This window comes from Dendropsophus ebraccatus, chromosome 8 (genome assembly GCF_027789765.1).
Source record: "Dendropsophus ebraccatus isolate aDenEbr1 chromosome 8, aDenEbr1.pat, whole genome shotgun sequence".
NCBI lineage: Eukaryota > Metazoa > Chordata > Amphibia > Anura > Hylidae > Dendropsophus > Dendropsophus ebraccatus.
In genome coordinates this window covers 20,182,347-20,239,452 of record NC_091461.1, presented here as the reverse complement: position 1 = coordinate 20,239,452, position 57,106 = coordinate 20,182,347, and the positions used below count along the sequence as shown (strand labels likewise).

General features: G+C 45.3%; 3 protein-coding genes and 3 non-coding genes across 8 annotated transcripts in view; 5 read left to right on the top strand and 1 right to left on the bottom strand.

Moving 5' to 3' along the window:
• Window positions 1–7,425, top strand: part of AVPI1 (arginine vasopressin induced 1) — a 7,662-nt gene extending 237 nt beyond the window's left edge. Inside the window, exons 2-3 of the mRNA XM_069978905.1 lie at window positions 4,593–4,934; window positions 6,614–7,425. Of these exons, the coding sequence (XP_069835006.1) occupies window positions 4,612–4,934; window positions 6,614–6,791 (501 nt within the window). The 5' untranslated portion in view covers window positions 4,593–4,611 and the 3' untranslated portion in view covers window positions 6,792–7,425. The remainder of the gene's footprint in view (window positions 1–4,592; window positions 4,935–6,613) is intronic.
• A 4,502-nt stretch (window positions 7,426–11,927) lies between these two features.
• Window positions 11,928–34,374, bottom strand: PI4K2A (phosphatidylinositol 4-kinase type 2 alpha). Its single transcript, XM_069978903.1, has 9 exons — window positions 33,905–34,374; window positions 24,560–24,760; window positions 23,649–23,780; window positions 23,144–23,297; window positions 22,181–22,242; window positions 21,995–22,094; window positions 20,360–20,493; window positions 14,968–15,027; window positions 11,928–12,986 (listed from the first exon to the last, which is right to left on the bottom strand). Exons 1-9 carry the CDS (start codon window positions 34,244–34,246, stop codon window positions 12,825–12,827), a joined length of 1,347 nt encoding a protein of 448 aa, XP_069835004.1. The 5' UTR covers window positions 34,247–34,374; the 3' UTR covers window positions 11,928–12,824.
• Window positions 34,375–35,173: 799 nt separating this feature from the next.
• Window positions 35,174–48,634, top strand: MORN4 (MORN repeat containing 4). Of its 3 annotated transcripts, none has more exons than XM_069978900.1 (5): window positions 35,174–35,264; window positions 41,061–41,158; window positions 43,226–43,340; window positions 45,226–45,335; window positions 46,774–48,634. In XM_069978900.1, the coding sequence occupies exons 2-5, from the start codon at window positions 41,092–41,094 to the stop codon at window positions 46,929–46,931; spliced, it is 450 nt and encodes a 149-aa protein (XP_069835001.1). In that variant the 5' UTR covers window positions 35,174–35,264; window positions 41,061–41,091; the 3' UTR covers window positions 46,932–48,634. The 3 variants fall into 3 exon arrangements, with proteins under 3 accessions (XP_069835001.1, XP_069835002.1, XP_069835003.1); XM_069978901.1 differs by lacking the exon at window positions 35,174–35,264 and adding an exon at window positions 39,400–39,467; XM_069978902.1 differs by lacking the exon at window positions 35,174–35,264 and adding an exon at window positions 40,846–40,860.
• TRNAA-AGC (transfer RNA alanine (anticodon AGC)) lies at window positions 39,484–39,556 on the top strand. The gene has a single exon. It is a non-coding gene; the product is annotated as a tRNA-Ala (tRNA).
• On the top strand, window positions 39,793–39,864 carry TRNAG-UCC (transfer RNA glycine (anticodon UCC)). Its single transcript has one exon. It is a non-coding gene; the product is annotated as a tRNA-Gly (tRNA).
• Window positions 40,297–40,387, top strand: TRNAY-GUA (transfer RNA tyrosine (anticodon GUA)). Its single transcript is given in 2 exon segments — window positions 40,297–40,333; window positions 40,352–40,387. It is a non-coding gene; the product is annotated as a tRNA-Tyr (tRNA).
• Window positions 48,635–57,106: the final 8,472 nt, after the last annotated feature.

Below are 57,106 nucleotides of genomic sequence, written 5' to 3'. Positions count from 1 at the left end.
TCATGCCCTAACAGCCTTTAAACTCACCCAATTGATCTAGACCAGTGTCTTCACTCTGTGTCTCTTCAGCCCTGAAAAAACTACAACTCCCATCATACTTTTCAGGCTTCAAAGCCAACTCTTGTAGTGTAACAACCTATAGCTGTCCAACTATTGCAGAACTACAACTCCCAGCATGTCCTGATCAACGTCATAGCCACACAGTTGGGCTAGGGCAGTGTACCCCCACCCAGTAGTTCTCAATTGTTGCAGAACTACATCTCCCATCATACCCCGGGGCTGTCAGCACATGGTGGCAGCTGTAAATCTGCAACAACTGATGGTCGTCAGACTAAAATACCCATCATGCTCTGGTAGTCTTTGTCGCCACACTTCTGGACGTTGTTCCAAAACCTGCAGCTGTTGAAAAAAAAAAACTACGACTGCCATCATGCCCATGTGTCCAGAAGAACCATGAAAAGTAATTCTCCATAGAAGACCTTCTAGTATGTGTACGAGTTCATTGCTTTACTGCACTGCCGCTTTATCCATAGTGACGTTATGTTACCACTACAACGGCCATCGTCACAATGGTCTTTAGTTTGTTTGAGATACAACTCCCAGCATGCCTTGCTTAAAGGGATATTCCAGGAAAAATTAACAGGATAGGGGGAAAAGTAGGAGATGGCAGCCATATTGGGCCCCGACTTCTGTATTATGAATACCGTTGTGGGTACGGCACGTGACCCCCCCCCCCCCCCCCCCCCGCTCTATTCATTCCTATGGAGCGACAGAGCGTACTCTGATCTTTCCATCACTCCATAGGAATGAATAGAACGGGGGGGTCACATGCCGTACCCACAACTGTATTCATAATACAGAAGCCGGGGCCCAATATGGCTGCCATCTCCTACTTTTCCCCTATGATTTGGATAAGGTAAAAGTTCATTTTTCTTGGAATACCCCTTTAAGGATGTTAGTGTCACAACAACTGGAGACCACCTCACAGAAGCTATACTAGGGATGGGGAACCTTTGGCCCTCCAGCTGTTGCAAAACTACAATTCCCATCATGCCTGGACAGCAAAAGCTTCGCTTTTGCTGTCCAGGCATGATGGGAATTGTAATTTTGCAACAGCTGGAGGGCCAAAGGTTCCCCATCCCTGAGCTAAACACTCAGCCCTTTTAGCTGTTGCAGAACTACAATTCCCATCATCCCTGGAGCCATAATGAAATAAAACAGAACTCTCCGCTATTCCATAGAGATCATTTAAAAAAAAAAAAAAAAATCTATGGTGGACTTCCCCTTTAAGACACTTGCAGTTATTAAGAACATGACAGCAGGAGCAGAACTGGGTGCAGCCTGTTATCTCCGGGGCTGACGTCATGGGTCACAGGAGGATACGCTGGGTATATGACAGCTGCCACCGTCACCGTATACTACACTAATGTTATCACCAACAGTAGACAGGTTTTATGTTGTTGTGTATACACCTGGATGTGTTTTTATGTTTAGTATAAAGATACAGACTTGTTACAGCATTAGTGTCCCCCCCCCTGCATCTGATATACAGTGATGCCATAGCAGGTTCCCTACATGCAGCTAATACTAGTGGCAGCTGAGGATTTGCTACAGTTGCATCTCATCTAGGTAATCCTCTGTCTGTCTGATGCAGGGAGACTGGTTGTGACATGTACTGAATCAATGGACTGTGCATGCCCATACTTCTCCTTGTTACAATTCCCGAATTATCAGCTAATAAAAAGGAAAGGGGTCATGCTGCGACCTGCCGAAAAATCTGTGGAGGCAACGGGGTCAGTTCTCACTTGATAGCAGCGTGACCCGCACTGGTACATTGTAGCAAATACTCCGCTTAGAACTGACATACCTCTGATGTATATGGGTCATCACTGCTCTGCCTTAGGGTCCATTTACACAGAAAGATTATCTGACAGATTAAGATTTGAAGCCAAAGCCAGTGATGGATTTAAAAAGAGGAGAAATCTCAGTCTTTCCTTTATGACATTATCTCTGTTTATAGTCTGTTTTTGGCTTTGGCTTCAAATCTTTGGCAGATAATCTGTCAGATAATCTTTTTGTGTAAATGGACCCTTAGGGTGGGTTCACACTACGGAATTCTCGCAGATAAACTCTGTCGGCTGTCCGCACACACGGCCCTGCGCCTTTCCGCCGGCTCCATAGACACCATTCTATGGGCCGGCTGTTTTCGCCGAAAGAAGTGACATGTCACTACTTTCGGCGGAATCAGCCGACCCATAGAAAGGTGTTTATGGAGCCGGCGGAAAGGCGCGGGGCCATGTGTGCGGACAGCCGACAGAGTTTATCCGCGAGAATTCCGTAGTGTGAACCCACCCTTACCGTGCATTTACACAGACAGATTTATCTGACAGATTTTTGAAGCCAAAGCCAGGAATGGATTTGGAAAGAGGAGAAATCTGTCTTTCCTTTGTGACCTGTTCCCTGTTTAGTCTGTTCCTGGCTTTGGCTTCAAAGATCTGTCAGATAAATCTCTGTGTAAACGCACTATTAGGGCCCTATTACACTGGACGATTATTATTCAGATAATCGTTGATGACCTGAAATCGTTCACCCAATTACACGGAACGATGATCGTTACTTATGATCGTTCTTGTGGTCGTCTTGTCGTCTCTATTGCGAACAACCTCTTATTCCATGTGAACGAGCAACAATATAAATTGGTCCAGGTCTCATTAAGCGATCAAGGATTTCTCCTTCGTCGTTAAATCGTTCACTGCTATTCAACCGAACGATTACCTTTTTGTTCTGAACGATAATTGTCCCGTGGAATAGGGCCCTTATACTTGTTGCAGCTGAGGGTTTGTTACAATTGTATCCAGTCTAGACAATCCTGTGGACTCCAGACTGATACACTGTAGCAAGTAGAGGTGAGCGAACTGGGACGAGATTCGGGCTTGTACAAATCTGGACCATCCGCATTTGACTCCCCGTTCTGTGGGGGAGGGTGGAGACAGCCAAAGTCCCACCTAGTCATAGGCTGAATCCCTGTTTTCCAGACGGGACCTTCCCTACGGAACAGGAAGACAGCGGAAGTCAAATGCTGATGGTATGGTTCGCCCATCTCTAGTAGCAAGCTATGAGATGTGGTGGTGATAGAATTGTGTTAGAAGTGTCCCCAGCTGTTGCGAAATTACAACTCCTATCATGCTTGTCCATGCATGATGGGAGTTGTAGTGTTGCAACAGCTGAAGCGCCAAGATTCCCTACCCATGCCATAAAGCATCTTTTACCCTTCCTACAGGGTGTAGAATACTATAGTAATATATGTATATAGGATTATTGGGGCCAGCCTATATAAAATATATAATGTTCTTGTGTACTGTGTTGTTACGATGTGAGTCACCCGGATCACAAGGCTGGCACCTCTCCAGGGCAGGATGTGCGCTGCTGGCTAATCTCAGCTAAAAGCAGGAAGTGTTAGCCGGGATTTACGCAGCTTGGCATGTGCTGGTGATGCAGCAGGAAGGCTCCTATCTCTCGGTGCGGTTGCGTTACTGTGTATCGTGTACCCTAGCGTTTGTTTATCATCATGTGGGCCGGGTAACATCCTGCCAACAAACCAAACCATGTGAACGCGGCCTCAATCCCAGCAGAAGTACAGTGTGTCTTGTGGCTTGTGTTCATTGCTAGTGGTTTCCTCCAGCGTTCTATTAGCTGTTAATGCAGCATATTGTGCTTGCATCGTCATCTCGCTTATCAGTCTCAATGCTGGGGCTCACACGTGTGTGTGTGTGTGTGTATATGTATGTATATGTATATATATATAATGTATGTATATATGTGTATATGTATATATATATATAATATATATATATATATATATATATATATATATATTATAATGTATGTGTATATTATAATGTATGTGTATATATATGTAATACCGATACAAATAAATTAATCCTTACCCTCCTTTTGGTTGGGTTTTCTAGACTTGCAGTCTGGACTTGCATCTGTAACTGATGCAAAAAAAATGTTTGGTGTCAGTATGTGCCAGAGATTTGTAATTTACTTCCTTTAAAAAAAAAATCTCAAGTCTTCCGGTACTTATCAGCTGCTGAATGTCCTGCAGGAAGTAGTGTATTCTTTCCAGTATGACACACTGCACTTTGCTGCCACCTCTGTCCTTGTCAGAAAGTGTCCAGAGCAGTAGCAAATCCCCATAGAAGACCTGTCCTGCTCTCCGGACTAGAAAGAATACCACTTTCTGCAGGACATACAGCAGCTGATAAGTACCGGAAGACTTGAGATTTTTTAATAGAAGTAAATTACAAATCTCTGAATCTTTGTAACACCAGTTGACCGTACCACCCCAGTACCCCTTTAATTAGCCTTAGGCCACAGTAAGTGTGGCAGAAAACCTTGGGCGTAACAGAAAGCAGAACTAGTGAGAATTAAGAACTGAAACTTCACTGCTTGCATAGATCTGTGGGCGGTGGAGATATAAGATGTAGCACCCTCAATGTATTTTTTGTGGCTCTACATAGAACCCAAAGCCGCATCTGGATGCAAATCTTGTTCTCTTATCTCATGTATTATTTCTTCCCCCGCAGTGTTCACCAGCGTTATACCATGGGGACGCCAGCATCTGTGATCAGCTCCCCTGCGGCAGCGGGATGGCAGGCTCCAGAACCCCGCACCCGGAAGAAGGCCTCTGCCAACATCTTCAAAGACATTGACCTTCTGCAGATACAGACGCTCTTCCGCACCAGCGGAGACGAGTGTGCGGATGAGCGAGCGCAGATCATCTACAACTATGCCGGAGACAGGCGCATCGCAGAAGCCCTGATCAACCTCCGCAGGAAGAAGAGGAACAAGGGGTTTCATACATCGCATCCCAAACTAAGCGGGGATGGAATGGGAGGGCTGTCTGTGCAGAACTTCAGTAAACTCTGGTAAGGGTCTATTGTTGCCAAAACTATTCTCTGTGACAATAGGTGGTCACTCTCCATAGTGTCTGATGTCATTTAACCTCTTAAATCACAGGTGTCACAGAATATACTGCACATATACTGCTATTTCCCTTAATTTAGCAGATCATGGAGTGTTAGAATTCTCTCAGATACAGTGACGTCACGACCCAGGGTGTAATTCCTATGGGGTGTCCAGCAGGGGGCGCTCCATATGTAGAAGTCTATGGGACTTTGTTGTTTCTATTGATGTCTATGTAAACTAATGGAATGGAATGTACAGTGTGCTTTATTGAATGAATACATCTATGGAATACTTTGGGGAGCAAGTGTCCGTACTCCCCAAAGTATTCCATAAATGTATTCAATCAGTACATTTGGAGGGCACCGAGCAGGGAGGGAGAGAGGTGCCAGTGCATCTACCTCCCCCCTCCCTCCCTGCTCGGTGCTGCTGCCACATATACATAGTACTACTCCTCCCATCATCTGCTCATAGTATGAGCAGATGATGGGGGAGTAGTACCAGCGCCGATCTCAATCACCCGCCGAACTGGACTATATACACTGAACTACTACTCCCAATTCCTGCTCAAAGCATGAGCAGGTGATGGGAGTAGTAGCTGGGTTACCCCTATGACATGCTTGCCGCCGGGCACAGGGGGGAGCCGCTCATCACAGTGCAGCAATCATGCCCCCTCTGCTCCCCCCTCCTCCTTCTTCCGGGATCCAGGCAAACTTCCCCCTATCCCGTGGCTGACTCCCCGCCCAGCCGCCGCTCTCCCCTCACACATACCGGCTCCCGGTGTCCCGGAGAGCCAGCCATGGGATAGGAGAAAGTTTGCCCGTATCCCGGAAGTCCCATAGACTTCTACATATAGAGCGCCCCCTGCTGGACACTCCATAGGAATTACACTCCATGATCTGCTAAATTAAGGGAAATAGCAGTATATGTGCATTTCCTATAATTAATGTACATTAGAAATTTGGGTAACTTTCCACAAGTAATAACATATCAAAAATTCATTTTGGCCGGACTTCTCCTTTAATTGCAAACTGCACCTGACCTGGAGACAAGAGTCATGTTGTCTCTGAAGGAAAGTGGCCATGTTTTTGTAGCACTGGATAACTTCTTTAGGGTGCCTTTACACCTACCGAATCCGCAGCGGATTTTCATGCTGCGAGTTTGCAGCGAAATCAGCTGCGGATCCTGTACTGTGAAGCTCAATGGGTATCATACACTCAGCGGATCTGCTGCCTGCATGGGACCCGGCTCCTTCAACCCCTGCGCCCCCGGCTCCCTTAAACCCCCGCCCCACCCCACACTCGCAGCATGAAAATCCGCTGCGGCTCCTGTAGGTGTGAACGTACCCTTAAAGGGATTGTCCAGAATTAGAAAACACACAGCTGCTTTCTTGCAAAACAGTGCCACTTAGTTTGTGTGTGTGGTGTTGTAATTTATCTCCATTCACCTCAATGTAACTGAGCTGCAAAATCCACACCAAACTGGGGACAAGGGTGCTGCTGTCTAAAGGAAAGTGGCCATATTTTTCTAAACTTGGAGAACCCCATAGACATGTCTGACAGAATGACTTCACCATCTACATGTGATATGTCTGTCTCCTGGATGAATGCTCTATCTGACACTCACTTTCCTTCCCTTACAGCATCAATGAAGATGAGGCTTCTGGAGAGGAGGATCCCGCCCAGTCTGTCAGCGATCCCCAGGACAGGCCGCCACTGTGCACGGCCAAGAAAGCAACCGGAGTCCAGAGAACCAAGAATAAACTAAAGCGGCACCAGAAGAGACAGATCTCCGGCTACCTGCACCAGATAAAGCGATGAGCTGAGCACAGTCTCCGGCCATTGTTACCGCTGCTCATACTACAAGACTGCTATGCAAGAAGAAGCAGCAGCCGGCTTACCGGGGAGCGGCTGCTTCTTGTGAAACGTTGCACTACCGATATGTAACACTCCAAAACAATTGCGTATAGGGACTTTATGTTCTGGAGACCTAAATGGATGATATGTAACCATCCTGGCGGGTATTTATTACATGCAGCTATAGGAAATAGTGAGGAGAGCTGCAGGAGGAAACACTATTCACCCATTGATCATAGATAATCTTTCAGTCATAGTCTATTGATCTCTGGGGATGTTCTCATGGCTGAGTCTTTATAGTCACATTGGTTCCTGGAGGGACGTAATTGGCTTCTAAAGTCTACCGTACGCCACCCACCCCCTGGTGTAAGGAGGTCACTATCAGGGCAGGATCGGCCTTTCTACTGACTATTAGAGGATGTTCGATGATCTTTCAGTCATCGCCCCAGGAAAAGAGCTACTTCCAAGAGACAATGGGGGAGGGGAGGAGAAGTATAGAGTGAGAACAAGTAGTAATGTCTCTTGTAAATAACATCCATGTTTTCTTGTGTTGGGGAAAGTTGCAATTGCTCGATCAATAAAAAAAAAATTAAAGCATTGTCACGTGTTTTACATCTGACAACAGTCTTGTATGGAAATGTGAGATTGCATTTACCCAGAGGAAATATCCTTTTTATGAACCCTCAGTCACCCAGCTGATAAAGAACGTCACCAGACTGGACACAGCTGTATTTTCCACTCACTCTGTACCAGGGATGGGGGAACGTTCGGCCCTCTAGCTCTTGCAAAACTACAATTCCCATCATGCCTGGACAGCCGAAGCTTTAGCTTCGGCTGTCCAGGCATGATGGGAATTGTAGTTTTGCAAGAGCTAGAGGGCCGAACGTTCCCCGTCCCTGCTCTATACGTGGCTCCAGTCCTTTCATATGAATTGCAATAAGTTTCAGTATCAGTCTTGGAAACTTCTAAGAACAAATGCTTATGCCCATACAGCAGCTGTATGTATCTGGTAGGAATCTAGTACAGTTTAAGGGCTTCTCTGCATTAGACAATCTGGTATTTCTAGGGGGTGATCCAGGCTTAGAAAAACACGGACACTTTCTTCCAGAAACAGCACCTCTCGTGTTCGGAGAAGGTTTTTGCAGATCAGTTCAATTAAAGTGAATTGTAATACCACACACAACCTGAGGGCAGTGGTGGAGCTGTTTTTGCAGTAAAGTAGCTGTGCTCATTTAAAAGTATCTTATGAGAAAAAGTTGGTCACAAAGAGGGAGATTTATCAAACATGGTGTAAAGTGAAACTGGCTCAGTTGTCCCTTGCAACCAATCAGATTTCTCCACACCAATGGCCACTGAGGGGCGGGGCCTATGTGGTGATGCTGCCACAGAGGGGGTGGAGCTTTGGTTATGAAGCCCCGCCCAGGAATCCCAATCCGCAAATGATAAAAGATCACTATTTACTTGAACAAGCACCTTGACGTATGATATAAAATAAGGTATGTAAACTGCAAAATTGCCCCTTTTACACCTGTGTAGAGAAGTCAGAATGCAAAAAGGGGGGGGACAGTGTCACTGTAAGTCCCGATGTAACCGTTTGTCCAATGACCTTGAAGGGCAAACATTTTTTTTCTTTCAAATCAGCTGGTGCCAGAGATTTGTCATTTACTTCTATTTTAAAAAATCTCCAGTCTTCCAGTACTTATCAGCTGCTGTATGTCAAAGACATAGTTTTGCAGGACATGTAGCAGCTAATAAGTACTGGAACACTTGAAATTTAATAGAAGTAAATTACAAATCTCTGGCACAAGCTGATTTAAAAGAATTTTTTTTCCACTGGAGTTGCCATTTAAAGTGACTCTGTACCCACAATCTGACACCCCAAACCGCTTGTACCGCCAGATAGCTGCTTTTAATCCAAGATCTGTCCTGCGGTCCGTTCGGCAGGTGATACAGGTGTTGTCCTAAAGAACAACTTTTAAACTTGCAGCCCTGTGTCCAACGGCCGGGGCTTAGATTGTGTATGCATTAGGCTGGCACCACTGCTCTGTTCCTCCTCATCATTAGGAATGCTCCAGGCAGATTGTCTCCTATTCCCCACCTGTGTCAGCACTGCACACGGGCTGGATCGTTAAGGCACCTGTGCAGTGTTCAGTATGGAGAAAATGTTCCAGTGGCATTCCTAATGATGAAGAGGGTGGGGAGGAGGGACTGAGGGGTGGTGCAAAGTTAGGGCACAGATATTCTAATCCCCGCCTGTTGGGCACAGGGTGGCAAGTTTGAAAGTTGTTTTTTAGGACAATAACTGCATCACCTGCCGAGCAGACCCCAGGACAGATCTTGGATGAAAAGCAGCTATCCGAAGGTACAAGTGGTTGGGGGGGGGGGGGTCAGATTGTGGGTACAGAGTCACTTTAAGTGTGAGCTATGAGTTGGGGGACACATGCACAGTATAGTTGCTCTTGTGCTGTGATATAAAATACTTCCCTGTACTGTCTACAATATAAATAGGTTTGTTAATAGAGCTGCTTGCAGGGCAGGTATTGTGGAGAGCCAAGAAGCACGTATTATAGATCAGTGGGGACTTCACCTATATTCAGTGTTTGAATCTCTGTGCTATGACAAGTATGATCAGTATACTGATGAACTACTATAATATACTAGCATGATAATCCATGGAGTGACTTGGCTCCAAAGTCAGATCAACAGGTACAAGTCTGATTAGCTCCATGTGCAATGTACTTTAACAAGATGTATATGAGCTCATTAGAGATGAGCGAACCTGGAGCATGCTCGAGTCGATCCGAACCCGATCGTTCGGCATTTGATTAGCGGTGGCTGCTGAAGTTGGATAAAGCCCTAAGGCTATGTGGAAATCATGGATATAGTCATTGGCTGTATCCATGTTTTCCAGACAACCTTAGAGCTTTATCCAAGTTCAGCAGCCCCAGCTAATCAAATGGCGAACGCTCGGATCGACTCGAACCCGATTCGCTCATCTTTAGAGCTCATGTAATATATACAGCAGTACCTGTCACCCCTATATAGTGGTTGGTACCCCTCTCTGCTTCTCTATAATGCCATAGAGTATAATGGTTCTGCCTCTCTCAGTGGCTGTGTGCAGAACACAACACTCTCCCTCCAATGATGGCCGTACAGTACCAGAACCTTATTATGTACTTCTACAGATGTGCGGCATGTGACTACAGATGGCTGAAGAAGTTGGATGGAGCCCTAAAGCTGCCTGGAAAACATGGATAAGACCATAGAGCCCATTATGGAGCGCAGTGTATATAACACAAAGCCATATTCATTATGGAATTATACATTTAGAAGTTTGGCAGAACATTGCATCTATCGGGTTATACTATATGACTATTGGATCTGGTTAGATGTAAAAAGGGGCATAAACACATTAAGGGTGCGGTCACACGTACAGGATCCGCAGTAGATTTGAAGTTAGAGATTCAAAGCAGATCAAATCTGGGCCATCAAATCTGCTGTGGATCCTGTATGTGTGAACGCACCCTAAGTAGGTATAAATTTCCAGTTAAAAAAAAAAAAGTGCCTTGTCACTGATAAGTAGAGGAAAGTAAAAACGAATCGAAACCAAGTTGCAGAACCTTTCATTACATAATGTACATAAAATATCATCCAAATTAAAGGGGTTAACCAGTGAAAATCAACTGATATCAGAAAGGTATATAGATTTGTAATTTACTTCTAATTAAAAATCTTAAGTCTTCCAGTATTTATTAGCTGCTGTATGTCCCGCTGGAAGTGTTGTATTCTTTCCAGTCTGACACAGTGCTCTCTGCTGCCACCTCTGTCCAGGTCAGGAACGGTCCAGACCTGCAACAAATCCCCATAGAAAACCTCTCCTGTTCTGGACAGTTCCTGACTTGGACAGAGGTGGCAGCAGAGAGCACTGTGTTGGACTGGAAAGAATACAACACTTCCAGCGGGACATACAGCAGCTGATAAGTATGGGAAGATTAGAAATTTTTAAATTACAAACAGTTCATTTGAAAGAAAAAGATTTTCACTGGTTAACCCCTTTAATTAAGAGGATATCTTATATACATTATGTAATGAAAGGTACTGCAACTTTGTTTCGATTCCTGTTTGTACATTCCTCTACTTCCTGTCAGTGACAAGGCACTTTTTTTTTTTTTTAACTGGAACTGACTATACTGACCTACTGTGTTTATGCCTCTTTTTACGTCTAACCAGAAAACGTTAAAGTGTCACTGTCGTATATATAATTTTTTTTTTGCACAAATCAATATTACAGGTGATTTTAAGAAACTTTGTAATTGGGTTTATTAGGTAAATATGCCATTATCTGTATTCAAAAAGACTTTCCCCAGGTCCCCCCTCCCCTCCTCTCTCTCTCATTCACTGCTCATTATCAGAAAATCTCAACTAGTTTACATAAATCGAGCCCTGTCTAATCTATGGAGAGGGGAGGAGGGAGATTAGTCACCCGCAGAGAACAAAGGATTACACAGTGGGAGCTGTGTGAAAGCCAGTATTCAGAGGTCAGTGCTGACTTCATTGGAGATAGCCTGGTGATGTAGCTGTAAATTAACTCTTTGTTGTCCTGTTTTGGTACCTCATCTCCTTCCACCCCTCCCCTCTCCATAGACAACCATGAAGACAGGGGGGAGAGCTTCAAACTGCTTATTTATGATAAAAATTCATTTTTCGGCTAATAAACCCAATTAAAAAGTTTCTTAAAATCGCCTGTTCTATTAATTTCTTTAAAAAAAAAAAAAAAATTATACGACAGGTAAACTTTAAGAATTTGTTTTCATTGCTTTTAGAAATCACACTCACAGCCCAATAGTACAATCCAATAGATGCAATATTCTGCCAAACTTCAAAATCATTCTGAAACCAGTTGATTTGAAAGAAAAAGATTTTCGCTGGAGAGCCCCTTTAAGACTGCATAATTTGAGCCATCCAAGTGGCCACCTGGAAAAAGAAGAGCTTAGACAATGGGTGGATGCCACATCAAGCACAATTGTCTATGACGAGACGACCCCTTTAAAAACAAAACAAAACTACGGATGTTGCTTGATCAATAACCGCAGACACCTGCACCTTTTACCGGTTAACATTTACTTAATCTGCCATAGGGTCCGTGTTAATATTTTAACAGCCACCTATTTCCTTAACAAATCCATAAAGATTTGCCGAAATAATAAATAGCAGATTTTTTTTTTTAACGGCGAACGCTAAAACACAACCAGTCCTATCGGTAGCATAAAAAATATAATACATCCCTCATTGAGGGTTCTTTTTGTAGATTAAACTTTGGAACAAGTGCAGGGATCATGAGCGTGTCATTGTGTGTACCTCCCGAATACACACAGAGCAAGATGCTGGGAAAGCAGGGTCCCTGGGTGCCGCCATAGACTGCACCACTACCAGTGCATGCAGTACCCATGGCATCCAGCAGGTGGCAGTCCGGACAAGACGCTGTTTAATAATCTAGAACATGCACACGTTACATTAATACCTAAGCGGTATCTCTAGTTCTAGCTACTTCGTTGCAAGGCTTAGCGTGCATGCCTAGGTTATTGGAAGAGGCGTGTGACCTGTGGACTTTCAAATCCTGGGGAACTACAAGTTCCAGCAATCTTATGAAAGAAAGGCCACAGGTGCTTGGTAGTGTAGACGTTTTACATTTCTTGGATGGATTAGGTAACGGTAAAGTTAAGGGAGATGCTTGGCCATTGGCTTCTTTAGTGATTGCACGCAGTGTTGTATAGTGTCCCTATTGCCACATGCATGCACCTGGAATGTATATGGGTCGGGCATACATTCCGTGGCAGTGAATTAGTCTTGTATAACAGTGCTCCCATCATCCAGGCATTCTCGGCTCTTGTCAGTTTCCCATAAAGTTTGCTTGTCTAGTCTGATGTCGGAGGAGCGGCTTTACAGCTGCACACTGACACCTTTTCTGGCCTTCCCCTAGTGAGAACTAGTCAGTGACTACCACCAGGAAAAGAATGGCTTGCGGCTCTGGAAGCTCTGTGTATAGGACTCGCTACTGCTCTTCTGATGGGACCGCGCCGTTTCCACTATGACAGGAGGGGTCTGCACCAGCTGCAGGGGACTTTTCTCATCCTTAAGAGCCTGAGTCAGGTTGAGAATCTATAAGAGGGGGATAGAGAAGAAATTATTAACAAGGGAGGACAACCAGTTTTTCCTGCTATAAATAATGAATGCCCTCACCACTTTATATATGTTCAGCAGTGAAAAGCATTATCTTCTGTGCTCTCTGCTGCCCCCTGCAGAGTAAAGACACCATTGCACTGGCAGACACTGATCATCAGGCAGATATCATCCTGCGTAATAGGGCCGGCGACATATCAAAACATAGTCCGCCATCGGCATATAGGCCCGATTCGGATATTCCGTAGGCTGTCCGTAACCGTGGGGACCTGTAGCTATGGACAAGCTGTACTCCTTGTCGATCTCCGTAACAGACCCCGGCTTCTGTATTATGAAGAGCCATGGGTATGGCATGTGACCTGCAGCTCTATTCATTCCAGTGGAGCCACAGAAACAGCTGGGTACGCTGAAAGAGAGCTGTACTTGCCTCTCTCCAGCACCTCCATAGAAATGAATAGAGCCTCGGGTGCCTATGTGCCATAGCTGCAGCTTCATTCGTTATACAGAAGCCGGAGGCCGTTACAGAGATCGCCGGGAGGTACAGAATTTGGCTTTCCCCGTGATTTTCTACTTTTCCACTATCCTTTGGATGGTGGAAAAGTAGATTTTTCTTGGAATACCCTATTCCCACTGAAAATACATGGACACTTACCCAGGCTGAGCGTTCATGCATATGGGTAGAAGAAGTACTATTAGTACTTCTCTAGGCACTTTAATTTACAAAACTAATGACACCACTAAGGCAGCTAGGACAGTAAACTGCATGGATCAAGGTCATGTGACCCTTTTATGCTGGATAGTTGTCACACATCATTATATGGAGCAGTATTATGAATGTGCACAGTAAGGGCCCTATTCCACGGGACAATTATCGTTCAGATTATCGTTAAATCGTTCAAAACTAAACAATAATCGTTCGTTTGAATAGCAGTTAACGATTAATGACCGAATGAGAAATCGTTGATCGTTTAATAAGACTTGGACCTATTTTTATCGTTGCTCATTCGCATTGAATAAGACGTCGTACAACAAGACGACCGCAAGAACAATGATAAGTAACGATTATCGTTCCATGTAAATGGGTGAACGATTTCAGGTCTTTCGCAATATCGGTCGCTTGGATTGTTTATCGTTAACGATTATGCGAACGATAATCGTCCCGTGGAATAGGGCTCTTAGTGTCTGCGATAGACCCCACACAATTACGGTACATTACACATCTATAGATATAGATGTAGTGACTATGTAGCATGTCAGCCGAGGGCACAGGATAAATCTTAATGGTGGATGAAACCGATCACTAGATAACACTGTGCGTGTAGCTGTCCAGAAGAAAGCTGCTAAAGCCTAATGATGATAACTTTGCTCAAAAGGAGCTGAAGACCATTAAACAGGGATGGGGAACCTTCGGTCCTTCAGCTGTTGCAAAACTACAATTCTTATCATGCCTGGACAGCCAAAGCTAAAAGCTTTGGCAGTCCAGGCATGATGGGAATTGTAGTTCCCCACTAATCTGACAAGACTTTATTACAAAGTTGTAGGTACGCTGTGGTGGACCATCCTGGTGACCCAGAGGATGACCTCATTGGCCACTTGGTGGTGGGCTTCCTAGCAGCACTAAATCAGCACCAGCCCCAACATATAGTGGTAGGGATTATAGTTACTACCTGAACACCCTAACCCTCGGGGTATAAGCAGGTGCTAATTTGGGTTTTGCTGGGACATAACTTTAATACTAACACTAAGCATTGGGGTTTGGGCTGGCTGGGACGCCCATACTGCAACCAGCCAAAGATGTCATCCTGCGTCATGTGACATCAGCGTGTGCCTCCGGGCAGCCCAGGTGTTCTAGGCTCAACTATAATAAAGCGCGTCACCATCAAGAGCGTTATAATATCCTATGAAGACTGCAGGTGGTAATATCATTTGTACAAAGAAGTAAGGAGGGTAAATGTCTCACCTGCCCCCTCATAACTGCGATCTGCTTGTGGAACTGCCCCCGGTCAAACCCTGGATCCTTCTACGGCAAAAGAAAGACAGTGATGTGATGACAGGTAACCAGCAAGTGGTTAACGTTACAGACATGTAAAGGATCAGCGATAAAACAATAAAACATATAATAGTGACATTGGAAATAGGCACAAAACATTAGACCATACATGTGTTAACTATACAGTCAAGCAGGAAAATAGAAGAATGATCAGAAAGGGATTAAGTCACAGAGATCAGACAGTGACCCCAACTAAATGATACTGGGGGCATCATATGCCATAAACAAATAACATTGAAGTCAATAGAAAGGATGTCAGGGACCAGAATCCGGTAGCTGTTGGTAGTGTTCCACACTATGAGATATGAGAGGAGTGAATTTACAGTAGGACTCGCTGTCCAGACATCATTGTTCTACTTTCCAAACGATTAGATTCCCTGGAGAAGTCTGATATGACGCACAGTCCTAGGGGCCTCTGAGTCTTCAACTAGACTTCTCTAGGGAAAAGGAACACTCAGAAAGTAGAATGACAGAGTGAGAGGAATAGACAGCAGATTCAGCTGAGTTGGCGATTCTGTAATCAGACATTCAAAAGGAATGAGCTAAGGTATATACTGTGCTCTAATCATGCTGGGAAGATCTGCGCTCAATATCGGCCTCAGCTAAACACAGATTGGAGACAGTGGGTTAACAGAAGAGGGAGATTTAAGTAAAAGGTGTCAGAAGACCAGACCCTGGTATAAGGTCTAAGGGACAATAGAGAACCAGAACTGTAAGAACAGGAGAGGATGTAATGCTATTATATCCAATGCAATTCTGGATCTATGGGAAGCTGGGTGATAACACCTATGGGCACTGTAATGGAGACCACTGTGGATGTCCCAATATATACAAGGACACAATAACTCAGCAGCAGTCGGGTCGGCTCAGAGAGTTCACAGCTTCTGAGGATAGGTTTTCCCCCTATATTTACTGCCAGACCGTGAAATCATGGGAAGAACAATATATCCCCCCAATCTTATACATGGTCGGGCTCCCTCTGTGACTATCATAGATTTGCCCCCTGTATTCACTGCCAGACCATGACATCATAGATAGAATCATTTATCCTCCTGCCTCTATCTTATACATGGTCGGGCTCCCCTGTAACTCCTGTAGATTTGTTGCACTGCCGATTCTTGTCTACAAAGTCTTCTTTCTTTGTAAAGACCCACAATGTCCCAATGATATGAATGTTGGCTGTATACCATAGCAAAATGTACAAGTGTAGGCAGGAATAGGATCGACCCGGTAAACAGAGGCTCCTATTGTCGCCTGACAAACAAACACTGTGTTCTGAGATGGCAGATTCCACACTGGGAATGTTCAATGGGATCCGCAAAACACGACCGCTCTACATGTCCCCATTCCTAGTCATTTACTTTTGTAAAAAAAATAAATAAATAACTTCAAGCGGTTAATGGCATAGTTTACAAAAAAAAAAAAAAAATTCCTTCAAATCATTTGGTGCCAGAAAGAGACTTGTAATTAACTTCTATTAAAAATCTCAAGTCTTCCAGTACTTAGCTGCTGTATGTCCTGCAGGAAGTGGTGTATTCTTTCCAGTTTGGAAAGCAGGAAAGGTTTTTCTATGGGGATTTGCTACTGCTCTGGACAGTAATTTTCCCTATGATTGTCCCAGACTCAGGTACTATATCATGGATGTGATTGATCTATTCTTTTGCTTGGTTAGACATATTTGTAGATATAATTGGTCCATCTTACTGTTGTATTATACATATTTGCTCGTCTAGTAACATGAAGCCATGGGTCTGTGAATCTTTATTATTTTGTGTATTACCTCGTCACGATTAGGATGAATTTATGACATAGATATGTCTCTGCTTACATACTTTCAGATAAGATAGTCACGCCCATACATGAATTTCCATCTCTCATCTTTATAATCATCTGTCTGTCCATTGATGTGTACTGGGGTTGAACATAACCACTTATGTTATAGCCATGTCTATATGGATTCATTTAAGTGTAGTGACACTAACATACATTTATCTATATATTGTCTTCATTGAGTGTTTCAACACCCCTTTTTCTCATGACATGTGCCTTTTTTGCAACACTTACTTGTACTTTTCCGCAACATATATACATGTTTTTACCTTGTGTTTGTATTGTATACTAATACCCAGTCTGTTTCTATGTATATATTGTATAGATGCAAGGATTAAGGGCCAGATTGGCTGGAACGCGTTGGTAACTTCTTTTAAAGGGACTCTGTACCCACAATCTGACCCCCCAAACCACTTGTACCTTCGGATAGCTGCTTTTAATCCAAGATCTGTCCTGGGGTCCGTTCGGCAGGTGATGCAGTTACTCTCCTAAAAACAACTTTTAATCCTGCAGCACTGTGTCTAACGGCCAGGGCTTACATTTGTATATGCATTAGGCTGGCCGTATAATGTATATACAAATACTAATATATATATATATATATATATATATATATATATATATATATATATATAAAACTAATATATATTATATATAAAACTAACATATTGTATACTAACATATACTAATGTATATGCATTAGTTCCTGGATCATTAGGAATGATCCAGGAACATTTACTGCTGTTTGAGCTTTGCACAGGTGTATTAACGATCCAGCCCATGTTCATTATACACACAGGTGGGGAATAGGGAGCAATCTGCCTGGAGCATTCCTAATGATGAGGGTGAGGAGGAGGGACAGAGAGGTGGTGCCAGCCTAATGCATATGCAAATGTAAGCCCCGGACGTTAGACACAGTCGCTTTAAGAGTTTCTACAATAAATTTAGAAAATTTTATATGAGCTCATACCTCCCAACTTTAGGCGAGAGGAAAGAGGGACATGGACACGCCCCTAACCCACCCAAAGACACGCCCCCTAAACCACAAGACACACCCCTAAATCAGTCATAAACGCGACGTTTCGGTGAGTCGATCGCCATTTTCACACTTCAAAATGGTGATTGACTCGCCGAAACGTAGCGTTTGTGTCTTTGCTGTGCTGCACTATTTGTTAATGCTTTGCATGTTGATGGAATAAACACTTCTTTCTCTATCTCTCTCCTATCTATCTCCTATCTATATCTATCTATCTATCTATCTATCTCCTATCTATCTATCTATCTATCTATCTATCTCCAACTATAGAGATAGTAGATAGATAGATAATAGATAGATAGATAGATATAGATAGGAGATAGATAGATAGGAGATAGATAGATAGATAGACAGACAGGTAGGAGATAGGTAGGTAGATAGATAGACAGACAGGTAGGAGATAGGTAGGTAGATAGATAGTCTATCTATCTACCTATCTAAGTAAAGCCCCCCTGTGTACCAGAAAAATAGAAAAGCATACTGACATGGCAGCACAGCAGTGGCTTTCTCCCCAGTAGTGGCTATATGTACACCTCACACACAGCTCCCAGCCCCCGCAGCTCCTATCTCCAGCTCCGCGGCCCCTGCACTCTCTTCTCTCCTGCTTGTCCCGGACAGGTGACCTCATCAGCAGCGACGAGAGGATAAGCAGGGGAGAAGATAAGCAGGGAAGATGAATGCCAGTGCCGCGGGGCTGGAGATAAGAGCTTCGGGGGCTGTGCGGTATGTGAGCTGCCTGCTCAGGGCTTTGAAAGGGACAGAGAATGTGACCTGTCAGTGGCCACTGACTGATACTGAAGGCCGCAGCTGCTGAGTGTCAGATGGTCTTCAGTGTCAGTCAGTGGTCAGTGTGTGGCAGCAGCGGCACCCCCTCCCACATGTAACTGCGGCACCCCCCAGGGACCCCTCACTATGTCCAACACCCTCCCTGTCAGCTAGCCTCCCCCCACCATCCCTCCTTAAGCACATACTTACCAAAGTTCTGTGCTTCAGCCCTCCAGCGTCTCCTTCCATCTCGGCTCTGTGCAGACATCACTCCTCAGCTCCGCGCGGGAACGCAGGGGATGAGAGAGGCCTCTAGTGACCGGAGGCAGAATGCAGCTTCCGGCCACTAGAGGAAGCTGTGCACAGCCCGTATCTGCGAGCGCTCCATCAGGAGCGCTCGCAGTTAAAGGGACAGGTACGTTTTGGGAAGCGGGACACAAGGGGGCCGTTCCGGGACAGCGGGACAGGACCCCGAAATCGGGACTGTCGCGCTGAATCCGGGACGGTTGGGAGGTATGCGAGCTGAAGAATTCCAGTCTTTTCTTTGGTATGAACACCCCGGAATCCAGGTGGTATATCTTTGTGCTCAAAATGTGCAAAGACATGTAAGAAAACACAAACTTATAATACTGGGCGCTAACCAAACTTGTTTGTCTTGCACTTTCCGGAACCAGTTGATCTGAAAGATTTTTTTTTTTTGTAAACTGCCCCCTTAACTCTTTCTTTAGGGCCTATTAGATAGAGTATATGGGCACCATGGGTGTGTGTATATATATATATATATATATACCACAAGAAGGATATGACTGCAGCACTCTCAAGTCGTGTAACAAAACAGTGATTTATTAGCTCATGGATACACTCAGTAGCAAAGTTTCAGATCCATCCATAGGATCCTTTTTCAAGCAAGTTATCTAGTATCTAGTCTCACATGTTATCTAGTATCTAGTTATCTAGTATCAAGTTATCTAGTATCTAGTATCACACCATGTATTCTACACACTAAGGCTGGGATGGGGAACCTTTGGCCCTCCACCTGTTTCAAAATTACAATTCCCATCATGCCTGGACAGTCAAAGCTAAAGCTGTACAGGCATGATGAGAATTGTAGTTTTGCAATAACTGGAGGGCGGCAAGTTCCCCATCCCTGCTCTAATGGATAAGCACTAGAGATGAGCGAACCGGGTTCAGGTTCGAGTTGATCCGAACCCCAACGTTCGGCATTTGATTAGCGGGGGCTGCTGAAGTTGGATAAAGCTCTAAGTTTGTCTGGAAAACATGGATTCAGCCAATGACTATATTCATGATTTCCACATAGCCTTAGGGTGTTATCCAACTTCAGCAGCCACCGCTAATCAAATGCCGAAAGTTCGGGTTCGGATCGACTCGAGCATGCTCCAGGTTCGCTCATCTCTAATAAGCACAAACCGGACTCCTCAGAGATCCTGAGGACTTCTTTTATCGAGGAGTTGCCAGGTAAAACACTTTGCTGATCATGACTAGGAAAACTGGACTGGTCAGCATCAGTGTACACATGGAAAACCAATATGTGCACCAGATTTTTGCTGCATTTGCCCCAATACAGCCATCCTGTTAGCAGCCTGAAATAGAAGAGACCCGGAAACAACATATAAACGGAGACGTAGGCAGATATAATGCTGGTTATCTCACCTTAAAAAGCTCATAGAGATCTTCCTCCAGATCTTTGACAAAATTGGGGTCTGAGATTTTCGGGAGGATGAGGTCTTTGATCTCCTGGGAAAATGGAACTTTGGCTTGTGGTAACCAGGCCCAGTAGAAAGGATCTGAGGAAGAGGTGGAAAAAACACACAATAAAACGTAGAATCCAGTATAGAGGGATAATATAACATAATATACTTTTAGATTTTTGTAGACTATATCTTGTGTCTGCATTTTGGCATCCACAATCTGCTAAAAAAAAAAAAAACATCCATAGAGCACATGCGTAGCGTCCCGGTTTATGGCGGATACCCATAAATTGTACAGAGTAGTCAGAGCTTAGTTAATAAAATTGAACTAGTGTTTTGATCCGCAATTTTTGCGGATTGTGTAGGCTCTAATAGATTTCTACGGCGGAAACGTGCTGCATCCTGTCCTTTTTTCTTTTTGCAGCAAACAAATAAGGGTCAAGTCTACACCATCAAATCTGCTGCAGATACTGTACGTGTGAACAGACCTGAATAGGTTTTATTAAAAAAATCTACTTTCTGTACTCAAAAAGCTGTTTCCCAGCCTCCCTCACCCCCACTTCCTACCTGTTCACTATTAAGCAAAGCCGTCTTCATTACAGAGGAGCAAAGTGAAGACGGGTTTTCTGAGTCCATTGTAACCTATAGAGGGGGGATGAGTGAGCAGGAAGAGGAGACAACAGCTGTGCAATTTGGAGACTGTCTGGGCACATAAAATGCTGGATTCAGAGGTCAGTGCTGGTCTGGAAACTTAATAAGAGAAGAAGATTGCAGGATGTAGTGTTTTGCAGGGCTGCCTTTTCTCCTCTCCGTGCTCACTCACCCCCTCATCCCCTACCGTCTCTATAGAACATAATGGGCATAGAAATCCTGCTTCTTCTGAAGTGAGGGGGGAGGTTGGAAAACAGCCTATTCACTACAGAAGAATACGCTTTTTCTTAATAAAACCTATTACAGAGTTTCTTATAATCACTTGTACTCTTGAAATTCATTGATTTCTTAAAAGTGACATTTAAATCACAGTTACACTTTAATTTCCCCTGCAGCGCCTCCAAGCATTGTGTATCCACATAACACACCAACATGCTGGATCCTCCATAGACACTCAATATAGCTGAGCTCTATTCCAGCTTTTTGAGGGAGATCTTGTACAAGGGTGTCACCTAATTCAGAATTTCATATACAGAAGTGGGTTTTCAAATCCTGACAAGAACAGGTGAGCCGGGATTAGGGCTTGAGCGGCCCTGCAGTTCCAACACCATAGCTGGTGGCAGCAGAGAGCCCTTCGTAACTCACACAACATATAAAGTAAAGAATACAGAAATTATATATTTGTTTTATGAAGTTATATTACAAGGTAGTATAGCTTTATTTAACTGTAAAGAATCCCCCTTTAAATGTCTGCAATGGCAGCTGACAAAATCCAGTTTCCAGCAGGAGACCTTGATCTCTCCTGCCAGCACACAAAAACTAGACAGGAGATGTGTGGCAGCCACTGCCCTATACAAGTAGCATACTAGAGATGAATAGATGTGTCAGTAAGTTATAGTAGACCACTGTGACAGCTATGTAATGTCTATTACAGGTAGAGACTTACAGGCTCTCCAGGAGTCGGGATGCTTGAGGGGGAAGGCTAACCCGTTGTCTATGGCAGCTATCTTGATGATGGGTTCTCTCACCAAGACCCAATCTGAATCCTAAGGAGAAAAAAAATGCATCAAAAACATGATCACAGCTCCAATAAATGCTAAGAGGATCCATGCAAAGCCCAAACCATACTGACCCTGGATGCTGCGTTCTCCATGGGATAGTCATACTTTATCAGCCAGTTGTCATTACCTCGATCTAAGGAAACAATAGAATGCAAACAATCACTATCAGCCAAAGGCTACATACATTTTCTTTTAGGCTATGTTCACACTACGTATATTTCAGTCAGTGGCTGGGTTCACACTACGTATATTTCAGTCAGTATTGTGGTCCTCATATTGCAACCAAAACCAGGAGTGGATTAAAAACACAGAAAGGCTCTGTTCACACAATGTTGAAATTGAGTGGATGGCCACCATTTAATGGCAAATATTTGCTGTTATTTTAAAACAACGGCTGTTATATTGAAATAATGGAAGTTATTTACTGTTATATGGCGGCCATCCACTCAATTTCAACAGTGTGTGAACAGATCCTTTCTGTGTTTTTAATCCACTCCTGGTTTTGGTTGCAATTTGAGGACCACAATACTGCCTGAAATATATGTAGTGTGAACCCAGCCTAACAGTGTAAAACATTACTTACCAAAGGCCCCATCTGACCTTCCTTATAGACCCCTTTACACCTCCCTCCCAACCTCCAAACCCTATCCAAATCCTGTTCTTCCCATCATTCCTCCCACGTCACACCTTTCCTACATGGCAGGTTCCCTTTAAAGCATACTTGTAATTTAGAAAAACTTTTGACATACGTAAGTTTTGATAGATCAAGGTTTTGTTGTCTGGACCCCCACAATAATTCGAGTTGTATTGATCAGGAAAAAGAGCAGGGAGAAGCATGCGGTAGCACACTTCACTTCCCCACCATCTTGTGGCCCCATAGACTTATAAGGGAGCTGTCCATGTCCATGAAACAGGACAGAGAACGCTGCGAGAGGGCGAGGGTAATGTGCTATTGTTCGTATCTGGGTACTGTTATTTACAATCATTTTTAAGGATATAGGGGTGTAATATGAGCACACCTTGGTGTAACCTACCTGTATTCCGGATTATGTAATCTAAGACCACCAGCCTCTCGAACTGTAACTGGAGCTGCCGATTGGTATTCTCCGGGAGTGGTTCCGCCTCAAACCTCCGCAGCCAATAATCTGCATCCTTATAACCTTTCACAAACAGCTGGAAGGAGCCAACCTATAAAACAATGCATAGAATTAATATTGTGCATTAGATATAACCTATAAACATGAGGTCATTATTTCTGCTCTGTCTCTATTCCAATGATGCATCACACTAAGTCAGTTTCTCTCATAGACGGATATGGAGGCCAGCAACAGGCCCTGAAGGGAAGTGACACTTAGGATCTTAGGCCCAATTGCTACTAGGTCTAGAATACGTCATACTTCCCCGTATGGATGTTTAAAAGAAGAACTCCATTTTTTTTCTCCAGGTAATTAAAACACATTACAAAGTTATATAAGTTTATATTCCTGACCCCATTGGGCAGCACAGAACCGGCTCAGCTTATGGCTTCTCCCCCCTTACCTTAGGAGGCAATCCAATCCGATTAAACCGCTGACCGACTTTTGGCACTTTTTCCAACGCCAGCCGCTTCCCCCTGGACTTCACTCGGTCTATGGCGCTGTAATTAAATGTTTCACTGGCTAAATATACAACCTGTAAAAAAAAGAAAAGAAGAGTGAAATACCTGGAAGGATCCCATGTATAGAGCTATACATGGCTGTATAATGTTCCTACAAGGAATATGAAGATACAATGTAATGGTGATGGTCTCAGGCTCCTTACCAACCAGTGGGGTTACGTTTGGATTATTTGTAAAACACTAAAAACAATTGCACACTCCACTGAGACAAGCATGCATGTGTGTGGACCAATAAGGGTTTATTCACATGTACTTAACCCACATTGCAGGCATTTACTTATGTTAAGGGGAATCTGTCACTAGGTTTATTCCGCCTTAAATGAGGGCAGCATAAAATAGTGATATAAATGCTGAACAGATCGGTGTATTACCGATACCACCTGGTTCAGCCGTTCTCCTAATATGCAGGAGAATAGGATTCCTGCCACACCCCTTCCCGCCCTCCAGCTGCTGATTGACAGTTGACTGCCTATACACAAAATGGATAGATAACTGCCAATCAGCAGCTGGTGGGTGGAGTTTTCTGCTTCTCATGAATATCCAGGACTACTGAGCTCATGCCCATAATGGAGAGGACTACTTATTGTCCATGTTATTCAGGAGGATATCTCAGAATCAGCTGCACAGATCAATGTTAGTGATACATCATTCTGTTCAGCTTCTCTGTCACTAGTTTATGCTACCCTAATATAGGACACCATAATCCTACTGACAGAGACTCTTTAATAAAATCTGCAGCATGTGTGAATGTACCCCAAGTCTAGCTGCATGCATAATGGATAAGTGACATTACCCTTGTCCGAGGAACAATATTTAGCTCCAGTTTTTGGTCGACTAAACTGGCCCCAGCCTCTGACAGATAGCCCTGATTCAGAACAAGGCAATCCCTCCCGAAGCAGCAGGGGCAGCACAGCTTCTGCAACCACTTTGTCCACTTGGGGTTCAGCTGACCGTACGGCTCCTCTGTTTTCGGCTTGAAGACTGCAATGATTTCCTGGAAGATAACGGAGAAGGTCATGTAGACAGGATGAACAGATTCTGACTGGATCCAATACACCAGGCACGCATAGTGGTGTCAGATACAGGTCTGCTCAAAAGAGCTTACAATCTAAAAGTATCGGGGAAGTTTCAGGGTTCTACAGGTTTTCAACAGGTCCCGCGCGCAGCAGCAGCTTTGGTGCAACCTGTCTTAGCTGACAGACCACTCAGCCAATCACTGGCCGGGACCGTCGTGGCCAGAGATTGGCTGAGCCGTCTGTCAGCTCAGACAGGTCACACTGAAGCTGCTGCTGCACACGGGACCGGGAGAAGAAGCGCAGGAGGAGCCCTGCAACATGTGTAGGTAAAGTATGCTGTTTAAACAAGGGCTGCAAGTACATCGGTAATGATGTCCCTGCAGCCCTCGCTAAACGATTATCGGGCTGTGGAATAGGCTTAGTAAAAGAGCGTCGATCTAGCAGATCGGCCCTCGTTTACATTATTGATCGGGCCCCCATCGGCCCGTGGAATAGGACCCCAACAGTGTGAGAACTAGAAGCAGACAGCGCCATACCCTGTGTAGTGGCCGTGCTAGGTTACTGCAATGACGTACAGCAGCTGATAAGTGTGGGAAGACTTGAGATTTTTAAATAGAAGTAAATTACAAACCTATATAACTTTCTGAAACCAGTTTATTTGAAAGAAAAAGATTTTTCGCTGGACTACCCCTTTAAAGCCACTAGTGAATGATCAGTCTTTATCAGATGGTCGTTTCCCTTAGGATCAATGTTAACCACATCAGGTAGTGCAGCTCCGTGGGCCCAGGATGGCGGCACGATCAATGAAAATCAATGATAAACGCGTCTGGTCGGTGAGGCTGAATGGTGCCAGACAATACAGGCAGGGTCACTCAGGATGACTTATAATGAAGTTTTCCACAGTTTGATGGTAAGAGTGTGTTACTGCCATCTAATATACAGAGCAAGTAACCTTACTGTGACCGTGTCCAAGCATATACATCTCACCTACTCGCTAAATGCAATGAACATATCCATGTGAATTCCAACAACCCATAAGGGCCACATGTCAGGAATTTCCCACTTACCCTCTAAGTATTTGCTGAAAGTCTCCAGTATAATGGGATTATGCAATATCCCCATAGCATTGGACAAATATCCTATATACCAAGGCCCTCCAGCTGTTTCAAAACTACATTTCCCATCATGCCTGGACAGCCTTTGGCTGTCCAGGCATGATGGGAAATGTAGTTTTGCAACAGCTGGAGGGCAGAGAGTTTGACGCCCCGGCTGAGTAATAGGGATCAGCAGAGATGGATGGAGTCACAAGGGATATGATTTTCCTTATTTCTGGGGTATGGCACTACTAATATGTGTTAGGGACGGATGAAACACTGGAACCACAAACAAACGTCATGAGAACTGGCGAAAGAGGAACCATGGCAGTCATCATCAACAATGGAGCTATAATATATCTTACTAGAATAAGAAGCAATTCATTACATAAACCTCCATCATATTTCCAGGTTGTGTAGATATAGATACATTACAGGAATCTGGATACAGATACATATTCTCCACCCTGCTATGCTGTCCCATGCGAAGTATTCAGATTATGCACATTTCGGGCAAAACTTAATAGAAAGGGAAAAAAACTAAAGCGTGACGAATGCTATTAACCAGAAAAACAGGCCTCCTATTGTGCAAGAAAACACAGAGTCAGCGTGAGAGTCATAGACTTATGAGGAGCCAGCCTCGTGATGGATAAGTCAGGGGGGTTATTGGTCGCCCCCTATATTAGTGGCATGGGGCACATAATGCTGTTTGCCTCTACAGGATAAGGAGGCCATTGACCATTGTGTATTACACTTTAAAGGGGTTATCAAGGCTTAGAAAAACGTGGCTACTTTCTACCAGCAAAAGCGCCTCTCTTGTCCTCAGTTTTGGTGTGGGTTTTGCAGCCCAGTTCCACTCAAGTGAATGGAGGTGAATTGTAATACCGCACACAACCTGGGGTGCCGCTGTTTTTACAAGAAGCTGCGTTTTGTTTTTTTATATCCCAGATAACCCCTTTAAAAGGGGTATTCCACTAAAACATAACTTTCGATATGTTGCTGCCCATAGTGAGACCAACAATTCCTTCCATACCTGGCTGTCTTTATCTGCAACTTTGTAATGCCAGGAGGGATAATCACAGTGAGTTCATCAGCAACTTGACCTCAGAATAACCCTTCCAGCATTACAAAGAATTCTACAAAGTTGCAGATAAAGCCAGCCAGCGACTTTTCTACATCAGCAGTCTCAGAAGGGAGGGGGGGGGGGGAGGGAAAGACAGAGAGAAAAGCTCACACACAGATTTTTGTCTTTAGCAGAAAGCAGCAGCTGAGAACTGAGGGAAGCAACATACAAAAGTTATTTTTTAGTGGAATACCCGCTTGAAACGGTCCAACACATTCATAAGTTGGTCACGGAGAGAGGTGGCAGCAGAGAGCACTGTGTAAGACTGGAAACCATCCACGACTTCTTGGAGGACATACAGCAGCTGATAAGTAGTGGTAGACTTGAGATTTTTTTTTCATAGAAGACATTTACTAATCCGTATAACTTTCTGGCCCCAGCTGATTTGAAAACAATTTTTTTTCCGGAGTGCCCCTTTAATGTTTTGGTGGTGTTCACCATATAGAAACAAGTCTGTGTAGTAGAATAAGAGCGGCGCTCACCATATAGAAACAAGTCTGTGTAGTAGAATAAGAGCGGCGCTCATCATATAGAAACAAGTCTGTGTAGAAGAATAAGAGGGGGGCTCACCATATAGAAACAAGCCTGTGTAGTAGAATAAGAGGGCGCTCACCATATAGAAACAAGTCTGTGTAGTAGAATAAGAGCGCACTCACCATATAGAAACAAGCCTGTGTAGTAGAATAAGAGGGCGCTCACCATATAGAAACAAGCCTGTGTAGTAGAATAATAGAGGCACTCACCATATAGAAACAAGTCTGTGTAGTAGAATAAGAGCGCACTCACCATATAGAAACAAGTCTGTGTAGTAGAATAATAGTGGCGCTCACCATACAGAAACAAGCCTGTGTAGTAGAATAAGAGCGGCGCTCACCATATAGAAACAAGCCTGTGTAGTAGAATAATAGTGGCGCTCACCATACAGAAACAAGCCTGTGTAGTAGAATAATAGTGGCGCTCACCATATAGAAACAAGCCTGTGTAGTAGAATAAGAGCGGCGCTCACCATATAGAAACAAGCCTGTGTAGTAGAATAAGAGCGGCGCTCACCATACAGAAACAAGTCTGTGTAGTAGAATAAGAGCGGCGCTCACCATATAGAAACAAGCCTGTGTAGTAGAATAAGAGCGGCGCTCACCATATAGAAATAAGTGTAGTAAAATAAGAGTGGCGCTCACCATATAGAAACAAGCCTGTGTAGTACAATAAGAGCGGCGCTCACGGGATCTACAAAACAGAATAACTTCATTCTGTATCAGTGCAGTTCACCCAGCGGGCAGGATGAGAGCGCACACACACGCGGAAGGCCCCGAGCTGTTTCACACATAGTTACTCTTCTTGTGAACTAGTGAGACTATAAGTAAAAGAGTGTGCACTTTCCTGCTAATCTTCTGCACCGATCTGGTTGGTGCCGCTCTTACTCTTCTATTGCAGGGGTAGGGAACCTTGGCTCTCCAGCTGTTGCAAAACTACAATTCCCATCATGCTTTAGCTTTGGCTGTCCAGGCATGATGGGAGTTGTAGTTTTGCAACAGCTGGAGGGCCACAGGTTCCCTACCCCTGTTCTATTGTCTCCCTATTTATCTGGTTCTCCTGTTCTGGTTTAATGTCTTCCAATGATCAGAGCATGGACTGGTGAAGGATTCTTATGGGACAGCCCATTACCGAAGACTTCAGGGTCATTCCAGGTCGCCCAGACTGACAGGTGTAATAAGGATGACCCCCACGCCCACTTACACAGAATTAAAGATTGAGTGACTGGAAAGAACGCGGAATGAAACCTAACCCCCTCCGGCCCCCAGTATATAGAACAGAACACAACCTTCTCCGCTTCCTTTACTTAAACATGAACGGCTGTTTTGTTATTCTAAATAAGAGCGGCAGATAGTGGAGGATGGATACAGATAGGCGCCGGCCCAAAATCAATAACAACTCACCGGCGGCTCCGATAGAAGAAACCGAAATAGAAACTCGGCCCGATCCAGGACAGGATAAAGCGAGGACGCTAAAGAGCAACAACAATAGACGGGAAGATAACTGCGTAAGAAGGTGAAACGCGAGGACGGGTAAGGTGAGAAAGAAAGGCGATAGAAATCGGAGACGCCGGGAACTTTCACTCCTGAACCCTGAGGAAGACGAAAGTGAGATAGGAAGGGAAGGTCGCCGGGACGCTCTGGTTTCAGGGCATGAAACCCGGCTCCGCAGACACAGAGAAAAGGAAGATCTAAGGAGAAACTGTCAGATCTACTAGTATGAAGGCAGAGGGGGAACCTGCGGCCCCCCAGCTGTGGCAAAACTAAATTCCCATCATGCTTTGGCTGTCCAAGCATGATGGGAATTGTAGTTTTGCACCAGCTGGAGGGCCGTAAGCTTGACACAGGTGTGTGTGTCTGTATGTAGCAGAGCTGTGTGTGTGTGTGTCTGTACGTATGTAGCAGAGCTGTGTGTGTATGGAGATGTAGCAGAAATTTGTGTATATGTATAGTGATACAGCACTGTGTGTCTGTGGGTATGTTTTTGTGGTAGAGCTGTGTGTTTTATAATGTAGCAGCGCTATGTGTGTCTGTATGTATGTAGCAGAGCTGTTTGTGTATGATGATGTAGCAGAGGTTTGTGTATATATGTATAGTGATACAGCCCTGTGTGTTTGTAGGCATGTTTTTGTGCCAGAGCTGTGTGTGTTATGATGTAGGAGAGCTCGGTGTGTATGGTGATATAGCAGTGGTGTGTATGGTGATATAGCAGTGGTGTGTATGTGTGTATGTATGTGATACAGCACTGTGTGTCTGTGGCTATGTTTTTGTAGCAGAGCTGTAAGTGTATGATGATGTAGCAGAAATTTGTGTATATGTATAGTGATACAGCACTGTGTGTCTGTGGGTATGTTTTTGTAGCAGAGCTGTGTGTGTTTTATAAAGAAGCAGTCCTGGGTGTCTATTGTGCATGCTGCAGAGCTGTGTATGAGTATAATGGAAAGTGTTAAAGTGACCTTGACATTTCAATAAACCTTGTCTGCCCAGGCTTAATGGAAATTGCAGTTTTGCACCATCCATAGGGCGGCGGCTTTGACAACCCTGATCTAGAGGGATAGTTATAAACAGTCAAGTCTTTTCCACAGCTTTTCCTCCTTCCATCCACATTATGTTGTGCACAGACATGGCGTCCACCTCTCAGCTGATATCTCCGCTCTGTTAGGGAAGTCCCTGCAGTTTTTATTCCTATTAATAAGCACAAAAAAGGAACTAAAAGTTACAAGTACAGACAGAGAATCCCTGGAAAGTACAAAGTTCTTACGAGTTCACACGTCCAGTGATGCCGGACACTGCCCCTATATAGGATCTCTGTCACCTCAAAATCTCCAGACCTACTGTATGTAGGTGAATGTACAGTCCACATACTATAGCTAGGGCAATTTGTGTGTCTGTACGTATGTAGCAGAGCCATTTCTGTATGGTGATGTAGGAGAGGTGTGAGTGTGTACTGATAGTGATACAGCACTCTGTGTATTAGGTATGTATGTATATATGTAGCAGAGCTGTGTGTGTGTTTCTGTATGTATGTAGCAGAGCTGTAAGTGTATGATGATGTAGAAGAAATTTGTGTATAGTGATACAGCACTGTGTGTCTGTGGGTATGTTTTTGTAGTAGAGCTGTGTGTGTTTTATAATGTAGCAGTGCTGGGTATGTGTGTCTGTATGTATGTATGTATGTATGTATGTAGCAGAGCTGTTTGTGTATGTGATGTAGCAGAGGTTTGTGTACATGTATAGTGATACAGCACAGTGTGTCTGTAGGTATGTTTTTGTGGCAGAGCTGTGTGTGTTATGATGTAGGAGAGCTGGGTGTGTATGGTGATATAGCAGAGGTGTGTATGTGTGTGTATGTGATACAGCTCTGTCTCTGGGTATGTTTTTGTTGCAGAGCTGTGAGTGTATGATGTAGCAGAGCTGTTTGTGTATGGTGATATAGCAGAGGTGTGTGTATGTGATACAGCACTGTCTCTGGATGTTTTTGTTGCAGAGCTGTGAGTGTCATCACGGTCATCACTGGGGAAGTTTGATTAGCATAAAATATATATTTTTTCTTCAGTTGTCTAATAGTCAGGTGTGTTTCTTATATAGCGAAAAATACGGTAATGGTAGGATTCTAAAAATCTAATTCCAGAGACCACCAGAGCTGGGAGTTCAGCGTCATACATGACCGTGATAGGGGATCTCAGGGACTCTTCTAGTCTGTGGAAAGTATCAATCCTTCCTTTGCCCTATGTCCTAGTTCACCGTGAACTTACAGCAATAAATAATTCAGAATGAGACATCTAAGTGACTGATCCTTAATAGATGAGTCAGGCGGGAAACATGACGGGAATCCTAGGAATGTCAGACACCTATAGGTGAGGGCGGCCTCACTCCGTCCTACTTACACACACAGGTATAGAGAGAAGCTGCAGCCCTCCACAACTACAACTCCCATCATGCATGGACAGTCTACTGAGACCCCACTGATCAGGACTTCACTCTCCAACTCCATTATAAGTCTATGGGGCCGCTGGATGGAGCTTATGGAGACCAGATTGATGGGGGTCTCAGTTGTGACACCCCGACTGGGCAAATCCAACTCCAAGGGCGGCAGAAGATGTTGGTTGTTCCTAGTCAGCTGGGGGTAAAATGTGACAGAAGTATAAACAGGATGGGAAGGTTATAAAAAGGAAAATATATGGATAAACCAAGGAAGAAGAAAAACACGGTGGGTGGTATTGCAGCTCGGCTCTATTGAAATTAATGGAATGGAGGTGTAGTACCACACACAACCTTGAGGACAGGGGTGGCGCTGTTTTTGTAAGAAAGAAGCCATGTTTTCCTAATCCTGGGCAGCTACTTTAAGGAGTTGCCAGTCCCCAAGTATGATGTGTTGTATGACCTACATAGCTGGCTCCTCAGTATAACACACAGTCATGCAGCAGGTATGAGCCGGAACTATAGAACCTGCACATTTCCATTTCCAGGACATTCTCTACCTGTGTAGTATTCTGGGCTGGTGGTTATGGTTCAGTGTCGCCCCCTCCAGGATGATAGGAGTATATCAGTTATCAGAGTCATGGGCACTGCCAACCTCTAGCATCTCCCTGCCAGAGCCTGCCACATGCCCAGCCCAGACACACAGCGGCCATTACAATGTGAGGTTACATTACATCCTCTATAGGAGAACACCGGGCGAGGAGAGACCGGACACAGGAGGCGGCATCACCGGCGTGTCCAGGAATCACCGCAGCAGCCGCTACTCCCGGGATCTGCCTGGTTATGAGAGTAAGATCCATAGTAAGATGTTACACAGGGAAGAAGAAGAAGCCAACAAGCTGCCAGATAAAGGGGGGACCCGGGACTGTGTGCAGTCAGATAAAGGGGGGACCCGGGACTGTGTGCAGCCAGATAAAGGGGGGACCCGGGACTGTGTGCAGCCAGATAAAGGGGGGACCCGGGACTGTGTGCAGCCAGATAAAGGGGGGACCCGGGACTGTGTGCAGCCAGATAAAGGGGGGACCCGGGACTGTGTGCAGCCAGATAAAGGGGGGACCCAATACACTAAGCAGCCAGATAAAGGGGGGCCCAGTACTGTGTACAGCCTGATAAAGGGTAACTCTGTACTCTAAGCAGCAAGATAAAGGGGGGACCCGGGACTGCGTGCAGCCAGATATAGGGGGGACCCGGGACTGTGTGCAGCCAGATAAAGGGGGGACCCGGGACTGTGTGCAGCCAGATAAAGGGGGGACCCAATACTCTAAGCAGCCAGATAAAGGGGGGCCCAGTACTGTGTACAGCCTGATAAAGGGTAACTCTGTACTCTAAGCAGCCAGATAAAGGGGGGACCCGGGACTGTGTGCAGCCAGATAAAGGGGGGACCCGGGACTGTGTGCAGCCAGATAAAGGGGGGACCCGGGACTGTGTGCAGCCAGATAAAGGGGGGACCCGGGACTGTGTGCAGCCAGATAAAGGGGGGACCCGGGACTGTGTGCAGCCAGATAAAGGGGGGACCCGGGACTGTGTGCAGCCAGATAAAGGGGGGACCCGGGACTGCGTGCAGCCAGATAAAGGGGGGAACCCGGGACTGCGTGCAGCCAAATAAAGGGGGACCCGGGACTGCGTGCAGCCAGATAAAGGGGGGACCCAATACTCTAAGCAGCCAGATAAAGGGGGGCCCAGTACTGTGTACAGCCCGATAAAGGGTAACTCTGCACTCTAAGCAGCCAGATAAAGGGGGGACCCGGGACTGCGTGCAGCCAGATAAAGGGGGGACCCGGGACTGTGTGCAGACAGATAAGGCGGGATTCATTATGACACGATCTCCCTGCCAATATGACAGAACCCATGGGGTGACACTTGTATCCGTCTCACTGCAGCGCCCTCATTACAGTGAGAAGTTAGCTACGCCGCTACAATGTATGAGCACGGCCTAAAGACGGCCACTGGGCCCATAGCTGCTTCCAGCTACAGGGGAACCCAGTCCCCTTGTGCCGTCCACTAAAGGGAAACCAAATGCAGCAGTACAACCCCAAGTAACCCTTCCACTGCCAAGGAGTCCGCGGCTGGAGCTTGCTGGGAATGTGAGCAACATAGTCCTGATCATGGGGCGGCCGTGTGACTGTGGTCATGTGACAACTTCAGCCTCACCCCCCCCACTTGTTGCAGAGGAGCCGGGTCAGACACTTGCTGTCAGCAGGGCATGCTGGGAGTTGTAGTTATACCTAGTTGGGCAGGGATGGGGAATCTTTGTCCCTACAGATGTTGCAGAACTACAACTCCCATCATGCCTGGACAGCCTTCGGCTGTCCGGGCATGATGGGAACTGTAGTTCTGCAACAATATAGTGACCACGTGATCACTGCCATAGATGGGGCCCCTCTATCTCACCTCCTGATCGTCTTTGACGAAGTAGCTGCCGCTGGATCCCTGGTAGATCCTCTCCGGGAAGATGCACCGGCCGATCGCCCGCTCCGCCCTCCTCACCACCTCGGCGAACTCCGGGTCGTCCGGGAAGCTGTTCTTGTCCCGGTGATGGGAGCGCTCCAGCAACGGCTGCCTCTCCCTCTCCGTGGGGGATCCGGGCGGGGAAGGAGCCGGCACACTCTGCGGGATCCGGATCACCACCCCGGGCACTATGGGCAGGCGGGCGGCGGGGCTGAGCGGTGGCGGGGACACCGGGGGGGAGGGAAGGTCCCGCACCGGAGATACCAGCGGGCTAGTCTCGTCCATGGTGTAGGCAAACACCCGGAGAGGGGCGGGGAGCGAGCACAAGTGACAGCCAGAGGGGACGGCGACACGAGCAGGTGACAACCAGCTGACTCACAACTGCCACTGGAAACTTCCGGGACTCGCAGCCAATGGGAGCGGGAAGGGGCGTGGAATTTGACAGACCACGCCCACTGTCACTACTTATCACTGAGCGTGATGATGTATTGCCCTTTTCAAAAATGGCCGCTAAGAAGCTCACCCGCCCTTTCCCTCTATTCACATAACACTGACTTCACACTCTCTACGACAGATTGTGATCCTTGTTAACCCTTCATGTCCAACATGACTTGTAATAAATCATTTAAGTAACTCTGCCTGTCACGTTCCTTTGTTTTACCTTATTAAACATGGCGCCTGTTCTCGTTTCCTCAGGTAAACCTAGCTTGACCAATCAGAGCGGAGAACGATGACGGTTATCATGACAACAAAAGACACTTCCGGAACTCGAAGCCAATAGAAGGAGAAGGGGCGTGCCAACCACGACCAATTATTTGTAGGGGGCGTGCCAACCACAACCAATTATTATTAGGAGGCGTGTCGTATAGTCGCGGCGCTGAGATGACGTAGTTGCCTTTACTAAGATGGCCGCTCAGGTGTTTGGGGTATGGGTCGTGCAATCATTTTAATGAATTGCTCATCTATGAATATACGAATAAAATATAGAATCCCGGCTCATCTCCGCTTCTTTGGGTAAATGTTCAGTGAAAATGAATGAGAGAGTCGCCCATACCTCATAGATCGAGTCTTGTTTTCCATCACTAAACATGGCGGCGACAGTCCGAGCCTGATGTCAGTGTCTGGCCAATCAGAAGCGTCGATGATCTGTGTTGTCATGACAACAGCCATCGGGCCCGACAGACAGATACCGGGGGTGGTGGTGGAGGGGGGGATGAGACAGGACCACAGACAGTGCTGGGAGCCGAGCCAGAGAGTGAGCGGGGAGGTGTATGGGGAGCCCTGCAGGCCACAGCCCGGAACGGTGAGTGCAGCCCCCGCCATGCCGGCTCCGCGCCATCACTCTCCTGACACCTGTCACTCACTCTCCTGACGCTGGGGCTTTGTGCTGCAGATGGGGGCAGTGTAATGTATCGCGCTGCTGCCAAGTTCTCATCCTGCAGGTGCGCGGACCAGGCAATGCTCCTGGGCCAGGGAAGTTTCTTGCACTTGTTATGGGGTCACTGGAACTTTGTTATGGGGGCACTGTGTGTGTGGTGGCTGCCATAATGGGGGTGTGCAAGGCTGACCTCTTGTTATAGGGTCCCTGGGGGTGGCTGCACTTGTTATGGGGGCCCTGTGGTTGGCTGCACTTGTTATAGAGCCCCCAGGGGTGGCTGCACTTGTTATGGGGGCCCTGTGCCTGCTTACACTTGGTATGGGAGTGCTGTCACCGGCTGCACTTGTTGTGGGGGCCCTATAGCCAGCTGCAGTTGATATGATGTCATTGTAGCAGGCTGCACTTGTTATGGGGGCCCTAATGCTGTTTGCACTTGTTATGGGCTTACTGTGACTGACAGCGTCTGTTATGGGGGCCTTGTGCCTGGCTGCACCTGCTGTAGGAGCCCTGTGCATTGCTGCAGCTGCTATTGGGGCACTGTGCTTTGCTGCACTTGTTATGGGGGCCCTGTGGCCAGCTGCACCTGTTATGGGGGCCCTGTGGCCAGCTGCACCTGTTATGGGGGCCCTGTGGCCGGCTACACCTGTTATGGGGGCCCTGTGGCCGGCTACACCTGTTATGGGGGCCCTGTGGCTGGCTACACCTGTTATGGGGGCCCTGTGGCTGGCTACACCTGTTATGGGGGCCCTGTGGCCGGCTGCACCTGTTATGGGGGCCCTGTGGCCGGCTACACCTGTTATGGGGGCCCTGTGGCCGGCTGCACCTGTTATGGGGGCCCTGTGGCCGGCTACACCTGTTGTGGGGGCTCTGTGGCCGGCTACACCTGTTATGGGGGCCCTGTGGCCGGCTGCACCTGTTATACGGGCCCTGTATCTTGATGCACCTGTTATGGGGGCCCTGTAACTGGATGCACCTGTTATGGGGGCCCTGTTATAGAGTCTCTATACCTGTGATTCTCCACCTGCCTTCCTCTGCTTTCTCCAGCACTTCTCTATGGTGATGGGTAACTCTTGTAGTTGCTTTGTCTTCCCCGCCAGCCTTGTGAATCACTTCTGGACAGTGACATCTATGGCTCTTTGTATGGACGGGACTCACCATGCGCTGTATTCAGACAGTGTGACGGTGTGATATGCTCCTCCGCCTCCTTTGGAATAATGTCCGGCTCAGTTTCGCAGTGACCTCTGCCCCCTCTGTGTTACTGGAATAATTTAGGGCTTTGAGGTTTTGTCTTTCATGCAGATGCCCTGTCCCCAGGAGAGCGGGGTGGGGGGGATTGTGTTCCTTAGGTGATGTACTAAGGACTTCGCATTGTTATATACAGGATACAACTTTACTTATACATTAGATCCAAAGCCTCCCGCTCACTGACAGGCGCATTATACAGTGCACTATATGGCGGCGTATGAGCTGGAGAGAAATATTGGGAAATTGTGTTAAATTTTTTTTGGGGAAAAAAATTAACTTGAATTGTATTTCTTGTGACCCACGTGTGGATGAGATCTGAAGGATGAAAGCCGCCGCCATGTGGTGCTGTCACCGCCCTTATCCCGTGGGGGGGGGGGCTGCATGGGTTACAGAGGTGGGGTCGCTCTGTTATTAAGACAAGTGGCGTCCTGGGAATTGCGCTCACTGCTGACATCATCCGCCAGATCCATTACACAATTAAATCATCTCGCCAACCGTCTGGGGGTAATGACACTAAAGAGCCCCGCTGCAGACACCGCCTCCGGCCTACTTAAAGGGTTTATGGCTACTGTAAAGGAAATCTGCTAAGATATATAGTCAGATCGCAACACAAACTCAGTTTTATTTTATGTGTTATTGAAGTTAATGGATTTTTTTTTTTTGCTTTATTGTCATTAGTGCAATCTGTTATTATGTAATAATAGGAATAATATTAGTAACTTATAGTAGCCAAAGTATGCAGCATTCCTGCAAAACAATGGCAAAAAAGATCAGCAAGATGACGCTACCTGTTTGCATCTGGTTTAAAAGCTCATCTGCAGTACCAGCTGTGACCTGTAGGCAGAGGTGGCGCTGTTTTCTGGCAGGTTTGCTCCCCGGCTCACCCTGCACTGTGAAAACCACAGCTACTTTCTTCTAAGAATAGCGCCACCCCTGTCCTCAGGATGTGTGTGGTATTACAACTGGGCTTCATTCACTGCAAAACTCACACCCAAACTGAGGAACAGAGTCGCTGCAGGCCTAGGGTTCCGATCCTTTAGGCCCCGCCTCATTGACACTGCAACTCCAGATTAAAAGATCATTTATTATGAAATGGACGGCACAGGGGCTATTTGGACCCCGGAACTGCACATGAAATGACCATGGCAAAGCGACGGTATCGGCGGTTGGGGGGGTCGGAGGTGCCGACAGATTCACTTTAAGTAAATCGTAAGGGTTTCCCAACTATCAGCTGTATTCTATAGGACAGTGTCCCCCAACCTGGCTCTCAGAGCATGATGGGAGTTGGAGTTCCAGGTCTCAGATGTGATGGTCTCATGATGGGAGTTGTAGTTGTGGCAGATTGAGAGCCACAGGATGGGGAACATTGCTGTAAGGCAGTCATAGGGAACCTTCGGCCCTCCAGCTGTTGCAAAACTACAACTCCCATCATGCCTGGACAGCCGAAGGCTGTCCAGGCATGATAGGAGTTGTAGTTTTGCAACAGCTGGAGGGCCAAAGGTTCCTCATCCCTGCTGTAAGGAAACCTGAACATTTCAATTTCCCTGCAGCACCCCCACAGGAGAAATGAAGCATTACACCATGTCTATTCCCATTACTAGCTCTTCTGTGTAATACAGGACAGGACGGGTCCTCCAGGAGGAGAGACGCTCTTTGTTAATGCTCAGTTAGCGTCTATGACCTCCGCTCGGAAACGCCCATAAGAAAGGATTTATAAACTACACAGCCCCTTAGGTCTCCTGTAGTCAGCGCTCCGATAAATTTCCATACATTTAGGCGCTGGACATCTTTATGCAGTCAATGCATTTTTCATGCAGCAGTCAAAACACATTAGAAATGCGGCGATGAGCGAGCGCCGAGCAGGCGTCTCTGTACAAGCCGTGCATCCCAATGCTGAGGACTGAGCCCCCCGCTCCGCACCATTACTTACTACAGCCTCATCCCTGTCAGCGACTTCACCACAGGCTCATAGTAATAAATTATTTACCCCCATCCACATTATAAGTGGTACAGCCCAAAGCTGAGTCTGAGTAGCAGCATAAGGCCCTGTTCATATTGCACTTCTGGCCGCTTTTCCTTTGGGCTGGTGATTGCATTGGCCTGTGGCGCAATAAGAATAGCAGGGCTATAGATTTAAAGGGGTTATCCAGGATTAGAAGATAACTGGTATATTCAAAAGACAGCGCCACTTCTGTCCTCAGGTTGTGTGTGGTATTACACCTCACATCATTTACTTCAATTAAGTGAGCTGTAATACCACATACAAACTGAGGGTATAGGTGGTGCTAGAGTGCTCCCTACTGCTTTAGTCATTGTGTATAGGAGCTACCAGAGACAGTGATGCACTAAGGGTAGAGGGATCTGGTCAAAAGAGAACTGAACAACAACAGCTTTATTGCTCTCGACAGACAGGACACTTGTTGGCCATAACAACACCACAACCAATCAGAGATCAGTTTTATATCTGTATAAAGCATTGATAAAAAGTAGATACAACAACAGCAGCTTTATTGCTCTTGACAGACAGGACACTTGTTGCCCATAACAACACCACAACCAATCAGAGATCAGCTTTATATCTGTATAAAGCATTGATAAAAAGTAGATAAAACAACAGCTTTATTGCTCTCGACAGACAGGACACTTGTTGCCCATAACAACACCACAACCAATCAGAGATCAGCTTTATATCAGCATTGATAAAAAATAGATACAAAAACAGCTTTATTGCTCCGGACAGACAGGACACTTGTTGCCCATAACAACACCACAACCAATCAGAGATCAGCTTTCTATATTTCTATTTGAATTGAATGAAATACAAAGTGGATTGTCAATGGCTGCTTCAGTAGTCATTTTCCCCTTTGTAACGACGCTCTGAGGGTGAGTCACACGTGAAGGGGAATTAGCTCAAATGGTAGAGCGCTCGCTTAGCATGCGAGAGGTAGCGGGATCGATGCCCGCATTCTCCAATTAATGTTTTAAAGATTATATTTTAATTATTTTTATATAAACAAAAATTCTATATCTGTATATCTCTATCTCCCTCATATTATGAACTCATACAAGATGTTCAAGAATCATTATAACACAATGGTGAAAGCCTCAGTAACATCAATGGGAAAGCCTAGTGAGTAATATACCCCACTGTACTGGGGTGACTGTGTTCTCATATCAGAGGGCACAGCGCCTGTGTTATCCATGTGAAGCGTTGGTGGTATAGTGGTGAGCATAGCTGCCTTCCAAGCAGTTGACCCGGGTTCGATTCCCGGCCAACGCAGCTGGATTTTTTTCATCCAAAATAATTGCTATCTATTATATTCATATGTAATATTTTCATAATTGACTTAATATAACATAACTTAACATAATATTAGTATATCACTAGTCTGATGCTGGGAGGGTGATCACCGAGGATGGATATATTAGTATAACACTAGTCTGTATTAGTGCTGGCACTGTGAGCACTGAGGATGAGTATATCACTGAGACTGTTATCACTGAGGATGGATATATTAGTATAACACTAGTTTGCAGCTGGGGCTGGAATCACTGAGGATGAGCTGTAGCTGCTGTGCTGGTTACAGTGTACTGAGCCGGGGTTTCCATTCATATCAATGAGCTCTGGTACACGTGGTGGTTACTTCCATGCAGTGACTGTGCTCATTGTGTGTACGGTCACATAGCCAATAGAGCCGCCTCCCTTCAGGTTCCTTCGATAGCTCAGCTGGTAGAGCGGAGGACTGTAGTGGAGATCCGGTGCTGTAATCCTTAGGTCGCTGGTTCGATTCCGGCTCGAAGGAAAGTTTTTGTTTTACATCCTGAAATTATTTGGACGATGATTTGATGTTTTTCTATAGTTTTTTACATGTATTTTTTTTTCAGACTCAATGTAAATGTTTTTATCGCTTCCCCATTTTGTATCGTGCTTTGTACTCATTTTCCCATGTTGTCCACTAGGTGGCGCTGCTTTATTGTACAAACCTGACATATTCCATACTGGGCTGCTATACCAACATGTATTGGGTGATGGCCAGAGAGCAGTTCCTTATTTGAGTGTTGTCATGATCTCATTATAGTTGGCAGGGGATGATGGGAGTTGTAGTTTGGGGACTGTATGGCTGGCACTTTTGCCACTATTGTTATAATATCACATCAGCTGCTGCAGATCCTTCATTTAAAGAAGGGTTTTGTGCCAATGATTGATTATTATTATTATTATTATTGATATTAGGCTTCTGTCTTCTTATAGGAAAGAAGTGCTGCAGCAGCTGAGGTATACATTGTAAACAATAATGTATGTATGTGATTCCAGACTTTATCGGAGGGGGAGGGGGGTTATTTTACTGGGTGACTAAAGGAAGCACTCCATCCCCAGTATTGTTTCATCAGCCACAGCGCCGTATATTCACTTGTGGCTGTGCCTGGTACTGCAGCTCATGACATGACCTCTTGTTTGTGCTCTTTATCTGGCAGGTTTCGCTCTTCTGTGTGACCTCGTGGAGTGATGACACTGACTAAAGGCTCCTTTACATATTCCACCGGGGAGGAATATTATGGAGAGTGGAGAGAAGGTAAGAATGGAGAGAACACGATTGCTTTGGCTTAAAGGGTCTGTCCACTATCCAGAAAAAAAAAAAATTAAAATCATCTGGTGCCAGAAAGTGTCATAGAGTTGAAATTTCCTTCTATAAAAAAAATTTCCAGTCTTCCTGTACTTATCAGCTGCTGTATGTCCTGCAGGAAGTGGTGTATTCTTTCCAGTCTGGAGAGCAGGAGAGGTTTTCTAAAGGGATTTTCTGTTGCTCTGGACAGTTCCTGACATGGACAGAGGTGGCAGCAGAGAACACCGTGTCAGACTGGAGAGAATACACCACTTCATGCAGGACATACATCAGGTGATAAGTATCGGAAGACTGGAGATTTTTTAATAGAAGTAATTTACAAATCTTTGAAAGAAATTTTTCGGGGGGTGAACTACCTCTTTAAGCACATTAAATTTTTTAGGAAAAGGGTGAATGGAGCTGCAGTGTTCACTCCTGACTGTCACTCACTTCACACAGGGAACCAATAATGGTGGCAGTGCCAGTGGTCAGACCCCCGGTAATATCGTACAGAGACCGGTAATGGTGGCAGTACCAGTGGTCGGACCCCCAGTAATATCGTACAGAGACCGGTAATGGTGGCATTACCAGTGGTCGGACCCCCGGTAATATCACACAGGGGACTAATAATGGTGGCAGTACCAGTGGTCGGATCCCCGGTAATATCACACAGGGGACTAATAATGGTGGCAGTGCCAGTGGTCAGACCCCCGGTAATATCGTACAGGGGACCAATAATGGTGGCAGTACCAGTGGTCGGACCCCCGGTAATATCGTACAGGGGACCAATAATGGTGGCAGTACCAGTGGTCGGATCCCCGGTAACATCACACAGGGAACTAATAATGGTGGCAGTACCAGTGGTCGGACCCCCAGTAATATCACACAGGGGACCAATAATGGAGGCAGTACCAGTGGTCGGACCCCCGGTAATATCACACAGGGAACCAATAATAGTGGCAGTACCAGTGGTCGAACCATCAGTAATATCACACAGGGACCAATAATGGTGGCAGTACCAGTGGTCGGACCCCCAGTAATATCACACAGGGGACCAGTAATGGTGGCAGTACCAGTGGTCGGACCCCCGGTAATATCACACAGGGGACCAGTAATGGTGGCAGTACCAGTGATCGGACCCCCGGTAATATCACACAGGGAACCAATAATGGTGGCAGTACCAGTGGTCGAACCATCAGTAATATCACACAGGGACCAGTAATGGTGGCAGTACCAGTGATCGGACCCCCGGTAATATCACACAGGGACCAGTAATGGTGGCAGTACCAGTGATCGGACCCCCAGTAATATCACACAGGGGACCAGTAATGGTGGCAGTACCAGTTATCGGACCCCCGGTAGCATCACACAGAGGACCAGTAATGGTGGCAGTACCAGACCCCCACTGATCACCTTCCTTCCTGGTAAGCTGATACATGTCGCCTGTGTCCCTACCCTAATAATATACAGTATAGTGATGATCAGAATGGTGTCACATCATCTATTATTATTGTAGGGATCACATTAGGGAACCTCTAATTCTAAACACTGGCAATAATGGCTATGGGACACTTACTTGTTGTTGTTGTTGTTGTAGTTGCTGAACAGGAATGAGAAATCATGATGTCACCAACCTGCAGCAGCTAATGGGACACCAGTGACATCACTGAGCAAGCACTGATGATGTCATAGATAACAATAGATAGAGAAAGAGATGAAGAGATTTATCAAACATGGTGTAAAGTAAAACTGGCTCAGTTGTCCCTAGCAACCAATCAGATTCCACCTTTCCTTTTCCAAAGAGTCAGTGAGGAATGAAAGGTGGAATCTGATTGGTTGCTAGGGGCAACTGAGCCAGTTTCACTTTACACCATGTTTGATAAATCTCCCCCCTTAGTCTCCATAAACCCTGTATATAATCCATCATTTGTCTTTGTATACATGGATAATATGGAGAACATTATAAAAGGATGATGGGAAAAATAATGACCAGTAAAATGGCAGTACAGTAAAGCTCCCATTGGTGTCTTCCGGCAGGTCGCAGGCACGGTATAGGCCAGTTACTGTTTGCGGACGGAGCGATGTATGTAGGACAGTTCGAGAACGGGCTGTTCAGCGGCTGCGGGGTCCTGACTTTTCCGGACGGGTCACGGTAAGATATAAGCAGGGAATGACTATAGGAATGAGCTCAGTATACACTATATCATAGCACAAGGAGTTTATCCTATAGTTGCATATGTCTCCCATAGACTCTCATTGTGGGGCTCCATTCCAGGCCTCCTCTTACTGCAGACAGGATTTCTTAAAGGGGATTTCCTGTCTCAGATATTTATGGCAGATTCACAAGACAAATGCAGGTCCTATCTCTGGAACACGACTGTTCAAGGGAATTGGCACAAGGATGTAGGCAGTGAAAGAGATTTTCCCTACTTCTTAAAAGAGTCCCCTGACAGTAATGTGATTGATATGGTGTAAAGTGAAACTGGCTCAGTTGCCCCTAGCAACCAATCAGATTCCGCCTTTCATTCCTCACAGACTCTTTGGAAAATGAAAGGTGGAATCTGATTGGTTGCTAGGGGCAACTGAGCCAGTTTCACTTTACACCATGTTTGATGAATCTCCTTCAGGCTGCCTTTACACGTACCGTATCGCTACGTCATTATCACTGCAAGTTTCTCGCACATAAATCCGCAGCGATACTGATTGCTATCAAGTCAATGTATGTGTATTCTCGCTGCGTGTTTGGTGCGATTTTTACATGCGAGTATTTTGTTTTTCACATGATTTTCTCATGCGAGTTCAACACCACAAAAAACGCAGCTACTTTTGTGCGAGTTTTGTGCGAGTTCGGTGCGATAAATATGCAGCAATACGGTACGTGTGAAGGCACCCTCAAAGTGTTTAGCTTCTCCACAGCACCACCACAGGAGAAAGAAGGCATTACACATTGCCCATTCACATCAATGTGTTGTCTGTCTAATACAGCATGGGTCCTCCAGCAAGGAAACCCTCTGTAGTTTTATAAGCAATAGTCAGTATGCTCCAGCACTACAGGAATCCATTATCTTACTACAGTCATCTTTATTAGTACAAAGAGTAAAAATCTTAAGAACTATATTTAAAAAATCCAAATGTTAATCAATGTGTTTTAAAGGGGTATTCCGCTCAAACATATCTTTTGATATATTGCTGCCCATGGTGAGACTAACAATTCCTTCCATACTTGTTATTATCTATTCAGTCTCCTTCCCCCAGTTCTTAGCTGCTGCTTTCTGCTGAAGACACAAAAACAGTGTGTGAACTTTTCTCTCTGTCTCGCCCTCCCTTCTGAGACAGCTTATGTAAGCAAGTCCCTGACTGGCTGTATCTGCAACATTGTAGCTTCTTTGTAATGCTGGGAGGATTCATCTGAGGTCAAGTTGCTAATGAACTCTCTGTGATTAATCCCCCAGCATTACAAAAGAAGCTACAAAGTTGCAAATAAAGCCAGTCAGGGACTTGCTTACATCAGCCGTCTCAGAAGGGAGGGGGGGGGGGATATGCAGAGAACAGCTCACACACAGATTTTTGGGTCTTCAGCAGAAAGCAGCAGCAGTTTAAAACTGGGGGAAGGAGACTGAAAAGATAATAACAAGTATGGAAGGAATTGTTAGTCTCACCATGGTCAGCAACATATCAAAGGTTATGTGTGAGTGGAATACCCCTTAAAAACACATTGGATCGTGGGCAGCAACATATTAAAAGTTATTTTTGAGTGGAATACCCCTTTAAGTTAGTTTTTTTTTTTTTTTTTTTTTTTTTTTTTTAAAGGCCTTCTAGTCACTCTCCACTGTGACCAAACACAAGATCCATCTCTAGTATTCCTTAACAGGGTGTATGAAAATGGGTTTTGTAAAAAGGACATCCCCTTTAAGGTGTACATTGTAGCCCCCTTATTGAGTTCTTATGGTCCATGTGGAGTACCCAGTCTTGGAGGACTTACAGTTTTTAGTAAACAAGCTTTTATATGTTATTAATACCTTATTCTTTTCGGCAAGGTATGAAGGAGAGTTCCTTCAAGGAAAGTTTCAAGGAGCCGGTGTATTCACCAGATTCGACAAGATGAAATATGAGGGTGAATTTAAAGGGGGCCGCGTTGAAGGCTACGGTAAGCCGGGAGCTGTGTAAGCTGTATTGTATTGCCTTTTATTACTACTATTACTTCTGAACTACAATAGTAAATTAGATGTAAGCACTGGGTGGTGAAGACTTTGCTTCAGGTCTCAGACACCATCGTAGTTCACAATTTCCAGGTTTACACATCAGGATTTCTACACAGAATTTTCCCCGGCTGATCCGCTTTCTGCCAGACCAGTGATCTCAAATTCACGGCCCTCCAAGCTGTTGCAAAATTACAATTCCCATGATGCCTGGATAGACAAAGCTTTAGCTATGACTGACCAGGCATGATGGGAATTGTAGTTTTGCAACAGCTGGAGGGCCGCGAGTTTGAGGCCACTGCGACAGAGGAATTGACGTCAATTCCTCTGGCAGATTCCACTGGTGGAATCCCATTGAAATGAATTAAGCAGTGAGTTTCTGCTCTGAAATTTTTTAGCGTGGAATTGGAAAAATGAATGAATTTTATTAAATAAAGAAACGATGTTGCGCTGAATTCCGCCAGAGGTGATTCCGGGCGGAACACTTTGCTCACGGATTCAGCGCTAATTACTCGGTGTGAACTGGCCCTTACTGAGGATATGTAATCTATGGTCGAGCAGTGAGTAGCAGGGAGAGTATCTCCAACAAGTGGCACCAAAGAGCTCTCTTCCTTCTGGACAAGGGGTCATTTGCATATTTTTTTCCCCCAGTAAAGCAGTAAAGCATTGCATGGCCTGTAAGCCTTCATATGCCAGTTTAACCCACTCCTTAAAGAGAAATATAACATGATTCAGGACAGTAAACTTAGGGGCTGAGGGGTGGTCGAGCTTCTGTGGTCCTGGCTAAGGTACATATTGCTAATGATACTGAGCTGCCCCTGATGTCTATAGAATACATGTTAGCATTAGAATACACACTAAGGTTGGGAGAGCTGTCTGTGTCAGTAGCTTTGCTACACGGTACCATGGCTGCAGCACTAGTGACACAGACAGCTTGCCCCAGTGTAATGTCTAGTCCATGTCTAAAACCTTAGATCTCCAGCTGTTGCAAAACTACTGTACAACTCACATCATGCCTGGACAGCCAAAGCTAAAGCTTTGGCTATCCAGGCATGATGGGAGTTGTAGTTTTGCAAGGTTCCGTACCCCTGGTCTAGTCTAATGCTAACATGCATTATATAGACATCAGGGGAGGATCAGTATCACTAGTAATTTAACTCTGATGGGACAATCTTGTGTAGCCCTGCAGTTCCCAACACAGTCATTGGTGGCAGCAGAGAAGCTCGTACTGCTGCCATTCAATAAGATAATGTTTTAAAACTGTATTTAATACAAAAAAAATGTATTCACAAGAATTCCCCTTTAATATATTTTGGCTTTATCATTTCGAGCTGTCTCTAGTTTCGCTCCCCGTCCCGCTCACTTATCTTCTTCTTGCACACTCAGGTCTTTTGACATTTCCCGACGGTTCCCATGGAATGCCAAGGAACGAGGGTCTCTTCGAGAACAATAAACTGGTAAAGAGAGAGAAATGTCAAGCTGTAATCCAGAGGGCTGTAAGTGCCTCCAAAGCGTCCTGCTGCCTGGCCGCCAACCAAGTCTAAGAGGACGGACGCCTCACCGATCACATTCTACAAGTGCACTCACCTTTTTTTGATTTATTTATTTTTTTCCTTTCGCTTGTTTACACTGCTTGCTGGTAAAAGCAGCCGGACTGCCGTAGTCGACGCTCTGGATGGCATATAGCGCTCTATATATATAGATATATGTTTATTTATACGGGGACAGAGTCTTCTTCTATGTAATAAGCTGCTGCTCAATCCAAGTGCAATGGAACTTATACAGTGCCTCCTCCAGGGGAAAAAAAAAGAGCCCAGCAGCTGGGAATGAATCCAATTCCTGCAGTATATTCCGACACCTATCCCTTAGATCCCCTTCACAGGGTTTGTCTTTTCGTCTTTGCACAGTATTTGCATGGGCATTATAAGTTGAGGACTGAAACGCGTGGAGGAAGAAGAGGAGGATCATCATCACTACCTTGGAAGTGCATGGTGTATATACCTGCCTAAGGAGGTGTAAATACAACCCATCGCCCTTCCTTATGGGTGGTAGCCTCTTTCATGGGGCCACCCCCCTCCATAGAGATCACAAGGGGAGAGGAACCCACTCAAGGCTTATGAGGGCATGGTGTTAACTAAGGGGTCTTGTATCCTATATGTGCGCCTATTATCTCTCCATTGATAAAGTTGATACGTATCAGTAACATAATAATAATTAATGTATTCTTATAATCAGCAATAATTGGTGCAAATCCTTAGCAAGAGATTACAGGTAAAAGCAAGTATTTGCATGCGGGGGGTTTTAAGACTGTTCAGGTACTGTATGGATGGGGTATAAAGACGTCTATACACATAAGAGTCACCTGAACCCACCGATTTCGGCAGAACTGTTCGACTGTCTTATGTGCCTGGGGGCGTCCGTTGCTCCATTCAGAACACATAGATGCTCAACCAAACTGAGCATACATGAGGGCTTGGGGAATAGCTGGCAGCTGAATAAGCATGCATGCGTATAGGGGGGATGGGAGGAATAGCTGACGGCTATTGAATATGTATGGGGGCCTTTAAGGGGTATTCCTATCTGGACATGTATGGCATTTTTCTACAGAATATGCCATATATATCTGATAGGTGCACGTCCCACTTCATCTTTCTCAAGATCCAGTGCCTGGGGCCCTTGGTACTGAGATAGCCCATTGGGAATTATTATATTGGGAATTACCCTTTAAAGTGTCACTGTCGGTTACATTTTTTTTGCAGAAATCAATAGTACAGGTGATTTTAAGAAACTTTGTAATTGGGTTTATTAGCTGAAAAATGCATTTTTATCATGAAAAAGCAGTTTGAAGCTCTCCCCCCCTGTCTTCATGGTTCTCTATGGAGAGGGGAGGGGTGGAGGGAGATGAGGCACCAAAACAGGACAACAAAGAGTTATTTTACAGCTACATCGGCTATCTCCTCTGACAGTCAGCACCGACCTCTCTGACCTCTGAATACTGGCTTTCACTCAGCTACCACTGTGTAATCCTTTGTTCTCTGCTCTCTGCTGGCCACTAATCTCCCTCCTCCCCCCTCCCCTCTCCATAGGTTACACAGGGCCCGACTGATATAAAATAGTCGAGATTTCCTGATAATGAGCAGTGGATGAGAGAGAGGAGGGGGTGGCCTGGGGAAAGTTTTTTTAAATGGCATATTTGCCTAATAAACCCAATTACAAAGTTTCTTAAAATCGCCTGTACTATTGATTTCTGCAAAAAAAAAATTAAACGACAGTGACACTTTAAGATAGCTGACAGCAATCACATTGTAGAATCAATTGTACCAAATAGGACTTCTCATATGTTTGAGCCTGCGGCTACAAGGCGGTGGCATGCAGCCCATGGCTATTGTAGCTTCATTCAGGGGTGTAGCTGCCGTGGGTGGGGGGAGGAGGGGGGCAGTGGATTTAGATACACCCCAGTGAGCTGAAACTCTAGACTGGATAAGGAAAGTCTAGCTACTAGACTGGACACGATTGATGGACACATGATTGCAGTATTTTTTTTTTTTCTTGGTCACATGACTCGATAGGGAACTATAGGAAACATAGGGAGCCATAGCCCACTACATGGCCCCTACTTTCTTCAAACTGTCGGCCAGATGTCTAAAGAAGTGCCCCAAGTAAAGGGGGACCACTTTTGGTACTGCTGAATGGTTGCCAGGACTCGCATTGTATAGGGGCCGCTGTTTTCTAAACCATATGGTTGGTTCTTTCTGTAAGATAGGCATAAAGGGATCTGTCCTGGTGACGGGTTTTCTATAAGATAGATCAGCAGTGTTCGTACTTTAGTCTATACTGAGGGACGGTGGCTCCAAAGCGGGCCTCAAACTTAGCTCAGATAATGTCTGACAACAGAGAGGATGTAAACTGTAGTCTGTTTCCAGGGTCAACCAGCAAAAACCTAGAAGCATAGTCATTGGTAACCAGTTCTATCTGTTATCTATTCTTACTGGTTTTCTTCTGCGCTCCTTCTCATCCAGTTAACAGATTTGCCAAGGGTAAAGACTCGAGAACCATCGTCTTATTGTATGTCTGTGTCTATTGGACAGGCTGAATGTATCTCACTGCATTATGTGTGACAGTCCCTAAATGTTAGATGTATTGCAAGTCCTTACTCTGCCCATCAACAGGTAGTTGGCTGTCATTGGCCCATAAACCCATGGATATACGTCTGTGGATTGCTTCATACACCTTTCAGTTTCTTCGCTCATCGTTGGATGTGACATTGATAGGAACGTTAGTTATAAGCTTCAGCATTGGAGCCTGGCAGTGGCTCACCCTCCCTCTTTTCATGCAGAATGCTCGGCCGAGCTGAGTGTTCATGTGAATGGGGGTGATCGGGAGAGATAGCTGTCAGCCAACAGCTATTGAAGGTGTTTGACCCCCTAAGATGTCACCAGACATGCCTGTTAGGGGGCATATCTCTCCTGAGGATATGTCTGTATTTTCTCACCTATGATATCTGTTGTCCGGGGGTCCCCATACATCTTAGAGGGTCAGATGGTCCTGGTGCCATAAGTGTGCTCAGCTGACATTATTGGGGTTATCCAGGATTAGAAAAACATGGCCACTTTCTTTCAGAAACAGCATGACTCTTGTCTACAGTTAGGGTGTGGTTTTGCAGTTTGAATACCAGTGGCTGAAGACGTCGGATGCAGCCTTAGGCTGGGTTCAAACTACGTATATTTCAGTCAGTATTGTGGTCCTCATATTGCAACCAAAACCAGGAGTGGATTAAAAACACAGAAAGGATCTGTTCACACACTGGTGAAATTTAGTGGATGGCCGCCATATAACAGTAAATAACTGCCATTATTTAAATACAACGGCCATTGTTTTAAAATAACAGAAAATATTTGCCATTAAATGGAGGCCATCCACTCAATTTCAACGTTGTGTGAACAGAGCCTTTCTGTGTTTTTAATCCACTCCTGGTTTTAAGGAGATTTTCCAGGCAAAATCAACTTCTCCCATATCCACAGGATAGCGGAAAGCCGGAAGAGCAATGTACTTGGCTTTCTCCAGCACCTCCATAGTAATCAATAGAGCTGTGGGTCATGTGCCGTACCCGTGGCTCTATTCATAATACAGAAGCCCGGGCCTGAAACAGAGATCAGCTCGGGGTATAGAGTTCCCCCCCCCCTATTTTCTTACTTTTTCCCTATTTTGTGGATAGGGGTTGGTTTTTTACCCGGACAACCTCTTTAGGGAGTCCGGATGAACACGCACACAGCCTATGGCTGTAACTAAGTTTTCCAGGATTCCCTAGGGCTCCAACTTCTTCAGCCACCGGCATTCAAATGATTAACGATCTGGCATGAGCATTCTCAAGTTGCGCTCATTTCTAGTCTCTCATGATGGCATATCATAATACGATCGAAAAAAGAAACATGTCCATCAACTTTAACCAAGGGGATGGTTTCTAAAGCTCTTATTTCTCTTGATATTTTGGGGCATTTCACTCCTTTTTTTCCAAATGTATCTTATGAGTTTGTCCAGTAGACCTAGATCACCCAATAAACAAGGTTTGCCATCAGAAATTTCTTGGACAGGATAATTAAAATGTTCTGTCATTTATGGTAAAGACTAGAGATGATCGAACATCGGAAAATCTTAGGTTCTATAGAATTCGAACCTTGTCGAACCTTCCGCATTTGATTCCCAATGCCTTCCCGGTCCGTGGAGGAAACAGCCCGGGTACCGCCTGGAATTCTGGGATTCAGCCTAGGTAATAGGTTTGAGTTCTATAGAACCTAAGATTTTCCGATGTTCGATCATCTTTAGTGAAGACCCATGGGAAGTGGCAAAACTAGGCATGGGTGTTGGATGTTTTTAGTTTCCGTACAGTCTCTTGTCCACTGACATCTTGGTAGATGAATGTTCCTCAACGTGTGGCTCTCCAGTCGTGGCAAAACTCCAACTTCCATTGTGCCCCAACAGCCTTGGGAGAACCACAGGTTGAGGAACTCTCTTGTTGATGATCAACAATGGCCTTGGGTCCCAGATATAAAAAATACATATGGACCAACCCTTTTAAGACTTCCACCAATTATACATCCCGGATAATACACCAATCATAAGGTTTTTTTCTTAGACATAAGGTTGGGTTATTTTTGACCCATCATCCAAAAGTCACAAAGACAAAAATACATTCAAAAGTATATATTATCCAGCTGAAGTTTGCCAATATTCTTCTGCCATCGGCACCTGTAGCCATCTGTCTAATATGGGATTTAGTAAACTGGATCCCATTATAGCTTCTGAAGTATGAATCATTTCCTGTATTATGTAGTCAGATGCAGGTAAAATTAAAAGGGTCAAGTGGTGGCCTTATCTCCACATCAAGCGATGAAAGTCAGGGTGGAGATACTCTTTAGTAGGGCCACTCCAGGTATAAGGGTCATAGTGACTTAAGGTACAGGGTTATGGGTCAGGGTCAGTAGTCGACCCTACATTGAGCTCCAGCAAACGTATCTCAGGAGCAGTGGTATATCGAATGGGATCACTGTCCTTTTGAAGCCATTTGGATGTTCTTCGTGTGATTTGACTTGATGTGCGTTCGGCAGCACTTTTTGCTTATTTATTTGTGTACTATATCCACAGTTATTGAATGTCTACGATACACTACACGATCTGTCTATTTTGAGAATTGTGCCTTGGTTGTCTTATGTCTGAATTCTACTATACTTGAAAAGCATTAAAGTCACATACTGAATCCTCAGACTGTCCGGTATCTTTATATGTAGATCATTGACTCTTTTAAAATGGGTCTACTTGGATTTCCTACATATAGGAGGAAGGATGGGAGAAGTAAAGAAAGGAAGAGAAAGGACAACCCGTAAAAGGTAAGTAGATTGTATATTGGGAGGCCCATATTGCATCTAAATATGCAAAAGAAGATTCCGTGGAGGCTCATCAAAGAGTCTCAAAACACAGGACTAACCAGATATCCCTCCGGGAAGGACCCAGCCAAGGGGTGGCTCCTGTAAGGAAACCACCAAAACCACCATATTAAGTGGCGCTTCAAGTCAATGTAATGACAAGGGAAAAACCAAGGCCAGGTAACCATCCACATACAGCTGTTTCGGGGTGTTGCCCCTCATCAGTGTGGAGCAGGATTCTGGCTAAGTGGGAGCAATGCCTAGTAGAGCCATAAGAGAAACAGATTGCTGATCTCAGGGAGACCAGCCAAAGATAACACTGCCGGCTGCTAGTGAAAGCGCTTAATGCAGTGAAGTCCTAGGTTCATATTGCATCTGGTAATATAAGTCCTTGCCAATAACTTTTGGCACTGGTTAACATAAGATTTGTTTTTTAATCCAACCCCTTTATTATATCTTTTTCCATCAGGGATATATGGCATATCCACAGCATACATTATTTAGTGGCCTTGCTGGTTTACTGCGTTCAATTGGAACTGAGCTGCAGTAACACCACATGGCCACTACATGGCGTATGGCACTGTCTGCTTTTGCATTGTGGCACTGTGCATTGAGTCCACCACAGAATAAGCCATTAACAATACTTGCTTCGGAGTAATAATATTTTGGAGTATTAGTGTAACTGACCTATAAGGATCATATCTATGGCCATCCTAAACTTCTATTTTAGGTCCTTTTCATGTTAATGCATGGGTTCCCCACAATCATGCCAAAGGAAGCCAATGGCCCACAGTCCTACGAGCCCTCAGAGTCTCATACCAGACATCTTTATTATTAAAGTGACTGTACCACCAGGCCCAGGCTGAAGCACTGGAGACGGGCCAACCCACCCCCAGTGGGAAGAAACTCCAGCCCCTCCATGACGTGACTCCATTAGAATCAATGGAACCCTATTAGAGAGGGACGAGGGTTTCCTCCCACTAAGGGTGGATCGGCCCTCCTCCAGTGCTTCAGCCTGGGCCTGGTGGTACAGTCACTTTAAGCAAATAAACTGCAATTGTATTTAATTCTGGATCAGCTAATTGTACTATAGATTCACTCATCTCTGACAAGTGACAATCGTCATTGTTCTTAATAAAAACCTTTCTCTATGTGGAAGCCTAAGTGAATCCTAACATTTTGTAAATCACTTCGTACCCTAGAAAACCGCTATAAACTCTTGGCCACTAGCAGGGACTCCAAAGCAAAGACTACACTGATGCTGACAGTCCTGTATCATAAGTGAAGGCTCCATACGTCCATACTCAGAGGAGGAGGATGTAATGATCATGGTCATATGACCATTATCTCGCAGGTCCTTAACCTTTGTTCGTGGAGACAGGAGTGCTGCACTCTGGTGCTGGTTTACGGGTGAAGCAGTATGTATTAATGCAGTGTGATGTTGGGTTATATAGGTGGAGCAGTATTTACTGATGCAGTGTGATGTTGGGTTATATAGGTGGAGCAGTATTTACTGATGCAGTGTGATGTTGGGTTATAGAGGTGGAGCGGTAGGTAGTTGTACAGTGTGGTGTTAGGTTATACAGATGGAGCAGTATTTATTGGTGCAGTGTGGTGTTGGGTTATACAGATGGAGCAGTATTTATTGGTGCAGTGTGGTGTTGGGTTATACAGATGGAGCAGTATTTATTGGTGCAGTGTGGTGTTGGGTTATACAGATGGAGCAGTATTTATTGGTGCAGTGTGATGTTGGGTTATACAGGTGGAGCAGTATTTATTTGTGCAGTGTGATGTTGGGTTATACAGGTGGAGTGGTAGTTATCTGTACAGTGTGGTGTTGGGTTATACAGGTGGAGCGGTAGGTAGTTGTACAGTGTGGTGTTAGGTTATACAGATGGAGCAGTATTTATTGGTGCAGTGTGGTGTTGGGTTATACAGATGGAGCAGTATTTATTGGTGCAGTGTGGTGTTGGGTTATACAGATGGAGCAGTATTTATTGGTGCAGTGTGGTGTTGGGTTATACAGATGGAGCAGTATTTATTGGTGCAGTGTGATGTTGGGTTATACAGGTGGAGCAGTATTTATTTGTGCAGTGTGATGTTGGGTTATACAGGTGGAGTGGTAGTTATCTGTACAGTGTGGTGTTGGGTTATACAGGTGGAGCGGTAGGTAGTTGTACAGTGTGGTGTTAGGTTATACAGATGGAGCAGTATTTATTGGTGCAGTGTGGTGTTGGGTTATACAGATGGAGCAGTATTTATTGGTGCAGTGTGGTGTTGGGTTATACAGATGGAGCAGTATTTATTGGTGCAGTGTGGTGTTGGGTTATACAGGTGGAGCAGTATTTATTTGTGCAGTGTGATGTTGGGTTATACAGGTGGAGTGGTAGTTATCTGTACAGTGTGGTGTTGGGTATTCAGGTGGAGTAGTTTTTTTTTTGTTTTTGTTAGCTGTTCTGTGGTCTTTGTTTGTCTATAGAGCAGTATTTATTTCTGCACAATGGTGCTTACTTGTTTGCTCTGGATTATGTGCACTAAATGGTGTTATCTAGCACTACATAGTACTATGTGTCAACACAGATCATCTGGTGAGGCCAGAGAACAAAGGGGGAGATTTATCAAAGGGTGTAAATTTTAGACTGGTGCAAACTACCCACAGCAACCAATCACAGCTCAGCTTTAGGCAGTGCTGAAAGAAAAGAGGAACTGTGATTGGTTGCTGTGGGCAGTTTGCATCAGTCTAAATTTTACACCCTTTGATAAATCTCCCCCAAAAAGTTTCAGAAGCCCTGCCCTAAAGGGTTAATCTGCTAAAGTCATACAGGTTTTTAAAAATGTTATGAAATGACTTACAGTTTCATAACATTATAAATCATCAGCTCCATGAGGTATATAAAATCCACTGACCCCCGGCTTTTATATGGTCAGTGAACTCCTCGGTGACTCCTAATCTTATCATTTACAGTAAGAGCCCATTACCCCTGTATATGTCTATCGGAGCCTGACCGGTTACGTCTTGTAGAGCCTTTCCTAATGGCGTCTAAAATCTGATGCAACCAACCCGTACATTTCCTTTTTTCCATCCGCTGCAGTTTTATACGATGTGTGTACATAATATATGAGACACCAGGAGCCCTCGGGATATCAGTTTTTTTTTTTCACTGCCGCTTCCCAGTCTGACAAACATGGCATAAATCACAGGGCGGGAATCTCATGATGGGTACGTTTATATGCCTTGCTAATGTGAGATCAAGCCTGTCGGTAATAATCCTGGGTATGCATCGGTAGAAGGGCACGGCTAAATCTGGAAGCGCTTTGTGGCGAGGCTTCGTACTGTAATGTAATCATTACGCCTTACTTTATGTGCAATGGATACCGGCAGCTACATGTTTGAAAATGCTAATGTTATCACACCCAGAAGATTCGATGACGCTTCTCTCCAGTTTGCATCACATTTCATTCATATTCTCTTAAATTAGAGCCCGGTGCTTGTATGCCCAATCCTGAATCCGACGTGTAGCGACACCCAAGACCTTGGTTCACCCTGATGCTCCGCATCAATGATAAGAACATTTCTTACATGATGTAAAAAGAGGCAGCTCTACTTTTCTTTTTTAGATTCTGCATAAAATATTGTGAAAACACTTTGCTTTACTGCACGGAGCGAATGCAAAAAGTTGCAGCCTTCCATCTGTTTCAAAAATCCAATTCCCATTGTAACAGCTGGTGGGCCGCCGGTTTGATACCTGCGGTCTAAACTTAGACTAGACAAGCAAAAGATGGATCAGAACGGGGGTCGCACAAATTACGCTCTCATAAGTGTTTGTAGTCATAAGGACCCGAACCTTCGCCCGCAGAGTTGGATTTGCTGCTGATACGGGAGCGGCCCTGGTGTCAGTTAAAAATCCAGTGCACTCATAGGCCGGGTTCACACGCTGTATAACAGCGTCACAGAACGACCGCTGTCTGTGAAGTTCAACCTGGTCAATATGGCAGTACCAGCCAGACGAACTTAATTTGGGCGTGTCTGCATTCCAAATAAACATAGCCGACAATGTAGTGTACGGCTGGAGCCGCACTTTACATTGTCTGCACAGTCAATTTCGTGCGGCCGCTATTCAATGAATTTTTGCGGCCGCATGGAATCCCGGCCAGATTTTATACAGTGTTCATACACTCTGGACGGGAGTCCATAGAGTTCAAAGCGATTGGCAGCTGTCATTAAATAACTGTCATTAAATACCGGACGTTGTTTAATGAAAACTTACGTTGTGTGAACGTGGCCTTAAAGAGGATGTACCACCTGGCCCTGTTCCCGTGCACGGCGCCGTTCTATGCTCAAGCACTGGAGGCGGGCCGGGCTGCCCCCAGTGGGAGGAAATTCCCTCCCCTGTATGACGCGGCTCCCTTAGAATGAATGGAGCAGCGTCATACAGGGGAGGGAATTCCCTCCCACTGGGGGCGAGCGGGCCGGCCTACCTCCAGTGCTTGAGCACCGTCTGGTTCCGGTGCATAGAACGGCGCCGTGCACAGGAACGGGGCCTCGGTCCGAAAAACGGACCGCGGCACCGGCTTCCCCGTGCCGGCGCAGTTCGATCAGTGGGTGCAGGTTAAAGAGGATGTACCAGGTGGTACATCCTCTTTAAGGTGTGTTTACATACACAGACAGGTTATCTGACAGATTTTTGAAGCCAAAGCCAGGAACGGTCGATAAACAGTACAGGTCATTCCTGGCTTTGGCTTTAATCTGTCAGGTAAATCTGTCTGTGTAAACACACCATTACATTGTCTATCGTAAA

What these genes read in the sequence shown, in the direction of transcription:
- PI4K2A (XM_069978903.1), bottom strand. Translation starts at nt 34,246, where the DNA reads ATGGACGAGACTAGCCCGCTGGTATCTCCGGTGCGGGACCTTCCCTCC. An exon ending in ATATTGTTCCTCGGACAAGG is followed by an intron (nt 23,781 to 24,559) that starts GTAATGTCACTT and finishes TTTTTTTTACAG; the next exon opens with GTTGTATATTTAGCCAGTGA. An exon ending in ATCTCTATGAGCTTTTTAAG is followed by an intron (nt 15,028 to 20,359) that starts GTGAGATAACCA and finishes CTTTTGCCGTAG; the next exon opens with AAGGATCCAGGGTTTGACCG.
- MORN4 (XM_069978900.1), top strand. Translation starts at nt 41,092, where the DNA reads ATGACACTGACTAAAGGCTCCTTTACATATTCCACCGGGGAGGAATAT. An exon ending in TTATGGAGAGTGGAGAGAAG is followed by an intron (nt 41,159 to 43,225) that starts GTAAGAATGGAG and finishes GTCTTCCGGCAG; the next exon opens with GTCGCAGGCACGGTATAGGC. An exon ending in GGGCCGCGTTGAAGGCTACG is followed by an intron (nt 45,336 to 46,773) that starts GTAAGCCGGGAG and finishes TTGCACACTCAG; the next exon opens with GTCTTTTGACATTTCCCGAC.